Source organism: Papaver somniferum, chromosome 5 (assembly GCF_003573695.1).
Source record: "Papaver somniferum cultivar HN1 chromosome 5, ASM357369v1, whole genome shotgun sequence".
Lineage (NCBI taxonomy): Eukaryota > Viridiplantae > Streptophyta > Magnoliopsida > Ranunculales > Papaveraceae > Papaver > Papaver somniferum.
In genome coordinates this window covers 185,003,047-185,074,342 of record NC_039362.1, presented here as the reverse complement: position 1 = coordinate 185,074,342, position 71,296 = coordinate 185,003,047, and the positions used below count along the sequence as shown (strand labels likewise).

Here is a 71,296-nt window from a genome sequence, read left to right as displayed (position 1 = left end):
TAAGGAAAAGGGGAATAACCTAAGTTTCAACGCATCATCACTTAGGTATTTAATTTTCAGAGTACTACAAACTTCCTTAAATTCCCTAACATGAAAATAGGGGTTCTCATTCTCCTTCCCTAAAAATATTCGGAGCATCTGTAAAGTCCCAGTTTTCAGTTCATAATTTGCCTCGGTTTCAGCTAACTAGATACAAGACGGACGAGAGGTCCTAGTTGGGTTTAGCAAAGCTTTCAAAGTTGTCATTTCTGGAACTACCAAAGGACTAGGAGTACTAGGTGTACTTTCCTCACGAAGAGACAGATTCTCAAAACTGAAGTTTCCAAAAAAGGGGCTCTCAAAAGAAGATTCTTCGAGCTCCCCGCCTTCACAAGAAGAAATACTAGGTTTGTCACTAATCAAACGACCTAGAGTGTTTCTTTTCCAAGCCCGTTTAAAAACTTCGGGCATACACTAGAAAAACAAAATTAAAAAGAAAAGTCCTAAAAAGGAAGGGATGTTCTACGCAAACACAAACAAAGATGACTCAACCACAGCAAACCTACTGATTTCTAGCAAACAAAAAGCATGATGGCTCCACTAAGATTGTTTCTAGACCAGCTTCTAATCCTTCGAACGGGAATTCGTTACAATTTAAGAAAACCCCTCTGGAATCAATCCGAGTTAAAGTAAGTTGAATAGAGGCAAGGGAAGCTCGGTGGAGCTTTGATACCCAAGGCCTCACCGGTATTACAAGGCGGCGCAGTCACCATTGAACTTACAGAAACCGTCAAGAACTTCGAAGTATGCTTAAAAGAGTAACCAATATTTTTCGAATGACTTTCCTGTTAAGCTCGTTACCCTATCGGTCTCGTTCTAGTCAAAATTTTAGGCTTAAGTTCGCGTTTGGTGTCGTTTTCCTAAGGCGGGCAAGAAGAGAACGGTGATGAAATCCGAACCCTTATCTTGTATGGCCAGTCCTTGCTCTTTACTAGGAAATTAAAGCAGCCGTTTTCAAGTCCTCAACATATATGCATACGAAGGAAGACAGTAACTCGCTGACAGGGGATTCGCGAGTGTTTCGACAAACTTACCTCCCGTACCAGACGGGGGATGAACCTTTGTAGTCGACTCGGGCCACGACTCCTATGTCATGTACGAACCCGAGGGGCCGAGGTGATATCGTGATCACCGTCCTTCTCTGTAAACAATTTATATTTAAACTACCCTTCCGTAGGGTTTAAAAATAATGTCCCAAAATTTAAAGTCCAAAGTCCAAAAATATAAAGTGCAAAAGAGAAAGAAAGTCTAAAAAAAATAAAAATCTACAAAAATAAAAATGTCTCTCTTTTTTTTTATAAAAAAAAATCTTCTTCTTTCGCTCCTTTCGCTTTGCCTTTCACTCGAAGTCTTTAAGTATTCACCAAAAGCTTTGGCAAAAAAAAATTTCGCTCCAAATTCCGAATTCTGTAAGAAAAAGACAAAAACCCAAAAACGTAAAGAAGAACAGATAAAATAAAAACCTAAAAAAAAATCTAAAAACTCTAGCCTAAAGAAAAGTCCGCGTCGGCGGCGCTAAAAATTTGATGTGATTTTCAATGTTGTTGTAGTAATATGATTCGTTCAACACGTGCTTGGAAGAGTTGATCGATATTCTGGAGCGTGAAGAAGGTATAGAAGGAAAGAAATACAGCTGCAGACGCGTAGGAAAACGATTTTTGGAAACAATATATTTTCGAGAATAAAAGAAATAATGGGATTAAATAAAGAGATTTTGAGAGATTCAATGTTGCAATGATGTATAAATAGGTTCCTAGGATCACATAGAACGAGGACGGAGAGTTTGGGGTCGAGAGGAGAGCTTAGGAGGCGTGAATCAAGAGTTTTCAGAACTCTGTTTCTGCTGCTTCACCAAGAACACGAAGAACAAAAGACCACCAGAGGCAGTCGTTTATCAACAGTGACAACGACAGCCACAAGAAGGTCGCAGAGATACGACAACAGCAGTTCTTTTTTATCGTTCTTTGTAACAGTGTTTTGCAACAATTATAAACGTTGCAAACACCCGATTTTCATCATTTTCTCCATTTCATCATTTGTACACCTACTTTGAGCAATGAAATCTACTTTTGAGCGTGTTTCCAACATCATGATGAGCTAAACCCAATCCTTGGGGCTATGGAGGAAGCCGTTGTTTCGGTAAAAGTGATATATTTCAATTAATTAATTACAACAACTCTATTATGATTTTTCATTGAACTAAAATTTTTTTATATGATTTTGATTAGTTAGGTGTATTTTCTCTTGATAGAATATGCTTGCTTTAGGGTTTTGATATTCTATGCTTGGATTAACATCTATTCTTTTGGAAATCTACATGTCTAGGAAATACTATTAGAATCAATTTGAATGTTGAGTTGCATAATTATTGTTTTATTAAATCACTAATATCAACCAATGGTGGAATCCTAGCCCCATTCTCTCCATAATTTTCACAACATCTTTTTAATTTAGTTCGCTATTTTTATTTATTAAAAAAATTTAAAAATCCGCTTTCACAAGTCTTGAACGAATCATATTACTACAACAACATTGAAAATCACATCAAAAACCATATTTTAGCCAAACTTGAAAGAGGAACTTCCAACTTACAGAATCATATGCCTGAGAGATATCAAGCTTGAAGGCCACATTTCCTTCTCTTCGTTTCTTTTTCATTTCATTTACCATTTCTGAAGCAAGTAATATCTGTTCATGAATACTCCTACCCTTGATGTAAGCTGCTTGTTGAGGAGATATCAATTTCACCATCAGACAATTCATTCTTGTTGTAATTATTTTAGTAAAGATTTTGAATAACACATTGCTTAAACCAATAGGCCTAAACTGGTTTGCCTTTTTTTCTCCTTGTCATTTTGGAAGAAGAACTAGGAAATTAGAATTTAGCCCTTTTGGAATGTATCTTCTCTTCCAAAAAAATTGAATTGCTGCCACTAAATCAACACAAATAATTTCCCAACAAGTTCTGTAGAAAATACCAGAAAAAAAACTATCAGGTCCAGGAGAGCTTTCTGGATCCATTTGAAAAATGATGTTTTTCATCTCTTCATGGCTTGGTAATGCATCCAACATTGCTTGATCTGAATCACTTACTGAAGAAGGAATGACATCCAATAATTTTTCTGAAATATTGACTTTTTAAATTGAAATTTTTGTTGAAAGTGATGAACTAAAGAGTCATAAATAAGAGTTGGGTCAGAAATGATATTACCATTGCTATCTTCAAGTTCAATAATTAAATTTGTTGCTTGTCTTATCTTCATCTTGGTGTGAAAGAAATGTGTATTTGCAACTCCTTCTTGAATCCATTTTTCTCTTGATTTTTGCTTAAGAATTATATTAGCTTGCACTTCTCTACTGGCATGTTCATTCTGAGCTGTCACTAAATTATTTAAAGCATCCTCATCAAATGGATGGTTATCAAAATACTGCATTGCAGCATTAACTTTTTCTTATGCCTCTTTAATCTTCACTTTAACATTAGCAAATACATTCCAGTTCTAGTCATGTAAAACCTTTTTTAAGGATTTTAACTTCTGCATAAAGATATAAGCTGGATCACCAGAAACATGTTTAGACCAACACTCATTGACAACTGATAAGAATTGTGGATGATAAATCCACATTTTTTGAAATTTCCTTGGAATGTTGTGTGGTTTTGGAATATTAGCACAACCTCCCAATAAAGGTGAATGATATGAAACTATTCTTAAACCAACTTTATATACCCAATCTCCATATTTTTGTAACCATTGTTGATTATAAACTGCTCTATCTGGAGTACATAGTATTCTGTTCCTTCCTTGTTGGAAATTTGACCATGAGAATTGTAATCCAGTTGTAGGAGCTTGAAGAAGTTCACAAATATCTAAACAATTGGAGAAGTCTAACATTGAAGCTCTATTAGGAGTTTTACCACCAACTTTCTCATCTTGTGAAATGACTTCATTAAAGTCTCCCAAAGATATCCAAGGATTTTTTAATTCACTGATTAGCTCCATTTCTGACCATAAGAACCTTCTTTGAATTATTTTGACATGAGCATGAATTCCAAATACCAGAACATCACCTACACTGACTGTAATCATTTGACTAGAGACAGAAATAACTTGAGGAGTTGAAATGTTTTTATTCCAAAATAACCATATGTTAACTTTATTATTTGAAGTAGAGTTATTGATTACCATACTTTGCATTCCAGATAAGTTTAATTTCTCACAAAACGAAGCACTGCATTTTACTTTTGGTTCTGCAACCCAAACTAAAGAAGGACTAAACTGTTGAACTAAAGACCTTAATCTATCTTGAGCCCTAGGTCTTCTCAGGCCCCTGATATTATCCAATATATTATCTTCATTTAATATGAGGAGGGTTTTTGGCACCCCCTTCTCCTTGATTTTTCCTGAAATTATATTTGTTATTAGTAGGAGAATGTTTTGTTACCTTTGTTGGATCAGATGAACTTGGAATTGTAGCAGAAGATGAAGCAGTATTAGAGACCATTTCCTTTTCTACTATTTTGGACCAAGAGATAACTTTAAAAGCTTCATTAGATATTTGACCAGTTTTTCTATCCACATAATTGATATTAGTATTCTTAAGTTTATCAACATCCTTTGGAGTTGAAATTTTTGGTACTTCTTTAATAACATCTTCTTCTTCTATTTCACCTTCTTTAACTTCAAGAGAACTAAATTTTCCTTTGTGTAGAACATTACCAGTTGCAGTTTTGATACTTGGTGTTACATGAATAACATTAACAACTGAATCTTCACTTACACATTCTGGACCATTGCAAATATCAAATGAAATTTGTTGATGCTTTTTTGGTGTGAAGAATTGCTTCTGAGCACTACCTTCCCCTTTATTGTTTGATTTAGTTTTATTCTGCTCAACTCGACATTCTGTAGTTAAGTGACCAATAATCTTGCAATTCTGACAAAATTTTGGATAATCTGGAATTGAGACATTCTGTGCTCAACTCGACATTCTGTTGACGTAAAATAATAGCAGCATCTATGAATTTAATCTTCTGTAAATATAATCTACCAATAAGAGAGAATTTCCATGGATTTAAACTCTCCTCTAAGAGGTTATCCGGTAATTCGATCGAAGGAATTTTTAATTCCATATTTTTTCTTGTAAACCTAAATTTTGTGAATGAAAATCTTCTGAACAGGTGGTTTTTAGACTAGATTCCATATAAAACCACCTGAATTAATGAAGATAATCATGAGATATACTGAAAACCAAAATCAGAATGTTGAATTCACCTGAATTAATGAAGAAAGAGGTTGAAATCAGATTCAGAATTCGAAAAAAATTCACCGAGTTCGTTGCTCGATCCTCAGAGCACAACTCACCGATTGCCGTCTTTCCTAAGTATGGTAATCAACAACCCTAAATTAAAATCCTACTTCAAAATTAACTTCTAATTCAAACTTAAAAATGAAATTCTAATAATTTAAATTATCACTCATAAATCACTTTAATTTAGGGGATTGGTTCTAAGCCATTACGAACCAAAATCTCGTTCCTCCATTTCTTGTAAAGGGGTATCTCCCAATCCTCTAATTCATTCAAATTTTGGCGTAGGATCTTCAAGTCTGGTATCTTTGTTGGGTTTGTGCCAAGATTGTAGTGTTTTCCATATTTTTCTTAAGGAACTCTTCTTCTGTTTCATACTTTGCAACCCTTTGTGCTTGTGCATTTTCAAGAAATTGTATGAGCTTGTCTATTTTATCATCTGCTCTCTTAGATTCTTTACCCTCACAAACCCTTTTTTTTTGAAGCATCTCTCCCTGAACTTCTAACATCATCCATTTGTTCAAAATAACGTCTTCTACGCGATATGTCTGAGGTATCAGAACCTTGGGTAGATGGTGATCTACCAAACCTTTCCATATCCTCCAAATCTTCATCCATAGTTACTGGATAGGAAGTACTAGGTTGAGTTACTTGAGTTGCTTGAGTTGCTTGACTAGGTCCATCATCATTATTCACCTCTGGATTGTAATATGGTTGATAGGTCTTCAAGAGCTGGAAAACCGATTCATCTATCCAACATTTGTTATTTGCTGCTTCATAATTTTTTGTTCCAAGGAAGTTGCTGGTTGATAGGTCTTCAAGAGCTGGAAAAAAAAATGTATTAGTGTCTTATGAATGAAATATATTTGGAAGAAAAAAAAAACATCATTTTTTTTATGGTACTTATATAATATTGTTCATTCAATCCCGAAGGTTTATTGCGGAAGTACGGTCTTATGAATGAAATATATTTCCTCACTTCGCCTCTCAACGTGTTACACCTTGATTGTAATTCTTTTTTTTTCCCTATCCTTACCTTGCGGCTATCTTTTAACGTACTCTTGCATAATTCTTTTCCAATGCTATGAACCTTTTTGATATTTTCCTATAACCGAATCGTTACTTGCTATAATCCAAGAGATAATCAGTGCATCATCCTCTTTTGTTTGAAAGTGTGCCAAATTTTGTATGAAAAAATTGTAGAAGAAGAGAAGAAGAACAGGAAAATCAATTGATTTTGGTGTGAGGGATGAAGGATAAGTTGTTCTCTATTTATAGGGAAGCCTGAAAATATAGCTGTTGAGGTTTCAAACGTCCATTAAATATGAGTCGTTGAAAATACAACAGTCATCTTGATATGATGGCTGAGAAGAAAAGAGATGAATGGTTTAACGTCCAGCGCGGAACTGTCCAGCGTTTGGAGAGGAATGGTACATCTCTCATTTCCCAGTTGTTAAGAATAACAGATAGATTTTGATCTAACGGATGATAGGGCACATCGGTGGATGGTTCAACGCTGGACTCTGTTTGGTTCAGCGCTTGCGTAACGGATACATTTTCCAGCCCAAACTCATATCATTTCTTCTCTATATAAACTCAACACATGAAATCAAAATCCCCACCCCAAACTTGTGAAATTTCACTTTCTTCTTCTACTCCTAAATTCTTAATTCAAAGATCAAGCATGGTGGCATTCTCAATTGTTGAAGACAATGATTTGGTGAGAAGTTTTCGCAAAATTAACAACACAAATCCTTTCGACAAGTCTCAAACAAGCAACACATTTTGGGAACAAGTTGTTCAAGAATTTTTGAGAATCAGTGTAAATGATAATGGAAGATGCCAAAAACAACTACAATCTCGGTTAGCAAACATCAAGCATTATTGCAAGCTTTTTGTCATTTCATTAAGGGCATCCAATGGTAATCATGAAGATTCTTTGAATTTATACCAAACGTATCATGGAATGCCATTCATTCATATCACCTCTTTAGAGATATTTGGTGGAGCTCAAAGTTGATTTGAATAAAGTATATGCATGAAGAAGTATTATAAAGTTCTAGTTAAATATGTAATGTAATTGTAAACGTGCATGAAGAAGTATTATGAAGTTTTAGTTAAGTATTATGAAGTTCTAGTTAAGTATTATGAAATTTACTCTCCATTCTCATAAAATGCTCCATCTCCTTCATTGTCATATTGGTATTCATCAGTGTTCACGTCGGTTGTACCCTCATGAACTTCCGGTAAGGCATCATCCATCACTATGTTTGGAATATCTCCATCTCTCAAACCATCTCCATGTTGTAGCCAAATGTGTGTAGTGAGTTCTTCGCGAAGTTCCGCCCAACGCGTCGGGATGTACAATATTTGAGGAGTTAGAGGTTTCCTTCAATTGGCGGTTGAGGTTCTTATCCCGTGATACTCCCTCAATCCTCATTGCGATATTATATCTAAACACATATATTGTGCATTATCAAGCACCCACTCATAAATGCCTTCATGTCTTTTTATAATAACCACATGGTTTCAATATAATACCAAACTTATCCTTTAGACCACCAAATGCACGTTCAATGTCTTTCCTTTTTGCTTCTTGATATTGATTGAAAAGGCTTGCGCATTGTTTGCGGCGGGTTTACATAGGTGTTGATGGTGGTTTTTAGCTTAGGTTTAAAATCCTAAAACCGCACATCTGATATGACGTCACTATGACCATTAGCGCATTTATTAGACCAATCAGCATGCTTACGCAAGAATTACCAGGGTACCTTTTTTTTCTATGTGTCATGTTCCACGACAGAACCCTTAACATTGACCGATATCATCTATGCCAAACCCTAATGAAAGCCTCTAATGAAACCCCTCACCAAAACCCTAATGAAAGCCAAACAAAAGAGACACGAGGATGTGATACTTTGGCATTTGAATAAGGAAAGGATTTCTTATTCGAACTACGCGTGGAAAGAGGCAACCAGGCACACAATGGCAAGTTTCACGGTATCAACACGCCACGCAAACGCCCAAGCCACGCCATGCCGAAGCCCAAGTCACGCCGTGCCAAAATCCGCGCTAAGTCTGCGCTAACAGCTCCCTTCCAAACCACACCAACACCAACAACTCGCCAAGCCAGCGTCTCAGTGTTCCCTAACCCATCTAAGACGACGCATGACCAGACTAAGCCGACGATCTTCATCTCACCACCTCACGGTCTACACCACAAGTAGAATCTATGCAAGGCCGCCGAACACGAGAATCACCAAACTCTCCTTACCTCTCGAAAAAGGTTAGTCGGGCCTTCTTGACCATCTTTTCATGACTTGTCGCTTCTATTTTTGTCCTCGCATGTCACCATCTTATGCTCACCTCACAACAACGCTCCCGTTCCGAGCTAAGCAGGGACTTAATGTTGATGGTGGTTTTCAGCTTAGGGTTAAAATCATAAAACCGCACATCTAACATGACGTCACTATGACCATTAGCGCATTTATTAGACCAATCAGCATGCCTACGTAAGAATTACCAGGGTACCTTTTTTTATGTGTCATGTTCCACGGCAGAACCCTTAACATTAACTGACATCATCTATGCCAAACCCTAATTCTCATGCTACCGTGCCAATGCCAAACCACGCCAGCCACGTCTCCGCGCCAAGGCATGCCAACCATTCCAGCCTCATCAACGTGCCAATGGCAAACCTTGCCGGCCACGTCTCCGCGCCAAGGCATGCCAACCATGCCAGCCGCACCACCGTGCCAATGGCAAAACTTTATGGCCACGTCTCCGCGCCAAGACATGCCAGCCGCACCACCGTGCCAATGGAAAAACTTTTCAGCCACGTCTTCCCGCCAAGGAATGCCAACCATGCCAGCCGCACCACCGTGCCAATGGCAAACCTTTCCAGCCACGTCTCCGCGCCAAGGCATGCCAACCATGCTAGCCGCATCACCGTGCCAATGGAAAACCTTGACAGACACGTCTCCGCGCCAAGGCATGCAAACTATGCCAGCCGCACCACCGTGCCAATGGCAAACCTTGCTATCCACGTCTCCGCGCCAAGGCATGCCAACCATTCCAGCCGCACCACCGTGCCAATGGAAAACCTTGTCAGCCACGTCTCCGCGCCAAGGCATGCCAACCATGCAAACCGTACCACCGTGCCAATGGCAAGCCATGCCATCCACGTCTCTGCGCCAAGGAATGCCAACCATGCCAGCCGCACTACATGTGCCAATGGCATGCCACGCCAGCCACCTTGCCGCGCCTAAGCCATGCCATGCCGGCCATCCCTTCACGTCTGCCAAAACGAAGGCGTGCAACAATCAACGGCCACCCTTCCATATTAGATGCAAATCTCAGCCATCCAAGGTCACCAACCGACGCATGGTAACCTTTGGCCCAACGCCAAAACCCTAGTTTGGCCGTGCCTAAAACATGCTAAGGCATGCCGATCATGCCACATGTAACAATGGAAAACGCCCCAGCCACCTTGCCGCGCCTATGCCATGCCGGCCTTCCCTTCACAGCTGCCAAAACGAAGGCGTGCGACAATCAACGGCCACCCTTCCATCTTAGATGCAAAATCTCGACCGTCGAAGGTCACCACCGAGCCGGCAAGTCTCCCAAGCTCAACTTGCCAGACAACAACAACACGATACATGTTTTCCATGAAAACACTCGAGACATCAACACATGTCACAAACTGGGGGATGCTCATTGGGTATTGGTTTGGCGGTTTACAGCGTGCGGCGTACACTACACCCGATACAAGACAATGTCATAAGGATGAGGCGGTTAGTAAATACAAGGAGTAATGTTAAAACGCTTTCTTTTATGGAACATCAATTCCAGGCATTACCAGTTACCACCTCCTCCCATTTACTCATCCGTTTTCCATTTCTTACGAGACCAGAGTACGTTTCACTTCGACTTGTATAAATAGGTCTTACCTATTTCCAGCGAACAACAAGTTCTGATCAGGAGCATACAACACTTAGAAAAACATTTGCTAGTTTTCCCATATGTTATCTTCCTACTTTCTGATACAAGTCGTAGAACAACTACTCTTCCAGAATCAACTATTCTGGTCTCAAAACTCTCTTCGCTTCCCTCTCCAAAACCAACCCTTCTCCTTCACTTTGTGACCGAAGCAAGTCTGGAAAGGCCATTTCTTGGTTTAGGCTGGATTTGTACAGATTGATCTCTCGAATCTAAAGTACTCCCTTGCAGTACATGATGTAGTTTTTAAGTGGTAGTAAAGTTCGTTCAACTCGGATTGTGTGGACTCGATTTCAGACTCAAATTAAAATAGAAAACTTAAAAAGAAATTGTTATCAAGATTATAAAAAAAATACTGAGACTCAGGATTCCACCAATCTCCAATTTTTATGTGATTTAATCTAGTCAATAATTATGCAACTCTTTACGTTTGAAGTGATTCTAATATTCGCCTAGACAAGTAGATACTCAAAACAATAGTTGTAAATCGAAAGCATGGACCATCAAAAGACTTAACCTAAACATGACCCATCAATTGAGAACACAACCACTTAATCAGAATCTTATATTCGATTTCAGTTCAGTGCAAATAATCATAAAAGAATTACGAAAATTAAATTAAATAGAATTTACCACATAATAATTGGAAAAATGGCTTCCTCCATCGCCTCAGCAATGGGAGTTTAGCTCCTCATATTAATCACGTGCTCAAAATATGTGTCCATAGCTCAAAAGGGTGAAAAACAAGAGGAAACTAATATAGCAGACAGTTCGCAACGTTTTATAGGCGTTACAAACTGATTGTTACAGAGAACTTATGAAATATGTACTGTTACAGGAAACGATAGAAGATATGCGTTGTTGAATAACGACTGCTATGAAGGGTCCGTTCTTCGTCTTCTTCTTCCTCCTCGAGCAGCAACAGCAACAGCAGGAAACTTTTCCTGCAACTCCTGTTCTTCGCTCCCCCGGTCTCTCTCTGGTCCCTGCTCGACCCCAAACACTTCATATATTTTCCCTGGGTCTCGAAACAACTTATATATAGCCAACAGGACCCAAGAATCCGAGTCTGTATACAATTATTCTCTTTCTTTTTCTTTGGCCGGAAGTTACGGGAATAATCTCTGTGTGCGGATTCTGTTGATTCCGTGCTTTTCCAAAACTCTCTAAACGCGTCATACTCCAGATAGGACTCAAACTAGACCTGATATGTACAAATCCTGGCGTCAAATTCTCACACAATCTCTGAAACGCGATATACATGTCCATCTCCTCTGTTTTGCTCTCACGGCTTATCCAGCCCAATTCGATCGACTAAATCACTTGCATATGACCTATTATCCTCTAGCAAGTCCAGCCCAAGAATTTCCAGTGATTTAATCTCCATAAAACTCCTCAAAAATCCGAATCCTAAACTGATAGGCGTGAAGGCTAGTTTTCCCGCCAATTTTCTTCTTTTGAATTTGGGAAGGAAAGTGACCTCCCCCTATCCTGTGATGTTCTCCCTTTAGCAGCTTCCTGGAAATGAGTCACCCCTTAGTAATAGGTTACCCTTTATCCAAAATCAAGGGTCTGTATAGCAGGTGTCCTCCGGGTGCCTTTATCAAATTTTCGAGCCGAATTTCTCCGCATAAGTGTATTTCTCCATAAACACCTATAAAGACATAAAAAGCCATAATAAATACGAAATTGAGCACTAAGAATATATACGATTGGGATCATATTAGACACACAAATGAGTCTATAAAATACCCCCAAACTTATTATTTGCTAGTCCTCGAGCAAATCAAATAGAACATAAAATCCTAACTCACTGTCGCAGGCATCGTCGATTGCATTTAGCGTATGCAATAAGCCTTTAAACCCCTAGGTGTCCCTAGTGGCCGAGTTATAGTCTCAGGAGGGCTTATTAGAGATATATCCAAAAAACCTTTACTCCAGACCTTAGCTATCTACGCAGAACCTTGGAAGGCACTAAAGAATCTCCTTGGTTGGCATACTTATTGACTACAGGAGGAAGTACCCTGATGCGAAATTCCAATTGATGTACACGAGTTTGCACTCAAGCATACTAAAATTCATATAAAGTGACAGAGCTCTACTCAGATAGTTGCACTATGGACATCATATTCGGAGTCAAAACTAATCACATGGATAGATCAAGAAGATGGATATAGAAAAACATAGATGGTTTTGATGTTTACTAAGTGAACGGCGTTTCCCATATCTGTCTGAAGGCCTCCGCCAAAATGAACCTATCCTAATGGATTGAGATACTAGTCCGACTAATATCAACACACTGGCATATACAAGGGTACCAGTGGTCGATAACCTAACTCTAGTTCAACACAACTGGCATATACAAGGGTACCAGTGATCGACTTTATTGAATTTATTCTTTTTGGTCAAATGGTCTGGTCTCAATTTTTTTTTTTTTCACTTTTTGGTAACTACCATTTTTTTTTTCATCTTTTTTTTTTTGTTTTTTGTTTTTTCAACTTTTTTTTTTTCTTTCATGGTATCTCAATCACTCTAATTCACCCTAGCATTGGTAACAACTTGAATCGTGGGCCCCACCTATCACTTAGAGAAACATAGTTTAAAAACAAAATAAAATAAAAATAAAAGTGAAAAGGACTCAACGAGATATGGTGAAACTATCATGTTATTTCTAACACCTGAGCTCTGTGCTTTTATGAATAGACTCTTCTAGATGTTGCCATCTAATCAGATTGGTTCCTCAACTCCTACAATCAAAATGCTTCCATCCACTTAGATTAGTTAGTGCAATCCTCAATAGGCATAAATTTCTAAGCTCTAGAGTTTATTTATTCATACTGCAACTAAAAATTTTCTCCCATACCCCCAAACTTAAATCTAACATTGTCCTCAATGTTCTAAAGATAAAAAAACACGAACAAGGAGAAAAATGTTACCATTTGAAGCAAAAGAGATAAGGAAAGATATTACCGTGTCGCATGAATGTTGGGTTACCTCCCAAGAAATGCTAAGTTTAAAGTCTTCAGCCAGACTAAGAGAGGATTAGTCACCTCATAGAATCATAAAGTAATAGCCGAAATTTCTGTAGGTCATCAAAACCAAATAGAGCTATCACAAATAAAAGGAATCTGCAACCTGTCAAGAAAATAAAAAAATAAAGCACACCCTTGTCTAGTTTACTGTTTAAGACAACTACATCTAGCTGTGGTTCAGGTTCAGGTTCTATAACTGGGTCAAAATAAAATATTTTCATGGGTTGGAATTCCTCAAAATTGAGATCCGAATTATTAGGTCCTAGAGTCTGTAAATACTCAAATAAGAACTTAGAAGCACATAATAATAACCTAAATAATTGAGGATCCTCTAAGTCAATCAGGTTTGACTTACATAATTGACCACAGTGAGAATAGTGGTCATTCTTAAGAAAATGTGTCGATTCTAATATCCTAAAGTAATTAGGTTTAGTCTCAGAACTTAATAATTGACACATTTGAAATTTATACGTTCCCACAATTGGTTGAAAAATATTTGGTGGGAAAACAAAGTCGATCTTAGTATCATAGCCTGGTCTAACCTCATCAACCAGAGGATGGGTTTCTAACAACTGAACTTCCTTATGGACATCACTAGGTTCAGGAAAACGTGTGTGAAGATAGTCTTGTAAAATGGTTAAGGCACATGGAAAATGATAATCACCCCCAAACTTAGAGTTTTGGGTATCTCTAGATAGACTAGCTACAATTTCCTTAATTTCTAGATCGTTGGAATCCTGAAAATAGTCAATTGCTTCTTCTAGGTTATACTCAAGTGACGCATCCTCACCCATATTTAATAGCTGTACGAGTTCATTTTCTTCGTCTAAGACCATTGTTTCTAAATCGCTAGACTCTAAAACGATATTCTCAGAATAAACTCGTTCCTCTAAACTATTATCGACTTCGTAATCAAAAGGAAATACTACATCGTCTAAAACGGGGGTATCTCTAGTCAAATCCTCGTCCTTTTTTGAATAGGTGAATAATCATTAAAATTATCGGGATCTGAACCAGAAATAGCACTAGCATCATAAAGTTCATTTGGAGTAACAAATTCCTGATCACTATGCCTACATATTTCAAATTCTTCATCAACACTATCCTCGTCATAATCATCATAATAGCATGAAAATGGTTGAACCTCATCTAAAGTAGTGTTACCAATCCTATCCTTGTCATCTTGATTATGCAAATAACTATCCTCATTTTCAAGGGTACTATTGGAAACACTATATTGGAAATTAAGACTATCTTGAGCAGTTATGTTCTGGGATTCTAACAACATTTTATGAGTTGACTCACAAGGCTTCCTTATGGTATCGTGTATAGAAGGTTCACTCATGGGTGCATTTTGTTTATTCATTTCTAACACAAACATATTTGTATTCTCAGTTAATTGTTTGAGAGACTCTTCTAGAGGAAGAACAGGTTCAGAAGGATCATAATAGAGACTAGTTTTCAATAGTTTGATTGTATCCTCTAGAGACGAAGAACTAGTACTATAATCTTCTTGCTCGTAAGACTGATGCATGTGTGGATAGTAATTGGGCTCACCAGGGTATGACCCATATCCTTCCAAAGGATGGCGTTCCCAACCACTATTTCCAACATGGTCATAAAAAGGATGATGTCGATATTCAAATTCAGGTCGATAATAATTGTATTGGCTTCTATCATACCAGTTCGACATTCTTAATTGCAAGGGAATTCTACACAATCACAAACAAGGCTGACTCGACCAAATAAAACCTATAAAATCTAGCAAACAACAAGCATGATGGCTCCACTTAGATTGTTTCTAGACCAGCTTCTAATCCTTCGAAAGGGAATTCGTTACAATTTAAGCAAACCCCTCTGGAATCAATCCGAGTCAAAGTAAGTTAAATTGAGGCGAGGGAAGCTCAGTGGAGCTTTGATACCCAAGGCCTTACCGCTATCACAAGGCGGCGCAATGACGCATTCAACTCATAGAAACCATCATGAACTTCGAAGTATGCTAAAAGAGTAACCAATATTTTTCGAACGACTTTCCTACTAAGCTCGTTACCCTATAGGTCTCGTTCTAGTCAAAATTTTAAGCTTAGGTTCGCGTTTGGTTTCGTTTTCCTAAAGCGGGCAAGAAGGGAGCGGTGATGAAATCCGAACCCTTATCTTGTATTGGCCAGGCCTTTCCCTTTACTAGGAATTTAAAAACAGTCCAAATTCGTCCTCAATCAATGAATCACCTTAAAGAATACAGTAACTCGCTTACAGGAGATTCGCGAGTGTTTCGATGGACTTACCTCCCGTACCAGACGGGGGATGAACCGTTGAAGTCGACTCGGTCCACGACTCCTATGTCATGTACGAACCTGAGGGGCCAAGACGATATTGTAATCGTCGTCCTTCCCTGCAAACAGTTTATATTTAATCTGGACACTTCCTTATGGTTTAAAAATAATGTCCAAGAATGTCCAAAAAGTCCAAAAATAAAAATGTCCCAAAAAGGAAAAGAAAAATTACAAAAATAATACCCTATTTACAGTTTCTAAAATAAAACAAAATAACTATATACAAAATCTTCTTCTTCACTCCTTTCGAATTCCTCTTTTCTTTCCTTCTTTGACGATGCTTTCCTTTTATAGCACTTTTTCTTTCCTTGTAGCTTCGCTCGAAATCTGAAAAGAATCAAAAAAAATACCAAAGGCGTAAAAGAGAACAAAAATTCTAAAAGAAATAAAATAAATCTAAAACCTAACACAAATCCGCGTCGGCGGCGCCAAAAATTGATGTAGTTTTTAAGTGGTAGTAAAGTTCGTTCAACTCGGATTGTGTGGACTCGATTTTAGACTCAAATTAAAATAGAAAACTTAAAAAGAAATTGTTATCAAGATTATAAAAAAAAACACTGAGACTCAGGATTCCACCAATCTCCAATTTTTATGTGATTTAATCTAGTCAATAATTATGCAACTCTTTACGTTTGAAGTGATTCTAATATTCGCCTAGACAAGTAGATACTCAAAACAATAGTTGTAAATCGAAAGCATGGACCATCAAAAGACTTAACCTAAGCATGACCCATCAATTGACAACACAACCACTTAATCAGAATCTTATATTCCATTTCAGTTCAGTGCAAATAATCATAAAAGAATTACGAAAATTAAATTAAATAGAATTTACCACATAATAATTGGAAAAATGGCTTCCTCCGTCGCCTCAGCAATGGGGTTTAGCTCCTCATATTAATCACGTGCTCAAAATAGGTGTTCATAGCTCAAAAGGGTGAAAAACAAGAGGAAACTAATATAGCAGACAGTGCAACGTTTTATAGGCGTTACAAACTGACTGTTACAGAGAACTTATGCAATATGTGATGTTACAGGAAACGATAGAAGATATGCGCTGTTGAATAACGACTGCTATGAAGGGTCCGTTCTTCGTCTTCTTCTTCCTCCTCGAGCAGCAACAGCAACAGCAGGAAACTTTTCCTGCAACTCCTGTTCTTCGCTCCCCCGGTCTCTCTCTGGTCCCTGCTCGACCCCAAACACTTCATATATTCCCTGAGTCTCGAAACAACTTATATATAGCCAACAGGACCCAAGAATCTGAGTCTGTATACAATTATTCTCTTTCTTTTTCTTTGGCCGGAAGTTACGGGAATAATATCTGTGTGCGGATTCTGTTGATTCCGTGCTTTTCCAAAACTCCCTAAACGCGTCATACTCCAGCTAGGACTCAAACTAGACCTGATACGTACAAATCCTGGCGTCAAATTCTCACACAATCTCTGAAACGCGATATACATGTCCATCTCCTCTGTTTTGCTCTCACGGCTTATCCAGCCCAATTCGATCGACCAAATCACTTGCATATGACCTATTATCCTCTAGCAAGTCCAGCCCAAGAATTTCCAGTGATTTAATGTCCATAAAACTCCTCAAAAATCCGAATCCTAAACTGCCAGGCGTGAAAGCTAGTTTTCCCGCCAATTTTCTTCTTTTGAATTTGGGAAGGAAAGTGACCTCCCCCTATCCTGTGATGTTATCCCTTTAGCAGCTTCCTGGAAATGAGTCACCCCTTAGTAATTAGGTTACCCTTTATCCAAAATCAAAGGTCTGTATAGAAGGTGTCCTCCGGGTGCCTTTATCAACTTTTCGAGCCGAATTTCTCCGCACAAGTGTAATTCTCCATAAACACCTATAAAGACATAAAAATCCATAATAAATACGAAATTGAGCACTAAGAATATATACAATTGGGATCATATTAGACACATATATGCGTCTATCAGTACATTGTTTAGGGTTTAAATTTTTTTCTCACCCACACACCCGAAATTACCAAAATCAGCAGAAGCCATTTTCACCCTCAAACAATAGGATATGCTCCATCTCCTAGGTAGTACCCCGTATTGTAGTTTCTTCCATTGATTTGATTATGACAATGAGGTGCTACACCATTAAGTTCTCTATCGAAAAAACCCGAAGCACGCAATACATTACAACCATTATTATTCCCACCCAACCCAAAATAGAAATGCCATATCCATCAATCATATGAAGCTACGTACTGCCTGCAGAACAACCATGGGAATTGACTTATAACCCACGTGGGATCCTTCCTGATCCATAGGACATGCTCTCCATGCCCAATGAAAACAATCCACACTCCCAAGCATCCCAAGAAACCCACGAGCTTCATTCTATGCCAAAATCCTCTTAGTATCTTGAGCGGTAGGCTGACGCATGTATCGACCATTATAGATCCAAATAATTGCATCCATAAAATTCTTAGTATAAAAGTAGATAATGCATGCTTCCATTTGTGTGTAATCATCTAGAGAATCTGGTGCAATACCTTTGGAAAAATGTTTCATCACGACAACCATTTTCATATATGGAAAATGGCCAGGAATACCGCAAGCATCGGTTTTTTGACGAATATCATGGTCATAATCACAAACTTGCTCTAAAATTCTCAGAAAAAGGGGACGAGGCAAAGCAAACCGACCTTTGAACTTCTTTGGCCCATATGTACACCTGAAGTTGAAGTATTGATCCATCATCCTTGCATAGACATCTACACAGTTTCTATGCACCTTTTGACGATTCTTGACTTCATACGGGATGGGTTGATGTAGTCCTTTCCCCCTCTGTGACTCCAAAAGCGTACCTACTGCTAAAAAATTCTTCTCAGTATCATCTTCATCATCTGGAAGACCGAACAAGATTATTCTCAAATCTCCTTGCATAATGTACCTAATATAACAAAATTAAGACAATCCATTAAAAAAAGCTCTTCATATAACACTCCATAATAAAGAGAAACATAGTACTTAAAACACTTCTTAAAACACTCCATAATAAAGAGAAAAATAGTAGTTAAAACACTCCATAAAAAAAGAAATAACAATCCATATGTTTTCCTAAACACTCTATAAAAAAGAAATAACAATCCATATGTTTTCATAAACACTCCATAAAAAAGAAATAACAATCCATATGTTTTCATAAAACACTACAAGTACTTTCATTCACTCAAAGTAACGACGGGTTGACTGGGTGTATTGAATATCATAAACAATGTTAGGATAGGTATCTGACAACGCATCGGTAAATTCATTTCTTTGGTGAGGTTATTGTTGATTGTGTGATATAGTTTCTCCATCGTCACACCTAGGAAGGTAACATCCTTGAGTTGAAGGTCATTGATTAAATGAACCACCCAATGTGAGATCTTCTTGATTGATTGGTTGTGAGGAATAGGAAGATGGTATTGAAGAAGAAGATATGCCAAATGAGGAACATGAACTTGAGGCATAAATGCACCTTGACTCCCTCAGTACTACTTGATGATATCCATTGTAGAATTCATATTATTGATTCTAGTGTCATCCAAACAAGCATATGTTAGCTCACCCAATGCCGGCATAAGTACTTGATGTTTTGTAGGGTCACCAATGGGAATTCCCGTTAACATATACCAATCTACAGGAAGGATGCCAAGCTCAAATTCTTTAAAATGAAAACTCTTGGTTTTTTCCACCATCTCTCAGCTATGGCTTCAACTAAACCTCTATCCGCATTGGCAAACTTAAACTCAAAGACAGAAGAAAACCCACAATTATCATAGTATCATCGTCCTATCGGATTATCTTTCACTACAATTTGGTATAACGTTTCAACCTCATTAAAACTGCCTCTAAAGTTTATAGTCCGACTATCAGTCAAATTATTACATACATGCATATCTTTACCCTTCGCTGTAACTATATCCAAAGCATCTAAATGTTCTTCCATATTCATACTACAATCAATAACAAAAGAAGAAAAATAAATCAATCACATTTTATTATTTTCATTATAATCATGTAAATTTGATACAAATTCATATAAATATAACTACAAACGAATCATGTAAATTATCATTCATCTTCATCAAAATTTTATTATTTTTTTTTCATCACATATAATCAAATTAATCCCCAAAAACAAATTTCATCATAAAAATTCAAATTAAATCATACAATACTAAACATATCATCTAAATAACAAATACCAATCATCTAAACATATCATTTTCATCAAAAAATTATGGTAACCGAAAATTTAAAAAAAAAAAACCTAAAATTTCAAAATCTTACCCAAATCGATTTAGTGGACGGATTCGCTCCAAAACAATCTCAAACGATTCCAATCGTGTTGATGTTTAGACCCACGATGCGATTTGAGAAGAAAATCTCTGGAACTCTTTCTCTACCACATGCATTTTCGGAAGCTTTGGGTGAGGATGAAAGAAAATGTGGAAGAAGGAAGAAAATCGAACTTCTGTTAGTTTATATCGATTTATCTGACGATGAACGGTTTAGCGCCTGGCGATGAATGATTCAGCGCTTTGACCAAGTTGACTGGTCAAGCGCTGATTAGTGCAACGAAAAGTAAAAACGATGAATGGTTCAGAGCCTGGCGCTGCTTTGTTCAGCCACTAGCATGCTAGATTAATACTCCCATAAGATTTAGGTGGTTCTGCCAGCTGACGTGGATTGCTAAATCCCATAAGATGACGTGGATTGCTAAATCCCATAAGAAAATTAAAATCCTAAATCGAATGAGTTCTCCAGAAAAATCATTTTTTTTTTAGAAAGACAAGTGATCTCGAGTTTTGTGTACAAAAAGTTTAAATAAAATTCATTTTGTTAAGCCCTACCGAGGACAGAGGATGACAACGAATGAGTAAATCGGTGAGTGATTTTTCGACAAAATAAAACCCTCGCTGAAAAGTGAAAACTCCTCTAGTCTTTTACCACCATTAAAAATTCTGCTTGTCTCCGCATTTCTCTCATCTCATTTGGGCTTTTACTGAATATTGTGGTTTTTGATCCACTTCAGATTTTGCTTTATGTTCCTCTACTTGTCTTGCAAAAGCATTTCGGCCTTCAAGCTTATCGATCGACAAAGGTGTTTCACTGGATTTTGATCTAGAAGAACGATGAGATTCAATTGTTTCCTCCTAAAGTTTTCATCATTACTCATGACATTGACTGCAGTATTTTGAGTACCCATGGCTTTTCATTTGTAATGGGTATGATTTTCTGATTTTGCTTCTTAATTTTGGATTTTTTTAAGGGTTGATCTTAATTTGTAAACAGCATTCCTTCAATTGCTGGATGTTTCTGATTCCACCAGAAAGTGATTGTTTTCTTATTTTAATCAGCATCTCCTTGTAAGTACCCACAAACCCATCAAGCTCCTAAAGTGTCTCAACATCAAAAGCTTCAATCTCATCCTGGATGGTGGTGGTGGTTTATGCATAATTCTATCAGGTCTCACAGTCCTCATTCTATCTGGAGTTGATGATGCTAAAACCCTCTGTCGAACAAAACACGGTCATTCCCTTTCCGATTCATCATCAGAAATCCCAAAAGGAACAACAATGCTGCTACTTCTACTCCCACCATTCTCATATCACTCTCGAATTTCCGATAAGCAGGTTCGAAGTTGTCATTGAATTGATTAACAAGTATTTCAGCTAAACCATTAACTTCATGACCTTTAGGATTGTATTTTAATGCATTGTTGAATGTTAACCTAACATCTGAAGCAAATTCCAAGGGTGTTTTGTATACAGCTTTTCTTTCACAGTACCAAGATCCATTGGGTTATGAATAATCGAGTTATAATTATGAAGCATCAGCTTAATTGAATCAACTGGTTCGTTAAAGATATACCCATGTTTATGTTTCATAAGATTTTTTAAGAATGTACCATATCTCTACTTTGATAAGCAAGCTGTTTGGTTATTGTAATTGTCGAGTGTTGCTAAGTACCTAAGTTGTTTCTTATGCATCCCTTTTCATGTCTTTGTTTTTTGGTTCTCATGGATCTGTCTAGTACTCCGAGAACTATTTGCTGTTGAATTTCTAGCAGGTTACCGTATCGTGGCTATACCCAGTCCATGGTCCATGGATACAAGGATTCCTAGCACTATTGTTTTGCAGTCGTAATGTTGCTCTTGTTTTGCAGTCGTAATGTTGCTCTTGTTTTGCAGTCGTAATGTTGCTCTTTTGTTAACAACAGGTCATTCTTTTACTGGAATTTTTATTCTTATCTTGTCCTGTATCAGCTCATTGTTTAATTGAGTACTCAAAATGGTTATACACTTTAGTGTGTTTGTTTCCTTTGGTTACAATTTGTTCACATTACAATATCATTTCAGGAATATTATAACAATAACCTGGTTTATGAAGTTCAGAATGTATATGCTGTTTTTGTTTTGACATGTATATATGCGAATGTTGCCTGGTTCTCAGATATAGTGTATCACAAACTAAGATAAGCAATGCATGCTGACAAAAAACAGCACATGCACAAACATTCTGTACTGAAACATCATGCCAAAGAGTATGCACATTTGTGATTTTCTAGATTAGGATCTTATGACTACCGGTTAAATGCTTTTTTTTTGCACATCCTCAGTTTAATCATTCAATTTAAGTGGCCTAAAAAAGCATTGTTTTTTCACAGGTTAGCGAGCTGAGGGACAGAGAGTTGGACTTGAGGACCTTATTCATAAAGGGGAAAAGATTAAGCAATGCAGAAAGTGAGTTAGGTGATACAGGTCCAGTTGTAACCAAAGTTGTACATTGTTGCTTCTTGCCTTCAGCCTTCTTGGAAAAGCGACAGATTCGATAAGCTACTTGAGATACAACACACTCCACACAGGGGTCAAGGCGATGCTGTTAAAGCTACAAGTCATGCAATCCGTCGTGCGCTTGTTGCACTTACATCCAAATCGTCACCTGCCAGCTTCATATTCTCTGCACTGGCATTAACTGTAAAGTCAGAATTTGAAATAGCCACCAGGTTCTTACTATTTATATTTGGCTACGAGTTCTATATCTAATTCTTTAAAGCTATTAAAAGTTGTAGTATCTTATATCCTAGTAATTTTTCTTTCTAAGCTTTCCGATAAACAAAATTCCAATTGACAATGCGCTCTAAATGCTGTGAAAATGTAAGTTTTTGATAATATAACAACGATTTTAAAGAAGTATTGTAGCAATATTACCTTTTATAACTGTTGGTAGGATTTGAGGGCATCCAGCAATGTTTGCTAGAAAACTGAAAGTGGTAGATTGATGATGCCAAGCGCGTGTAGATGTATCAACCTGCACACCTTTGGATCCTCTTGATTCACCTCTAGTTGTATGAATTTACGTATGCTGCATATGTGTTCACTTAGCGGCTCATCATCCTTCATCTCATGGACATTAAACGCGATCAATCTCTGGTATCGAGCAGAAAATCTGGTTACTTGTTGTATTCGTTGCTTTAACCACAGTACAATCTCGTTAAGATCAACACTTAATGTCACATCTTGAATTAATCCACTTGGGTTTGCGATTTGTACATCAACTCCATTAATACCCTCTGCATTTAGAATGTGATTACTTCCGAGAATCTGCTGTAGACTAGTGACTAAATCCTTATTAGCATCATTAGCAATGTCTATCTGTTTTTCATCCTTACAAACTTCGGAATAATGCTTATTACGATAAGCATTCGAATACGCAAGATCAGCCTCAACATCATGTACTTCAAGAAAGTCTTTAACATCTTCAAAAAAACAGATTGCGATCGACAACATCATTTCTCTCAAGTTGAGCAGAAATCTTTTCAAGATAATAATGAACATCAGTTAGGATAATCGCAAAACAAAGTTCGTTACGATCTGTTTTCTGAAACCCCAGAGCAGTAACTTGTTTTTTTGGGGTACTATTTTGGTTTCGAATTTTCTAATGAACTCTATCCAGTTGCCGCCGCATAAGACATATCGTATGAGACTTGGCCACATGTTGAATTTCAATTCAGATGTCTCCCCTATTTGATCAACAACTGTAACACTGATTTCCTTAACCCACTCATCACGTTTTAGAAAGCCATTCAAGAGTTTAGAAAACGGCAAAGCTAACCTTGCTGGTCGTGATGATACGTCGTCTTTATGTGGTGTCATTTCAAGTAACCATACAGGTCCTCTGCCGCCAAGTTCAGAAATTTTGTTGAGAATAAGTTGAGGAAGGAATGGTGGTGGTGGTGCTGGAACTATACCTCCACGAACAGAAGCGTAACCTTCTTCAACATCTCCATTAGAGCGTACCAGAATAGGAGGCTTATAATCTACTTCTTTCTGGAAACGCATTCCCCCTGCAAATTCTTCATCGTGATGATGATGAACAGCAACATCTTCTTCTTCAAGATTATGATGATGAACAGCAACATCTTCTTCTTCTTCAAGATTAGCGTTAAACCCCTCAAGAACTGGATTAACATCATTATTTACTACTTCACCTTGCTGTTCTTGAACATGTTGATGATGAAATTGCAACACCCCTGCAATTTCTTCACTGTGATGATGATTCTGATAAGATTCCATGTCAAACATCTCTTGAAATTCATCATTGTATCGATGATGAACTTGATCGTGATTTTCTAACCCTCCTACTGGAATTGGATCAACAAGATGATGCTTTTTTGCAATTTTCGTTTTTATTCTTCTCAATATTCAAGAATCTTCCTACCTTTCTTTCTTTCTTTCTTTCTGATTTTAGTCTTTGCTCTCAAGATTTGTTCATACAACAGATTGTTGTTCTGATTTAACTCGGTTCTTTTAACTCTCTTCTATGGCGCCACATTGATGCTTACAAAAGACTACTACTACCGAATAAAAAAAAGCCCAAACCTATTGGATCAAAAACAAAGCCCACCAATACTTAATCTATTGTTTATGTGCACTTATCTAATATTTCTTTTTTCATTTTCATTGTGACACTTTCCGTCGGGTTTAAGGAAAACCCAAAACCTTATAAACTAAACAAAAAACAAACAAAAACAAAAAACAAATCACTAGTACTTCCTATAATAGCCCTTGCAGCTACTATCCTCCTCTAAAATCTTCCTCATATCACTATCAAAACTATTAGTACTAAGGATCACAAATCTTTCAGAGGGATGCTTTTTAGCAAGCCAATCAGCAGTCCTATTAGTCTCACGGTACACCTGAGTACATCTGATGAAATCAAAATCCCCTCTAAGGTGACAGATTCTTCTCCAAATATGTAGCACATTCCAAACAGCAGTACTGGCTCCAGACAAAAGATTATACACATTCAATGAATCAGTACAAATATGGATTCTTCTGCATTGAAACAATTTAACTAATTTCAAACCAACTTCAACTCCTTGTCCTTGTAATTAATGAGCAGTTATAGTAACAGGGACAACTCCACCACAAGCAGCTGCAATGGTTTTACCATGATGATCTCTAATAATAGCTCCACTCCTCCCTGAATTTTCACATCTAGACCCATCAACATTTACCATAACTTCATCTCCATCAGGGAAAAGCCAGGAGCAAGGTATTACTTTAATTTTTTTATAGACCACAATCAATTCCCCAACTCTCCATAAAACTTCTAGTTTGAGGTCTATCAAAATCAGAGATCTTTGAAGCAAGGCATTTAAGTCTGAAATCTAAAACAATCATGTAGCTAACCTCCTCGGGACTTTTCCTCTCAGAGGTAAAAACTCTTTTGTTGTGTTCCATCCAAATATGATAAATAAAGCTATTAAAACAGAGCTTCTTAATAGTGGAAACTGCTCCCTTACCTGAAAAATTCACCAGGCACCATTGCAATTCAGCTTCCCAGGACTCAGCAGGGTCTCTAATTACTCCCATTTTTAGCAGCAAGCCTCTCCAGATGCAGTTGGAGAAGGGACAATTGAGAAATAGATGTTCTTCATTTTGTATACCAGATTAACCGAAAACACAGTTAGCATGTTCAATAAGACCCCAGTTCTTTAGCTTAGCTCTAGTTTTTAGTATTTTGTGACAAGCAATACAACAGACAAAGGAATGTCTTAGAATATGATTTTTGAACTATACAATCTTGGTCCACTCAACATCCACCACAGTACCAAAAAGAGCAATATAAGTATCCTTCAAAGATAAATCTCTAGAAGTGCTAGCTTTCCAAATAATTGTATCAGAATCTCTGACATCATACTCCACCACATGTATCTAAGAAGAAGAATTGCAGCTAGTAGAATGGGAGCACTCAGGAACAAAAAATTGACCAGACATCATAAAATATGTAGCCCTTTTATCATTAGAAGGATAAATATTCCTTAAACACTCCTCATTCAACCAATCCTTAAGCCTGCCTTTTGGATGCCAAAACCCAGTGTTAAAATTCGTATTAGCACCATTTCCTAAACAAGTTCCCATAAACTGTTTAGCTTCATCTCTACACTCAAGAATCCTTCTCCAGCTCCATGAACAATCTTGAGGAGTATTTAAGTCCCAAAAATCCTTATTTTTGATGAGATTTTCTCTAATCCATAAGGTCCAAATGGTCTCTTTACCTGAAGACATATCCCAAACATGCCTTAAGTTGGCTGCAATATTAGTTTTCTCCAGATATTTAAGACCAAGCCCTCCTCCTCTTTGAACAGTGCAAGCTTGACTCCAACTAATTGGATTATGCTTTTTGCCAAGATCTGACCCAGACCATAAGAATCTTTTAAAATTGTATTTAACTCTTAATTACTCTATTTGGCAGCACAAAGCAAGAAAATCGGAAAAAAAAACCATGCCATTAAGAATTGTTTTGATCAAATGTAACCTCCCAGCAAAAGCCAAGTTTCTAACTTTCCAATATTTAATTATTTTCTTCACTCTACTAATGAGAGGTTGACAGTCCACATAAGAAATTCTAGTGGATATTAAAGGCATCCCTAGGTTTCTCATAGGTAACTTCCCTTTAGCACACTTTAAACACTTCACAATGTCTTCTAATTCTTTCTCATCAACAGCAGAACAAAATAAATAAGTTTTATTACAGTTCACTGTCAAACCTGAGAAATCACTGAAGTCCTTAAGCACCAAAGAAAGGACATGAACAGATTTCAAATTCCCTTTAAAGAAAACTAAAACATCATCTGCAAAGCAAAGATGTGTAAGATGAGTAGCTTTGCACTTAGGATAAAGACCATCCTGACCATTGTTGACTTGATTCTGCAGAAGTATACTCAGAACTTCCGTCACCATCACAAACAGATAAGGGGACATGGGACATCCCTTTCTTAACCCCCTCTTAGCCCCAAAATACCCATAAGGGGATCCATTAATAAGAATAGAAAACATAGGAGAAGAAATGCAACACATTATCCAATGAATAAAACCACTAGGAAATTCAACTTTTCTAAGCACTGCAGCAATGTCATCCCAACTAACTGAATCATAAGCTTTCTGCAATCAATTTTGAGAGCACATCTAGGGGTACCTTTAGTTATGTGATAATCTCTCACAATTTCATGATCCAAAAGGATGTTATCTTGAATAGATCTTCCACTGATGAAAGCATATTGATTAGAACTTATTAATCCCATTAGCACAATCTTCATTCTGAAAGAGAGGATCTTTTTCAAACATTTATATACCACATTACAGCAGGAGATAGGTCTGAAGTCCCACACTGTAGTAGGATTATCACATTTAGCCACCAAGGTGATGAAAGTACTATTAATCTCCTCCAGTAATCTACCAGATCTGAAAAATTTGATAACATCATTAACAAAATCACCCCCCACAAAACTGACTATTATACCCTTCAGGACCTGGAGCTTTTGAAGAGTGAATTGCAGCAAGAGCTTCAATAATTTCATCTCTAGTTATAGGTCTCATAAGAGACTGAGCATCAGCCTCAGAAACTAGATTATCAAACCTTAAGTCCTTAATAACAGCATTAGTCTCGTCAAGATCAACACTAGAATCAAATAAAGATATAAAAAAGTCCACACACTCTCCAGCAATATCTTTATCCTCCTCCAACTTTTCACCTGTTCTAGAAGTCAGAGCAAGAATATTGTTTCTAGATCTTCTCTCTTTAAGGGAGTTAAAGAAAAACTTAGAATTAGAGTCACCAACATCCATCCATCTCACCTTAGATTTCTTTTTAGCAATAGATTCATCATACTTAGCTAATCAGGCATAGTTCTGAACACCTTCTTTTTCTTTTATAGCAAGATCCCCCCTCAAAGGAAACAATTGAAGTTGATGTTGAACATTCTTCATAGTTTCTTGAGCCTATTCAACTTGATCAGATAGCCTTTTAAATATAGCATTCTTCCACTCTATGAGCACATACTTCAATCTCTTAAGTTTATTAACTAACACCATCATAGGATTACCTCTCATAGGTAACATCCAAGATTGCCTAACTACACACAGAAAATCAGGTTCCTCCACCCAAAAACTGCAGAATCTAAATGGGGGAGGGCCATGTTGTCTCCCATCAAAAATACTAACAATACCAGGACTATGATCAGATATACCTGGAAGAATAAACTCATCATTTGATTCATGAAAATTTTCCAACCACTCCATGTTCACAAGCACTATATCAATCTTTAAAGCAGTCCCACAATCACCATCCTGCTTATTGCTCCAAGTATAAAAACATCCAGAATATCTAATATCAAATATGTGAGCTTCCTGAGTGCACTCCCAAAACTCCTGAAAATGAGAGGGGGTAACCTCAGCTCCTCCCACTTTATCACCAACTTCAATAAGAGAATTAAAGTATCTTAATATAACCCAAGGTTTGTTATTATAACTAGCAAAAGCCGTTAATTCATTCCATAAACTTCTCCTCATAACATGGTCATTACTACTATAGACAAAGATGGCAATGAAAGATTTATTTTTATAGGTTAACACCTCCACAAAAATATCTTGGGAAGAAACATGAAGAACCTGCACTTGCATAACCTCAGGATTTCAACCAATCAAAATTCTTCCAGATCCATCCATAGAATAATTATCCACAGAATTCCAAGAAGACCAAATTTTATTTCTAATTCTATATTTATTACTTTCATGAACATGGGTTTCCACAATACCTACTAAAGAAAGATTATTATCTCTAATTAATCTACCAAGCTCAACTTGCTTTAAGGGGTCATTCAATCCCCTTATGTTCCAAAACCCCATTTTGATTTTGTCAACCATTATAAATGTTAGGTTTCTTTTTGGCAGACTTCTTATCTGATCCCTTTACTGTCAAACTAGGCTTACTTTGAACTGTGGACTTTGGAAGAAAATGGGCTCTCACTCCAATCTCATCTCCTTTGGTGCAAACATCCAAATTCTCCACTTGAGATAACACAAAACCTGCTCCATCATTCATACCAGGCTTAGGAACCTCACCAATAATAACCTCAAAGGGAGGGTTAGCAACTTCCATAATTTCTACATCAGAAAATTCCTTATCAGTGGGATGGTCCATAGTTTTATCTTGCACTAGGCCAGTCACTACACCTTTCATACTATCATCAATGCCATCACCAGAGAGTTGTTGAAATTTATTTTGTATTACTACAGGAATATCCTTGCCAATATTAGCACCACTACCTGAAGAAGAAGCCACATTACTGCCAGAACTAGGGCCAATATGCTTATCTTCCTGTTTATTTCTTCCTCTCTTCAAATACTTGACTACCCAAGCTTCAAAAACTCCATACTTTTTAGCCTTGTCTTTAGTATTCTCCTGCACCAGTTTCTCAGTTACAGCCTCATATGCACTTCTTGTAGCAGTAACACTAGCACATTTCTCCTGAGAGTGACCAAACACAGCACAATGGGCACACCTCATGGTTTCCAAGTATATTCTACAGGGAGCTGAAGATTAACATTCCCTACCATAACATCAATATGAATAGGGAAATCAGAATCTACAACAACCTCAACACAAATTCTTACATATAACATCCTAGATCTAGTTGTAGTCTACTTATCTAGCATAACAGGAACCCCCACAAATCTTGCTAACTTGCCTAATACCTTAGGATGCCATAAGTGAAGAGGAACATCACGAATATTAATCCAGTAAAGATTTCGGCTCATACAAATCTTGTTCAATCATAAGGGACCATGATCGCACTACAAACAATTGACCCGAAATGAAAAAACACCCATGTTCAAACATTGTCATTCTATTAGCTTCAGAATCAAATTCAAAAACAAAAATGTTATCTCCATGGAGAGTCATCTTCAACTTACCCTTCAAATTCCAAACCCTGTGAACAGTATTTTTGACCTGTAAGAATGATAATATCTTTCCAACAACTAAATCCTCACATCGACGAACATCCTCAGCAATTTCCTCATCAGAAAAGCCCATCATCTTGGAACCCTTAACCAACCCCGGGGAAACAAATGGTAATGGCTCCGGAGTAAAATCAGCTTTAGAAGACAACAAATCCGACCACTTCATCTTCTTCGACGAACCAAAACCAGAACAACTAACCTCTCGTACTCCAGAACCCATTTGAGACTCAAACCTTGATGAAAGAGAAAGAACCATAGTTAGAACACAGAGAAAAATAAAAAATCAGAATACTATCCAACACCAATCATCGAAATCAACCTCAAAAAGATGAAATCGAAGAATAAAAAACCTGGATCTGAAAGAAAAAAAATCTTGACCAAGGTCAACGTCGCACGAAAAATCGCCTCTCTGCCCTTGACTTTTTGTTGGGAGTTGTTCATGATAGCATATATTTTGTTGCACTGTTCTTACTCTAAATATGTATGGTCCTTATTGGTTACTTATTTCTTCAATATGCAGACTCTGATATATCCATATGAGACTGGATTCATAAATGACTAAACAATTGTAAAGAGGAAGTTGGAATACGGACAAGAAGAAGATAAATCCTAATTTGATGGCCTGTAAGAGGAAGTTGGAATACGGACATTATACCGAGGACATCAGGGTACTTTCCTCCAATAGCGTAGCTCCTTCTACCCTTGATACACTCTTCGAACTTCAGCAAAAACATCCCCCCGCACGCCTGCCTCACATACCAGATGAAGCAGTCGTTGTAACTGCACTTTCTGTCAGTACAAAGGATGTTCTGTTGGCTCTTAAGAGTTTTCCCAAAGGAACTTCATGCGGGAGGGACAATCTTAGAGATCAACACCTATTAGATGATATGAGTGGTATTGGATCTGCTATTGATGATGAATTACTTCTCTCCATAACGGGTGTTGTCAATCTGTGGATGGCAGGGAAGTGTCCTCCCATTCTAGGTGATTTTGTGGCCAATGCCCCCTTAACTCCGCTGCTTAAACCTAGTGGTGGGTTAAGACCAATCGTTGTGGGAACTATATGGAGGAGACTATGCTCAAAATTTTCCACTACGGAAGTGTGCAAGGAAATGAAATCATATCTAGGCAAGTACCAATTTGGGGTTGGCATTCCATGTGGTGGCAAAGGCATCTTGCACTCTGCAAATAGATTGCTCGAGTTGAAGGGTGATGCCACTTCCCGTGTTATGTTGCTTATAGACTTTTCGAACGCATTTAATCTTGTTGACAAGTCCACCATCATAAGGGAGGTAAGAGCTCGTTGTCCGAATATCGCTAATTGGGTTGAGTTTTGTTATGCAAAACCATCTAGGATCTATTACCAGGATTCAGTCCTTTCCTTTCCATCGTTGCCATTACGCTCGTGACCGGTCTTCAGTTTCAGCAATGGTTTCACCTTTAAGTCGATATCGCCTTACAATCCGAACTAAAGCAATAAAATCTTCAACTTGTTTTCTTATATCAAAAAATCGACAAAATAATGCGGCACGATCTCGGTTGTGAGGGTTCCCGGCGTCGGAGCAGAAGATTTCATGAATTTTCTCCCAATAACTTTGACTTATTATACCATTCATGCGACGTTCTTCACCCCTTTTTGGATAATAGGCTACGTAGTGTGTGCATAGTGATACATCTTCATCTAAAGTAAAGTTTGGAGCATGAACTGCCATTTTTCCAGAGATATAAATAAAAAATGGGCATCTAAAGTGGGTATATATAGAAGCTACGTGAGTAACGACTAGTTCTTTTTAAAAACTAGCCCTTTCTCAATTATTATGAACTTGAAAAGTAAGGTTCGGCCTAAAATTAAGAGAAATCGAATTAGACGAACTTCTCTATAGTGTGCGTTCGGCTCAAAAAGGAATACTACTTTGGGGCCGAACTTGACACTGTGATCTACAAAACTCCATTAAGGTAAATTCATTAGTTCGGGCAAAGGAAAAGAGAAGTCGAATGAGACGAACTTCTCCACAACAAGAGTTCGGCTCAAAAAGGAATGCCAATTTTGGGCCGAATTTGACACTGTAAACTCCATTACGGTATATCCATAAGTTCGGCCAAAGGAAAAGAGAAGTCGAATTAGACGAACTTCTCTATAATACAAGTCCATATAAAAAAGGATTACTACTTTTGGGCCGAACTTGACACTGTGATCTACAATACTCCATTAAGGTCAAGTCATAAGGATTCGAAATCTAATTTATAGTTTTAAAAGTTAAACCAGAAATACGATTCATAGTGATAGTTAACAATTAAACCGGAAATCCAAGTTAGAGCCTTAAAAGTTAAACTAAAATCCAAAATATCAAAGTGCAATAAAAAAACATATTCATGCACCACCACCTCGACTACCACCTCCACGACCTCCACGATCACTTCCACGGCCTCGATGTTCATCATTGGTATCGGATGCATTACCACCTCCACTTGGGCCTCCAGGTTCTTGCCGGGTTCTCTTCATCGAATTTTTCTTTGCACTGACGGATTAACCTACGTTACGTGAATGACCTCTTGCAATTCGTTGCAGAAACCTTGTTGCTCAGCCACTGATGTCGTCTGTTTGCAATTAACTGTCTTCTTCATTTTCCTCAACAACTTAGTTGTCGACGAGAACTAATAACATTTCAAACCAAAAATTAGAGAGGAATATACTTTCATATTTTATAATACTATTAAAAGAGTAAATAAAGAAATCACTTACCATTAGCGTCATTGCCTCGGATAAATTATGGATTTTGTTGTCAGTCACTTTATTTGCCGCAACTTCCTTTGCTTGTGCCTCCGCGATTTCAGCTTCAACAAGATCTTGACTTTCTCTATTAATAGTGAAGGGATGGGAAACTTGATTATACCAATCCATATACTCTTATACAACTTCACAAGGATTTTGACGCAAACTCTCTAATCCCTCCCAACTCAGCATGTTGTTATCCATTTCTTTCCAATGAATAAACGATGGCATCGGGATCATATTTTGGTTTCCAAAAACTGGTGGTGCTCTTTGTGACTTTACCTCCCTTCAGCAGCAACTTGAACTTTTGGTTATCATCATATGGTACTGTTTGGATAAACCCAAATTTGCGGAGTACTCGTCGAGGATCGAAAATTACATACCCGCCTGGATAGAACAGTGGTCCGTAGTACATCCCCAAAGGAATATCTTCTTCTTCAACGAATTCATCTTCTTCTACTGTCGTGTTATATGGTTCAAATTCAACATCGTGTCCATCCAAAGAGTCTAACTTTTCTCTTAAAGAGATTATCTTGTCGAACTTATCCCTCTTATTATAGTCTTTGAACTCATATTTTGCCGAAGTTGGAAATGTATCCTCCGCCACCTCAATTGGTGTGCTTAATTTCAACTTCGGGAAGTGATCATATACCCACACCTACATTAATCACATAGGAAAAATCTTAGTTGACAACATAAACTGCTGCAACACAGAGCAATATTCGGCTAAAAAATTAATTACCACTATGGGCCAAACCTGACGTTTTCAAAATAATTACTTACAAGTTGTCAGGTTCGGCTGAACAAGGAACTGGTAATTTAGGCCGAACTTGAAACTGTGATCGACTAATTATGGAGCAAAGTACATGATCAATTAACTTATAAATGGAATTAAATATATTGAGAAGTACCTGAAAGAGACTGAAGTTTCCTTCAATATTTCCAAGGTCTAGCCTAGATGCTGTAGAAATTGAATGGAGAAGGAATGCAACACAAGCGGATCCCCAAGCGTACTCATGAAACTTCGAAAGATCTTTTACGAATTGGAGATATTGAGCACTAACTTTTTTGCCAGTATGGTCAGGAAATATAATTCGGCCGAGAGTGTGCAACAAATAAGCATCAGCAGTCTGGTTTATTTTGGTCGCGTCCATCACCAACCCATCCTTAACTTTCTGCACAGTGTTCTCGAACTTATCTTTCAGATTCTTCAACTTGAACGACCTCAAAATCTTTGGTTTGTTTCCGCAGCCAACATGCACATCTTCCACCTCTTTAGCGGCGCTACAAAACTCCTTTAGGGTAGTATTATGATCCCAACCAAGAACTTCTTCAGCCAACTTATATAGCTGGTCCCAATCCAATTCAGAATATTCAGCATCAACACTTTTCCCACGTGCTCTAAGACCTAAAATCCTATCAGCGTCATCAGGTGTTATTGTCATCTCACCGAATGGAAGATGAAATGTATAAGTTTCGGGACTAAATCTCTCAGTAAAGGCAGATGCGGTCACTGAATCACAACCATTTTGTTCATGTTGAATTGCTTTCTATAAACCAGATCTCTGAACTATAGCTTGAACCTCATCGACTTCATTCTTCAAATCCCAAGCTGCATCCCTTTAGTGTCTCAAATTTCTGACCGCACCCCTTGGTGGGCCCGGAAGGGTGTATTAAATGAAGCAATGGAAACGCGGGCCTACAGTAATACCGCAAGTGCACGGTCGTCAGTTGTAGCTCGTGCAAGTACGGGTCGATCCACAGAGATTGGGTGTGTTTCGGAAGTGTTTTAGCTAATTGGGTTCCTAGATTTGCTTTGGGTTTAGAAGCCTTTTGGCTTAAATGGGGTTTTGAGTGCTAATGGGTTTGAATGCCCTTTGAATGAATTGGGCTTAGTGGGTTTGTTAAAGATAAAATGAACTGAGCTTGGGCTCAGTTATCTTTGAAGTGCAAATGGGCTTTGGTTCTAGAAACTGGTCTGAGCTTTGGGCTCAATAGTTCAACTATGACTTGGGCTTAACAGTTCACTAGGCTCTGGCCTTACAGTGAACTGAACTGAGTCTTGTGCTCAGTTGTTCACTTATGAATTGGGCTGGGCCTTAACAGTGAATTTGACTTGGGCCTTAATGAACTGGGCTTTGGTTTTGGTCTTACAGTTGGGCTCAAATTGTGCTCTGGGCTTTTGGAAGTGAGCTTTGGGCTTGAGTGCACAGCAGAGCAGATGCAAGCAGTAGCAGCTGGGCTAACAACAGTGCTGCAACAAGGGAAAACAACAGCTGCAACAAAGAATGGCAGCAGGAGAGGAAGCAGCAGTGCAGCACAAGCAGTGCACAGGGCCAAGAAAAGAAGGCAGTACTGCAACAGCAGCACAAGGCAAGGAGTGGCAGCAGCAGTGCAAGAAAGGCAGCAGCAGCAGAGGAAGCTACAGCAGCAACAGAAGAAGTGGCAGCAGCAAGGGAAAGCACAGCAGCACAAGTGCTGCAGCAGCAATTGCAACAGTAGAAGAAATGCAACAGAAGTGGCAGGAGGGGAAGCAAGTAGTAAAGAAAATGCAAGTAGTAATGCAGCAGTGCAGGTAAAGCAAATGAGAAGTGAAAGTAAAACAAATGAAAGAAAACAAGAAAGCAAAGTTAAACAGTAGAAGATGGAATTGTGGATGAGAATGAAGGTTGATGGCAAACTAGGGCATTGATTCCACCTCTTAACCTAGACTAAGTCGGATATTCCAATTGCAACCAAATTATCCTCCCAAGGTACTAGCTATCTGATTAGAGCATAACTAGTCTGAGGTTTGGACCATAATCAATTAACATGGGCTGCTGCACTTTCAATCACAGGGGTATCCTAACTACAATGTATGCCTGACATACAATGTGAGAGCAAAGTGATGAGAGGCCAAAATTGTAGTCTCCTACACAGTGGCATTAAGGTTTCATCTTCACCCTAGTGGTGAATTAGAACATGCTAACACCTAGAACTAAACAGGAACAATTACAAATGAACAGGAGCATTAAACTAACAACACATCAACAATTACACAACATCAAACACAACACAGTGAACAAGAAGAAAAATATGCAAATGATGAAAATTGACAATGAAATTAAAATCAAACCTAACCCAATTAGGGGGAAACTTGGCTAGTCCAAGAACAGTTTTCTCTCTACACATCAGTTCCTATTTATAGTTTACAACAAAAAAATACAAACCCTAATTCGAAACCCTAAAATTTTGGGGAAAATCAAATTCTCTCACCAATTTTCTGAATTAAGCTCGACCCATGCCCTGTTGATGTTCCCTCTGCTCCTCCTCTGCTCCACAGCTCCCAATTGCGTCTACTGATGCCCTAGCTTTTCTCTTTCTTATCTGTAGCACCTAGGGTTGATGCTAAGAACAAGAAAGGGAAATACTAGGGAGCTGGATGATGGTGAAGCTCGAGGTGGTGATGGAAGAGATGGTGGTGGCGTACATGGTGTTGCAGTTGCAGCTCTGCAACTGTCGGGTGGAGGAGAAGAAGAAAGAAAGAAAATGATTTGGGAAGAAGAGGGTGTTTGGCTTGAGGTCGATGGGTTCGATGGCTAAGGTGTTGAGCGGGTTCATCAAACTTTGATGTCTAGCGAGGAGACGCGTTGGATGTGAAGATGGTTGGTAGATCTAACGGTGGTATGAGAGATGAATCACTTCAACCGTTGGATTGTGAAATACAACAAAGTTAACGGCGAAGATCGAGGTTAGGTGCTGTAGTGTTAAGCGGAAGTATCGAGATTTGATGGGAAGGCAAAGAAGCGACCGTAGGATCTAAATGTGATCTAATCTGAAGGCTTAGAATTTAGGTGCTATGGTATGTGATAGGAGCTTCAGATTTTGATGCGCGATGAAGGAGCGACCATCGGATGCTTCTGAGAACTGATCTGATGGCTGAGAACGGAGGCGCTTTTGTGTGTAGAAAATGAGGTTGTGCGCACCACTCTTCGCGGTTTCCTTGCGTAATTTCTCCCGGCTTTTCACTACTTTTCTGCTCTTTTCGCTCCATGACTCATCCGAACTTTATTTATTACCTAAAAATGCAAAATTAATTAATAAAAATATTTATTCTTGAAAACAATGAAAATACAGAATATGGGATAAAATGTAGAATTAATGCACAAAAGATGAGTTAAAATGCCAACAAAAAGGGATAAATATATACAATATTTGGCACTCATCAAATACCCCCAAACCTGAATTTTACTTGTCCTCAAGTAAAACAAAACTAGGGAAATCCTAACTATACCACTGTCGCTGGTCTCTCGAATGCATTTAGCGTATGCACTAAGCCTTTTAAACCACTAAGTGTCCCTAGTGGACGAGTTGAAGTCTCGTGAAGGTTTGCTTAGAACGTACCTACAAAGTTCTAGGTCAAAATATAAGCTCAGATTCCATCAAATGTGACATGTGCAAGTCAGTTTAAGCTCACAGCAAAATGGAGATGTCAATCTAGCTATCGAAGGCACAATCCTAGCACTGATAACAAATAAGGACATGTGATAAGAGTGTAAAGTGTATCTACACATGTGTAAAGAAAGATCTGAAGTTATGACTACTAATCACCAAGAGATAGTTTCTCAGGCTAAGAACTGAGGTCGAAATCTAGCTAGCTGTCCGGACTTTACGAGAATTGTGAATGAGTTGGAGGTATTTCACAATTTCTCGCGTTGTACATCAATGGCATACACCCTCCTTGCTTATTACAAAAGAAACAACAAAAGATGACTATTTACATGACTCTTATTTACATTGACAAATCTCTTTTATTTTTGGAACAAGAGATGATGGAATTGATAAATACTTGATTTTTTTTGTATTTTTCTGATTGATTTTTTTTTTTTTTTTTTTTTTTTTTTTTTTTTTTTTTTTTTTTTTTTTTTTTTTTTTTTTTTTTTTTTTTTTTTTTTTTTTTTTTTTTTTTTTTTTTTTTTTTTTTTTTTTTTTTTTTTTTTTTTTTCACAAGGAAACACTTTTGATACATAACAAAAAGAAGCAAAAGATTACATGACACTTTGCAAGAGGTAGCCCTTTTTGATGCACCCAGTTAAATTCGATGGTTGTTTTTCTTAATGTAACCTCCACCTTCTATCCCAACCAACCAAAGAACAAGCTAGTCCAGTTTCGTTCAGTATTCTAAAGTGATTGGCAATCGTAACTTCCTATCCAACACCTTGAAGATCGAGGCCATACATGTATTGGTAGATCGTGCGCGTGCAAATTTCTTATCACTATGTGAATTGTGCTAGAATCAGGGTGCCTAAATATCTAGACTAAGACTCCTAATAATAATACATATTTGCACAAGAGTCAACATTTCAAGGTAAATGAGCTCCATTTTTTATGATTTTTTTTTTCATTTTTTTTTAATTTTTTTGAATTTTGATTTTTCAATTTTTTTTTTGGAATTTTTTACTTTTTTCAAAAAGAAGAAGGAGTTCGTTTTTAATTATAGCATATTATCGTGGCATCTACTCTATACCCCCAAACCTAAACTAAACATTGTCCTCAATGTTTCAAAATATGGAAAGAATTAAAATGCATCTTATGGAAAGGGACATGCTGAGTAGAGTAAAAGGAGAGAGAATACCCGATTTCGGCGAAAGCAGAATTAAAACTCCGTTATTCAAGGCAAAAATCCAACATATTTCAGCCGAGATCATTGGATTAGCAAAATATATACAAAAGGAACAAAAGGGTTTTTAAGAAATTTTATCTACTGGATTATATACAAAAAATTCACCATACACCAATCTAAAGAGTTGAGGATCAACCCAAAAGAAAAGTGTAGAGACAAAGAAAGTTTCAAAACACTAAAATTGGACTTAAATGGGAGTGAGAGTGAAAAACCGAATGAATCACCCCTAAACCAAATTTTCAACAGGTTTACTTTTAAGCACAAAATCTTTAATTTTAGGGTTCAGGATTCAAAAGGTCTAACTCATAATGGACTGTTTTCGGGATGGGCAAACATGCAATTTCCAACTGTGGCTCTTTAAAAGTGTTATATTTTGAAGCAAAATAGTCCAAGAGGACTTGGGAAGCACACAGTTCCAATCCTAGATTAGGAATTTTCAGAAAAATTGGTTTGACAATATGGGTACAAACCAAATCTAGGTTGGGTGGAAGGCCATCAGATTGTGACTTAGGTAGGAATAGGCATATCATTATCAATCAAATCAAAATCTCTAACTCATCTACACATGTCACATCATGCTCACAATCATCAATCAAATTGGCAAGATCACAATCAGAATTATCAACATCAACAGATTTATTTCATGTATCGGCACATCAGGGGAAACATCACATGGAATACTAGAAGAAATATCATGCATTAAGGTCGGGGCAGAGAAGCCTAATGTATTTGAACCCAAAGGTTCCATAACATTTTCAGTATAGACATGTTCTTCTAACATAACATCATAATCATCATCATCATGATAGGATTTTGCAATCTAGGATAATTTTCAATCCTAAGGTCGGAGCTATTACAAGAATAAAACTCTAATTCATGGGGTGACTCATATCATGTGGTGTTGTTCCTGTTTCCCTAACGGATTCCCATTGATGGGTTTTCTCTGCAATCTCGGCTAAAAAATTCCATGCATCATCCACAGATTTATCAATAAACTCACCATTACACATAGACTCAACCATGGTTCGAGATTTAAAGTCTAGTCCCTCATAGAGGATGACGACAAGTCTCCACTTCTCAATTCCATGGTGCGGACATTCACTCAACAAATCATTAAAACGTTCAAAATAGTGAAAAACAGTTTCCTCATCCAATTGGACAAAACAATTGATACTTTGACGAATAGCGATGGTCCTATGATGTGGAAAAATTTTTTGGAAAAATTGATTAGTGAGTTGTTCCCAAGTGGTGATTGATTGTGGTCTCAAACCGTAAAACCATGTTTTGGCCCTTTCCTTTAAAGAAAATGTAAACAAACGCAATTTCAGAGAGTCTTCGGACAAATGATCAGGTTGCATAGTCCGACAAATTTGTTCAAACTCTCTTACATGAGTATAGGGGTTCTCAGAATCGAACCCTCGAAATATAGGAAGTATTTGTATCATGCTTGCATTTATTTTAAAAGGGTTATTGGTTTGAGGTAAGACAATACATGATAATGGAATTTGTATTGATGGATACATGTATTCATGGAGAGCACGAGGTTGGCCCATTTTGAAATGACACAAAGCCCACTATTTGGTTTTAATGGGTTTTAAAAAAATTTGGTTTTTGATGGGTTTGGATTTTTGGGAAAAATTTGGTTTTGGTGGGATATAAAAGAAATTTGGTTTAAAATTGGGACAAAGAAAATTTTGGTTTTGAATGGGAAAAAAGATTTTTTTTTTTTTTTTTTTTTTTTTTTTTGTTAAGAAAATAAAATTTGGTTTTTGAATGGGAGCAAGCCCACTGTGCAAGCCTCTAATGAAATGGAAGGAAGGCTGCGGCCCACAATCGGTTATCAGCTGGGTTTAAACCCAGAGTCCAAAATACAAGTCCAATGGAAAAATTTAAACAAGCCCACACAAAATAAATACAAGCCCACAAATTAAACAACAAGCCCAAATAAATTATTACAAACCCAAAATAGAAAAATAAAAAGCCCAAAAAATTGGGTTAATTATTACAAGCCCACAAAAAAAATTGGAAGCCCACAGGTTGGGTTCTCTCAATGAATGGGTTTAGGCTTACCTTTTTAGCACAGCCCAGCTGCTCTGATATTGTTGCAAAAACCCAGTTGGGTTTTGGTTCTTTTCCTTGGTGGCGTCCCAGCAGAGGAAAAACAGGTTCAGAACAGCAGGTCCAACAGCAAATGAATGAAGCAGATGCAGATGCAAATGCTATGAAATGAAATACAAAATAGCTAAGAAAAACACAGATAAAACACAGCACCAATCCCCGGCAGCGGCGCCAAAAACTTGGGGCCGGAAGGTGTATATAAAATGAGCAATGAAACGGGCCTACAGTAATACCGCAAGTGCACGGTCGTCAGTTGTAGCTCGTGCAAGTACGGGTCGATCCACAGAGATTGGGTGTGTTTCGGAAGTGTTTTAGCTAATTGGGTTCCTAGATTTGCTTTGGGCTTAGAAGCCTTTTGGCTTAAATGGGGTTTGAGTGCTAATGGGTTTGAATGCCCTTTGAATGAATTGGGCTTAGTGGGTTTGTTAAAGATAAAATGAACTGAGCTTGGGCTCAGTTATCTTTGAAGTGCAAATGGGCTTTGGTTCTAGAAACTGGTCTGAGCTTTGGGCTCAACAGTTCAACTATGACTTGGGCTTAACAGTTCACTAGGCTCTGGCCTTACAGTGAATGAACTGAGTCTTGTGCTCAGTTGTTCACTTATGAATTGGGCTGGGCCTTAACAATGAATTTGACTTGGGCCTTAATGAACTGGGCTTTGGTTTTGGTCTTACAGTTGGGCTCAAATTGTGCTCTGGGCTTTTGGAAGTGAGCTTTGGGCTTGAGTGCACAGCAGAGCAGATGCAAGCAGTAGCAGCTGGGCTAACAACAGTGCTGCAACAAGGGAAAACAACAGCTGCAACAAAGAATGGCAGCAGGAGAGGAAGCAGCAGTGCAGCACAAGCAGTGCACAGGGCCAAGAAAAGAAGGCAGTACTGCAACAGCAGCACAAGGCAAGGAGTGGCAGCAGCAGTGCAAGAAAGGCAGCAGCAGCAGAGGAAGCTACTACAGCAGCAACAGAAGAAGTGGCAGCAGCAAGGGAAAGCACAGCAGCACAAGTGCTGCAGCAGCAATTGCAACAGTAGAAGAAATGCAACAGAAGTGGCAGGAGGGGAAGCAAGTAGTAAAGAAAATGCAAGTAGTAATGCAGCAAGTGCAGGTAAAGCAAATGAGAAGAAATGAAAGTAAAACAAATGAAAGAAAACAAGAAAGCAAAGTTAAACAGTAGAAGATGGAATTGTGGATGAGAATGAAGGTTGATGGCAAACTAGGGCATTGATTCCACCTCTTAACCTAGACTAAGTCGGATATTCCAATTGCAACCAAATTATCCTCCCAAGGTACTAGCTATCTGATTAGAGCATAACTAGTCTGAGGTTTGGACCATAATCAATTAACATGGGCTGCTGCACTTTCAATCACAGGGGTATCCTAACTACAATGTATGCCTGACATACAATGTGAGAGCAAAGTGATGAGAGGCCAAAATTGTAGTCTCCTACACAGTGGCATTAAGGTTTCATCTTCACCCTAGTGGTGAATTAGAACATGCTAACACCTAGAACTAAACAGGAACAATTACAAATGAACAGGAGCATTAAACTAACAACACATCAACAATTACACAACATCAAACACAACACAGTGAACAAGAAGAAAAATATGCAAATGATGAAAATTGACAATGAAATTAAAATCAAACCTAACCCAATTAGGGGGAAACTTGGCTAGTCCAAGAACAGTTTTCTCTCTACACATCAGTTCCTATTTATAGTTTACAACAAAAATACAAACCCTAATTCGAAACCCTAAATTTTGGGGAAAATCAAATTCTCTCACCAATTTTCTGAATATAAGCTCGACCATGCCTGTTGATGTTCCCTCTGCTCCTCCTCTGCTCCACAGCTCCCAATTGCGTCTACTGATGCCCTAGCTTTCTCTTCTTATCTGTAGCACCTAGGGTTGATGCTAAGAACAAAGGGAAATACTAGGGAGCTGGATGATGGTGAAGCTCGAGGTGGTGATGGAAGAGATGGTGGTGGCGTACATGGTGTTGCAGTTGCAGCTCTGCAACTGTCGGGTGGAGGAGAAGAAGAAAGAAAGAAAATGATTTGGGAAGAGAGGGTGTTTGGCTTGAGGTCGATGGGTTCGATGGCTAAGGTGTTGAGCGGGTTCATCAAACTTTGATGTCTAGCGAGGCGACGCGTTGGATGTGAAGATGGTGGAGATCTAACGGTGGTATGAGAGATGAATCACTTCAACCGTTGGATTGTGAAATACAACAAGTTAACGCGAAGATCGAGGTTAGGTGCTGTAGTGTTAAGCGGAATATCGAGATTTGATGGGAAGGCAAAGAAGCGACCGTGGATCTAAATGTGATCTAATCTGAAGGCTTAGAATTTAGGTGCTATGGTATGTGATAGGAGCTTCAGATTTTGATGCGCGATTGAAGGAGCGACCATCGGATGCTTGCTGAGAACTGATCTGATGGCTGAGAACGGAGGCGCTTTTGTGTGTAGAAATGAGGTTGTGCGCACCACTCTTCGCGGTTTCTTGGTAATTTCTCCCGGCTTTTCATACTTTTCTGCTCTTTTCGCTCCATGACTCTCCGAACTTTATTTATTACCTAAAAATGCAAAATTAATTAATAAAAATATTTATTCTTGAAAACAATGAAAATACAGAATATGGGATAAAATGTAGAATTAATGCACAAAAGATGAGTTAAAATGCCAACAAAAAGGGATAAATATATACAATATTTGACACTCATCACCCCTATGATCCGGAGTCTCATATATTCGCTTTTCCCACGACTCCTCGTAACCAATCAAAACCTTTCCTCCATATGGAGGAAGACCAAGTGTTTGGGCGTTCCTCTGGATAGGTATTACGTAATCATCATCGGGAATATGAAGCTTTTTCTTCCGTGTTTTAGCAACTTTCTGTTGGTTTACTTTTTTTCTTGGTTGTGGTTGTGGTGGTTCTTCTTCTTCATCATCTTCATCTTCATTTTCTTCATCTTCAACGACTTGTTTTCCAGCCCTTTGTGGTCTTCGTTGCTCATCTTCATCTTCATCTCTATTTATGTTACCTTGTAATCCACCTCCGCTTCCGGTCTTTTTAATTACAATAGTATTTTCCTTGTTAGCTCGACTTCCCTGAACTTCTCCTTCTGGTGGTATCTCTGTCTCTCCATCCTCTGTATCAGAGGTTGTAGTTCCTCTTTTATGTGCACCCAAATTTTTGTTTCCTACACGAGGTTGCGGAGTTCTAACATTACAAGAGGTTACTTCCATAGACCTCTTCTTCTTGTCCTTTTGAATTACAACTCTCCCACCACTTTTGGCTTGTTTCCTAACACAAAGAAGAAAGTTCACTTTTCAAGTTAAATAATAATGCATATTGAGCCATCCAATTTACGGATTGACTCTCATAATCAAACATAGTCAACAATTTCTTGTTGATTTGAAATGGATAAGATCTAGCTAATAATTTAAAAGCAGGCCCTCTACTAACAGTAAAAACAATCTCATATTCATTCTTGTTGATCAAACATAGTCAACAATTTCTTGTTGATTTGAAATGGATAAGATCTAGCTAATAATTTAAAAGCAGGCCCTCTACTAACAGTAAAAACAATCTCATATTCATTCTTAGGTATATTCAAATAATCCATTATTCTAGATTTTATATCATGTTCACAACTACCTTTCTCAGCACCACCATATAAAGCATGGTTGCTTAAATTTGCAGTAATCTCTGACAAGCTAAATGCACAAGACTGCCAATACTGAAGTGTCTGAAGATAAGCAAAGAGTCCAAATCCACAGTAAAGAGAAATACACAAGGTTGTTTAAAATTCCAAGCACTACAAACGTCTATTAAGGTTGTTTTAAGTTCCGAGCATTACAAACATCCCATAAAAATAAACGCAAAATTAAATCACAAAGAACCTAAGCAATCTGAGTTATAAAATGAGCCTCACTCAGTTAAGATGATGTTTAGGCTGTAAGAGAAACTAGAAACACAATCAGCTCCTTACAATCACAATACATCTGGGCATGACTCCCACTTCCACTCAATTCATAGAATTTTGTAAATTTAACTTGGACAATAAAAGCAATGTGACAGTTTTTTTTTTTTTTTTTGGGGGGGGGGGGGGAGTACACTAAGTTTGATGCTGTTGTGGTGAAATCAGAGACTGATCACCTTTACGAATAGGATCTAAACTAAATCAATCGTCTCCGATCCTATAAAGCTTCCACAAATCACAATTCAAAGACATTTTTTTAAAATGAGAATTTTATCGAAGTCAAATCAATTTCAGGAACTTGTTCTATATGCTTTATAATTATTTCTTATTTCTATAAATCACTACATTGTGTATGACAAAGCCCTAGTTGCATCTACCAGCAGTTAAAAAATCACAAGCCAATTCAATTAACATTATGGATACTAAGTTCGGCCTAAAAAAAAGTACTCAAATTAGACGAACTTCAAATAGTCTAGCTTCGTATCAAAATGGAAACCAAATTTTGGGACGAACTGTTCTTCAAAAGACCTAGGTTCGTCCTTTTTTATCGCAAATATTTGGGCCGAACTCACATCTGAAAATCCTAATTTCAACTAAGAAATCCTATTCTATCGATCAAACGGAGTAAAAACAATTAAAATCAAGATGGGTTTATATAAATACCTTCTAATATACATTAGGGGTTTATTCGAATATGGATTTTGTGAATCAACACCCTTCGAATTGATTTGTTCTTCACTTGCCCTAGAACTTGATTGATTGTATTGCAGTCCAACATGAATGTCTGGAAGTAGATCTCTAGCGCAACGTTTCGTTCTACCCATCATTGTAGTTTGGTTTTAATCGACGATCAAAGATTTTTCATCGAACGATTAATCGGTTTATGGAGAGGGTTCGGCTGCAAAAATGAAGAAGAGGAAAGAACGAAGAAGAGGAAAGAATAAAGAAGAAGAAGAAATGTTGAATGTTGACTGATTTAGTTTTTTTTTAGGTTTTTATTTGGTCAAAGGTATTTAAGTAATCTAGCTAATTTTAGTTTAAGTTTTTAATTAAATTGAAGGTTATTTGTGTAATTTAATCTAATGAAAGGGTAACCTAGTAATTTTGGTATGGATAAACACCCCTTATAAGGATACCCTAGATGGAATCATCATTTAATATGCCTCAAAAAAACTCAGTATGCCTCAAAACAGGTTTGTTTTGGATGGGACAAACAATTTATAGGACTTCAAATAGTCAAATTCTTTAAGACGTTATTAGAGAGCAAGCACGGGCACAACATTTCCAATGTACCCTTGAATCCTTGACATAAGATGTTAAAGGCACCCAGTTTGTGGATAGACTACATGTGAAGCATGTGGCTGCTCATTCGTTGCAAGAAATGTACTAGCCAAGCGAATTTCCTATTCATTGTATAATCTTTTAAGAAATGTACTAGCGAACCGAACTTCCCATTCATTGTATGTTGGGATATATGTTTTAAAATAATTCTTTTGTATATTCTATCAATAATGCGAGTTTGGCCCAGTAATTAAGTATTTTGGGTCTTGAGGGTGAGGTCTCAGGATCAAATCCCTCCCCCTACTGATTGGATATATATAAAAATAATATTTATATATTTAATTATTCCCGGAGCGGTGGTCTCTTGAATTTGGAAAGTTCTTTTTACTGTTTTTTGAAACGTCTTTTACTGCCTTAATTACGTGTTTAAATAACATTGATTCGGGTATAATTATACTACCGTTTTGACTGTTTCATTTGTGGAAATTAAAACAAAATTTATTCTCATTAATTTCGTTTTAATGGCTTAGTTATAAAAACCAGTTTTGAGAACAGAGAAAATGCACAAGTTTTTATACTATTGTTTTTCGAAGAATCAAGAGACCAAGTTTTTCTGAGCAAGATTAAAAGAGTGAAAGTGATCGATTTCTCACTGTGTGCGTGAGAGATTGACGAGAGTTTTTTCTCGGTTGTTTTATCCTGGGGACGTTGTTGTGACAAAGAGAGGCTGCTTGCACAAAACTTAAGGCAGAGCCACGAAACGTCTTAAAGAGAGCGACCTGGTCGTGACTCAGCCGCAATCCAGTTTTTGTGTTTAACCCTTGTTTTGCAGGTGTGAAATCAGCAATTGTTCCACATTGTATAATTGTCAGTAGTAGGGATTTTGGAACAAGCTTATCATAGGGGCGACATGGTTTATTAGAGGGGCGACATTGTGATAGTAATGTCCCTTTAGTTGGTTAGGGGATGTCCTAAAGGGGATGTAAATTAACTAGATTACCCTTTTCACCTTAAATCAACCAAAATCAAAATCAAATATTTTTAAACCTAATGAATCAGTAAAAATCAAATCAGTTTTTTTTCTCCCATCTTCTTCTTCATCTTTTCTTCTCCTCCATCAACCGTAAACTCCATTAAAACTGGAAATTTCATTGTCTTGGATTAATCAGCGATTCGAAAATTAATCAAGTGTAATGACTTATATGAGGTACATTATGAAAAACTCAGTTAGGGTTTAGTTTATTTTGTTTGATTTAAGTTTCATTTCTATCAGAAATTAGGGTTTTAGGTGAAAATTGAAATTGAAATTTCTGGGTTTATGTGAGCTACGGTTGATTTTAACTCTATTACGAACCATAAATGGAGAATTTGATGTTATTACAGTTGATAATAGTTCAATTACCTACCGTATGTTCTTATATCTGAAAATTTTCTTCAATTACGGTTGGTAACCATTTTTATTTACCAACCGTAACTCAGTTACGGTTGGTATCGAGCATTTGGTTACCAACTGTAACTGAGTTACAGTTCGTATCGAGCATTTAGTTATCAACCGTAACTGGTTTTACAATTGAGGTTTTCCCCAAATTTAACCAGTTACGGTTGGTAGTTCATCTTTTATGAACTGTAACTATGAATTACGGTAATTACGGTTGGTTACGAGCGAAATGCCAACCGTAATTAGCTCTGAAAAATAAGAAATTGAATTTTTTTACGTATTTGAGCAACAAAAACTTAGTTGGGACTAATTTAGAAGTATACCTGGTCATTTTCAGGCATTGAGTTTTCACTTTGTTGGTTAATTTCTTCAATTGATTGAGATTGACCTTCACTTTGGGTTAAAACTTCTCTACCATCTCCAAACTTTTTTTTTTAAACTCTAAAATATGATTTTGTTTTTATTTTGAGTTAATATAAGTGAATTTAATCATTAACATTAAACTTGATTATCATCACTAAACTAGGTTATCAATTATGAGGGTTAATTTGTCATTTCCAGTTTTTTATAAGGGACACCTTAAATGATCATGTAATAATCATTTTTATCCTATTAGAATGTCGTCCCTCTGATAAACGATATCGCCACTATAATAAGCTTGTTTTGGAATGGGAGATAATTTTCTTGCCAGGATATAGAAGCACATTTTGGAAAGGGAGATCAATACTAATCCCTGGTTGTAGTTACTCGATCGACCCACAGCCATCAATTAGCTATATAATGCACGTATTCCATTAATATCGTCTGCAGTCGGTGTCCACTTTCGCTGGCCACCTCCGATGCCAGAAAACATAACTGCATTTGTATCGGAGCTATGGCCAAGCCCTAAAACATGCCCAAGTTCATGAAGACACAGCGTTTCTAATCAATCATGCTTTGGTCAAGATCAGTACTGCAGTTTTCGTCTGCATCCAGATGAGCTTGTCCATCTTGTGGTGCAAAACCATGGCCGAGAATTCCTAATGGGTCATCAAAAGGATGGAAATCACGGTGACTAAGTCTGTGGAATCCGATAATAATGTTATTAATTTCTCGACTATTTGCCGGTGCTCTAAACCTAAAGTTACTTACAGCTGCCCATGAAGAGAGAGCTCGTACACAGGCAGATTGCAGGGTTGCCGGTTTAACATTAGCTGCAGCACTATCACGGAATCGATAGACGAGTTCCATTTTTTCAGGTGGCCATTTTGGATTCCCAGGGAGAAAGCTAAGTTTGATGCTATTGTTGGTGAAATCAGAGACTGATCACACCTTTACGAATAGGCTCTAAACTGAATCAATCGTCTCCGATCCTATAAAGCTTCCACAAATCACAATTCAAAGAGATTCTTTTAAAATGAGAATCTTATCGAAGTCATGTTCTATATGCTTTATAATTGTTTCTTATTTCTATAAATCACTACATTGTGTATGACAAAGCCCTAGTTGCATCTACCAGCAGTTAAAAAATCACAAGCCAATTCAATTAACATTATGGATACTAAGTTCGGCCTAAAAAAAGTACTCGAATTAGACGAACTTCAAATAGTCTAGATTCGTATCAAAATGGAAACCAAATTTTTCGCAAATATTTGGGCCGAACCCACATCTGAAAACTCTAATTTCAACTAAGAAATCCTATTCTATCGATCAAATGGAGTAAAAACAATTAAAATCAAGATGGGTTTATATAAATACCTTCTAATATACATTAGGGGTTTATTCGAATCTGGATTTTGTGAATCAACACCCCTCGAATTGATTTGTTCTTCGCTTGTCCTAGAACTTGATTGATTGTATTGCAGTCCAACATGAAAGTCTGGAAGTAGATCTCTAGCTCAACGTTTCGTTCTACCCATCATTGTAGTTTGGTTTTAATCGACGATCAAAGATTTTTCATCGAACGATTAATCGGTTTATGGAGAGGGTTCGGCGGCAAAAATGAAGAAGAGGAAAGAACGAAGAAGAGGAAAGAATGAAGAAGAAATGTTGAATGTTGATTGATTTAGTTTTTGTTTAGGTTTTTATTTGGTCAAAGGGTATTTAAGTAATCTAACTAATTTTAGTTTAAGTTTTTAATTAAATTGAAGGTTATTTGTGTAATTTAATCTAATGAAAGGGTAACCTAGTAATTTTGGTATGGATAAACACCCCTTATAGGGATACTCTAGATGGCATCATCATTTAGTATGTCTCAAAAAAAAACTCAGTATGTCTCAAAACAGGTTTCTTTTGGATGGGACAAACAATTTATAGGACTTCAAATAGTCAAATTCTTTAAGACGTTATTAGAGAGCAAGCACGGGCACATCATTTCCAATATACCCCTGAATCCACGAGTATCAACTTCTGGCACATCCCCGATGCAGCTCTGATCCGAAACTTGTTTTTCACGATTCAGCCCACTATTCTAGATTCCCGGCACATTCCAATTGTAACGGATAAATCTTTGGGTATCACATACCCTCGTATAACAACTTTCCAAATTTTAATAATATTCATGCTTCAAAAATAAAAAAAAAAAAAAAACTTCTGGCACATCCCACATCCCACATATATAATTAGCTACCCGACAACCTTGATTGGTCATGATCATCATTAGCTACTCGACAACCTTGATTGGTCATGATCATCATTAGCTACTCGACAACCTTGATTGGTCATGATCATCATTAGCTACTCGACAACCTTGATTGGTCATGATCATCATTAGCTACTCGACAACCTGATTGGTCATGATCATAACCATACATATTCAGGGTACACGTTGTAAGTCTCACCACATAAGGGCCGGTAACTATGTAGTTGGAAGTGAAGGTGGTCATGGTCACGGATCAAGACATTTTCTTTTTAATGAGATGTGCGAAACCAAATTAGCGTTTTGTCGGCATTTCATCGTCTCAAAATTCCAGTGAGGTTTCAGATGCAAGTTATAAAAACGAAAGGCCCTTGATGGAAATCCGGTCATCGCCGATCATCACCTTTTTTTTACTTTAGCCGAAGCATATAACACAGCCAGTTTGGTAGGACGACTGATCGAACTTCGCCCAATCATCAACTCATCCAATCAAGTTGGTAAGCCAAAAAATAACAAAGTCCAATTTATTTATTTTTTGCTTTTTATTTAATGCACATTTAAGTTTCTGCTGCCCAAATAATTCCTTTGCATTGCTATTTAAAGTCCTATAAATACTGCAAGTTCGAGCACATAATCTTACACATACACAAAACTAGTATCGAGTTTGAAGTTAGTAGCTCTCGAGACCAAGTACAATAGAAACTGGGGAAACCAATTGTACGTGTTTCTGAGGGGGAAAGAATCAAGTTGAATGAGGTAAGATAGAATTATATACAGCTAGGGAGATCTTTAGAACTGTAAACATTCCATATTGTTAGAACTGGAATGTTTACGGTTCTAATGACCTCCCTTACCTTATTGTTATGCTACTTTCCCAAGTGTTCTAGCAGATCGATTAAACAGGAGGAGATGGAGGTGCCGGCAGCCGGTACCATCATTCACGTTGTTTTTTTCTCGTGGTATGTTCTGATCAAATTCTAACTTTTCATGTATACTGTAGTTAAACATTTACAGACACTCGGAATTAATTACTATTCATTTACTGTTTTCTATTTAGAGATCATGTGTCTTCATTCTTTCACCTATACTGAATCACAGTTGTTGCATAATTAATGGCAGGAGCAGTAATGATTTGCACTCTCACTAGGAATTTTTAAATAAAGAAAAACAGCTGACATTAAACTGCTGGTTAAAATTCTTTTAATCACATGACAAAAGACAGTCAAACACTGATTAGATACACGAGATTATCTGGAGATTATATAGAGATAGCACATGCATATATCCAAGTGAGATTATATGATAAGCTGCTTAATACTCCTGGTAGAGTTGTTATATAATCCGGCGTTCCACTCTTTCCACAAACTCCACCGGATAGTAAACTGGAGCAAATTCCATATTCTTTTTATTTTATTAGAGCTTTTCTTTTAAACCCCCTGTCTAGCATTTCTAGCTATATTTTCGATAAGACCCTAACTTTGGTGCGCATGCATGATTGAATATGGACAGGTGGGCATTGAGAAGGTGCTCGATCTCGATAGAGTAGTTCATTACGGAACATCCGTTGTTTTCTTACTCACGGTGGGTAAGATTGTGTTTTCAATCTAAATCACTGATTAACTTATAGTCATCTTAATTATCTCAAAAATATATATATTCTTGATTCTTCATTCTCAGCACAAGCCTTTCATAAGAAAATGGTATCCTACGTAGTTTTAAGATGAAATTATATTCAACGACCTTGTCACCTGTGGCAATCAACAATTTTATTTTATTTTTGATACTCCTCTACAAATAGTTAATGTCAGGCTAGATTGAGCTACTAGATTAGCAGAAATATATTGCAATTCAAAGAAAAAGTGTTGCGTATTTGTTAACACTAGTTCTCTCTCCTACCCATTTGCTAGCATGTGAACTAGCAGCTAGATAGTTACGCTGAATCATTCAGCGCTGGAAAAATCACCTTTTTGCCGAATGGTTCAGCGCTAAGAGATTTATTTTTGATCTGACGGCTGAGATTAAGCGTTGAACGGGACCGTGGACACAGATGACGTGGACTGCTAATCTAGCTGCTAAGACTTAGATGATTGTCCTGGATAACATGGATTGTCAATCTAACTATTAGATTAGCACCCCATAAGACTTAGCCTAAGTATACTCGTTTTGTTTCCCATACCGATAGCACAATAGCACCCGCAAATATCCGAGTACTATGACGAATTATATCAATTTCTTAAGCATTCAATGAAATATTCATTCCTGCATCCCGGTATATTTTCCTGGAAACGACACGAATGTGATGAAACGAATTTTTTGTCCTTCCATTCGACGGATTTATAGTCAAGTTTGATGACTAACTGCATGGCTAGTTCTTATTCGCGAAAATCATAACGTTGTTTGTATGTCTTTGTCTGCAGAAGAGACCAACCGAATCTCAACCGCATGGTAATTTGTTAATTTGATTCGCACAACACCGCATCCATATGACGACCATATCTATACCGAGTTACGCAGAGACTTTAAGTTCAAAAAAGAAAAAAAAACCACTTGCATGGCGATTCCTATAGCAGTTTTGACTCTATTGAGTGTCAAAGGCTGTCCATCATACCAGTCCTTGTATTGAAACTGCTTTCCCCTAGCTAGCATTTCCAGCTATATTTTCAGAGTGACACCACGAGTTTGGTGCGAACGGTTGAAAATGGACAGGTGGGCATTGAGAAGGTGCTCGAACCAGATAGGCTAGCTAGATCATTATGGAATCATCCATAATTGTTTTCTTTCTCACGGTGGATGACGTGACAAGTCATTTCATCAGTATAGATCACCGATTAAATTAGGCTTCTCTTAAACGTAGCCCACATTTTTATTAATCGTAGCCCAAAAAATTTAAGTGAAAATGAAAATCCAAAAGTTAAAATGAAAAACCAAACAAGTCCTAATTTTTGTTAACAATTAAATTTAGATTCTTCTTACTCAAAATCAAAATAAACCCTAATTTTTTTCTTAATCATACTCAAAATTAATTATAATTGATATTTTAGTATTCTCACAAATTAAACAATTATATATAAACCCTAATTCTTCATTCTTCCCCAAAATAAATTAAACTCTAATTCTTATGTTCTCTAAAATAAATTTTTCCTAATCATGATTGCATTAAAATTGATTTGGGTGTATATTCTAATTGTTCCCTTAGAAAACATTCCACAACAACGTCAATCAAAATGGAATTAACTAGGGTTTTAATTCCTTTCCTAGGACCATTCTCCTAAAACTTCATAAACATAATCTATAAAAAGAAAACATCCATATGATAATGTTTTTTTCCTTCTAAAATTGATTGAGGGTGTTGATTATTCTTAAAAAGATATTAAATATGTCAAATATGTTGCATAAATTTGATTAGATAATTATTAATTTTTTTTATCTTTTCTGTTTTTGTTTTTGTTGATGTTGATTCAGGGATTTATTATGGGCTATATATAATAATTAGACATAATTTCGTGGGCTATATCGAATGATTATAAAGATCTGTTTGATTAGATTAAGCACTAATTTTATATGGGCTATAGTTAATAAATGTTTGAGCTATGTTTAAGAGAAGCCTTAAATTATAGTTACAATCATCTCAAAAATATACTTATTATTGAACCTTCTTCAATCTCAGCAACGTGCTTCACGCAATAGGCATAGAAAATCAGAAGTTGTTCCTTAACAAAAATAATGTTATTTTTACCTTATTTTTCAATTATGGGTCGAGAATTTTGCTCAAAGACAAAGGTTCCGATAGAGTTCTACTAGATGGTTAATATACATTTTGTTTCGTGCACATACTTAAATGCGCTTATATAATATTGAGTTTTCTCTTTTTACTTCTAACTCTATAATTGACTTATCCAAACACCATATAAAGCCAAAAGAGTTTTGCTTCTGATTTCCGAAAACTACTTCAGTTTGTGTTCGCCAAACAGGAACCCATTTATCCTAATTAGCTGATGGTAAGTGGGTAAGTCTCAAAATCCATTAGCAATGTCATGCAACATGCAATAGTTGCATAAACAAGCAACTCTTTGGTAAAACGAAAACGGTGAAAAACATTTTGTGCTAATACATTCACCCGAGACTATAGCCGTTACAGTTGATTTTTTTTTTCTCCATCAATCTGACATCTTGTTTGTCTGCAGCTGACTCATCTGATGAGTCATCTGGATCTGAATCGTCTGGATCTAACTGAAATCACCTGACTCATCTGGATCTGACTCACTGAGATCTGACTCAGAAAATTTGTTTGTTTCGTGAGTCAGACCTGACTCAACTGACTATACTTTTATGGACATAAAATACCCTTGTATATAATAGGTTATCTGGAATCATTTTTTTACTCACTTCATTTATAATTTATAACCTTGAACAAAAAAGGGAACATATACATTCATTTGCTTTCATTCACCAATAATTTTATGTTCAGTAGAAAATGAACTGTAACTTGCACATATATAGATGGAAACTCTTTGCGGGAAAAAAAAAGAAGATCAAACTGTTCCGAGAGGTGAACTATGCGTAACCAATAAGGACCTCTTAGGACATCAGAGATATCAATGGGCAATAGGGAGCAAGCAACATAACATCACCATGCAGTCCTTGACTCCCAAACATCATTCAAGGGAGGATTCCATGGGACATGAGTTTGGGTTACGTATGAACTACTTGGCAATGGTCCTTGAGATGTTCCATTAGGTGCCACAGAAGCAAGACCAGCTCTGGTGGAGTTTCGTCGAGCAAGTAAGGCTCTGTCAGTCAGCTTAATACAATCCAAAGGAGGTTGCTAGACAGGTATTTGCATACTCCGAAAGATATCCAATAAAAACTCGACGGCAAGCATGCAAACTACACAATTCACCATTAATGCTACTACGAAAATAAAAAGGATTAACTAGCATGTTATAGCATGGATAACACCCAATTTACTACTCCTAGTAATCAAATATCAAGCATGAATCATTTGGAGAGAAAACATCATTAACTATAGCACATACCTCGTTGTGAGGCCAAAGTTGGCCGAGACACACATGCATCATATATCCATCCTGATTTCCACTCGATAACAAAACGAGCCAATACTCCACTGCCCAAGTACGGATTAGTGGAGAATAAGTGGGAAAATCCCATTTCTCTATACTACTGGATCTGCTGCACTCCACCAAGTGCATGATAAGGAGAATAAGTCATTGCTAAGGATATATTCTATCTACGAAATTTGCAAATAAGATGTACACAAAAATGAGACAGAGAAAATAGGCTCAAGTGTCTCTAATAATAATTCACAAAAATACTCAGTCAGTAAACCTAACTTCAAAATTTTCAATATGACAAAAGCAATATTCTTTGGCTACGCATTCCCATCAAACATGGATGCAAGCATCACCTACATCTCTATTGTACATACTACATATGTTCCATATTCACACATAATCCAACTTTAGCATATACATAAGATTACCTAGGATCAGATATATGGAGTGCTGGCAGTGTCAGTAAGTTATTTGTTCATGCACTACATAAACCGCCCAGGTATAGAAGAAGCACAATTATAAGTTAATAAGCATTGTCGAACCCGAAGTACATAATCATAAATATCCGGTAGAAATAGTAAAACAATGCAATATTTTTATTTTAATGTGTTGAAAGAGAAGTAGCTGGTAGCTGAAGATGCAAATTGTCATTCAAAAGCTTGATTTACTTCTCTCTTAGGCATTTTTACAAACAACTAGATGCCAACAAATTAACTGACCCATAGAAACTAACCATAGTTTAATCTACAAATACCCAATTTCTTAAGCAAACAATATATGCGATAAAGTTGTACCTTCACACAACTTTTATGCTCTTCTTTCTCCCTGAAAGTCATTTAAGAACTCGATTAGATGAAAACCCATGTTCCCAAATCTCATCCACTAAAGTAACAATCACAACAAATGAAGAAAACCCATATTCCCAAATAAAAAAACTGATGTTTCCAAAGAAAAAAAACTCATTTTCCCAAATCTCATCCACCGAAGTTGATGATTCTTCAAAAAAAAAAAAACTCAGATGGGTTAGAGAGATGGAGAAGATGAGTTGAATTGTTGAAAGAGATGCAAAATATGAATTGAGAAAGATCAAGAAGATCAACGTAGAGAGATTAAGGTGATCTTTTTTCGTTCTCCCAATTTGTTATTCCGTCGAAGAATGAAGAAAAATGAGAATGAAAATGACATACATTTTCGTTTTAAAATGTCGAGGAAATTTTAGTCATTTTGGTCGACTGAGATGTTCACTCCCATGAGTAAGGGGTATTATGATACCTGACTCCAACGAGGTCGAGTCGGGGTTATATCCGGCTCAGACGCCCAGTCAGGAATTACCAAAATTAGAAACCAAACAATCTAATTATTGACTCGATGCGAGTCAGGAATTGACTCAGACCCAGACGCAGCCGAGTCAGCGACAAACAAACAAGATGTAACATTCTAAACGTGTTTTACCGGCCGCGTGAGACTTGACTTGTTTCCGCAGTTTCCCCGTAAGCCGCATACATTCCCCATTTTTGCAAAATCCCTCTAAATTTCCGCAATACAACCCGGTTACGCAAACACCCAAAAATAGAAAAAAATAAATAAACAGGCCCGGGTTTCACCAACAAAATTGAATTCAAACCCGTTTCTCACTTCTCCTCTACAACTAAAAGTCTTATTTTATAAAATCCAAAATATAAATAAAAAATACAGATTCTTTTCCCTGTCAAAAATTTTCTCTACTCAGCTCTACTCCAAGAAGAAGAAGAAAAGAAAGATCTGATTTCTTCTTCTTCTTTTCTTGTTCTCAAAATTCTTTCTTAATCAATTAATGGCGTTTGAAAAGCCATGTCCAGGGAATTCATTTAGTTACAATTCAACATTATGTGCTTGTTTCCCCGGTTACTTATTAAATTCAACAGAGAAATCATGTGGATTGTTTAATTCATCAATTAATGAATGGTCAATGAGTACAGGAGTTAAATATTCAGCAACATTTCCTGAAACATTGCTTGGATTTGATTCTATTAAGAAGTTTACACAATCTCAAGCTGTGTTCTTAGAAGCAACCCTAGTTTTAGTACTTTCTTGGTTGTTGTTTTGTTTGTTTCTGAGGTTTAAGAAGCTTGGAGATGGGAGTAGTATTTGGTTTAAGGTTAGATGGTGGATTAGTCGACTGGATTTCTGTTTCTCTACTCGTCATTGGCTGGTAAGATTTCTTTATTTTTTTTGAAATTTTTAGTTGAATTTATTGTGGAATTCAGTTGTTTTTTCATGAATAAGCTGGATTTGTCTTAATTGTTTGCTGATTCTTCAAATTGAAGTTAGATGGTTGAGTAATGAGGAGGGTTTTAGGTGGATACAGAATTTAGTAACATGAAAAATTGAGTTTGGAACTTCAAATTTGACTCCAAATTGCGTCTGGTTTATGCCTTTCCTGTAGCGAATCTGTATTTATGATGTTTAGGTTTATCAGTTACAACATGGGTACTATGCGAATTGATTACTTCTTAACAAGTATCTGTTCTGACTCTTAATGGTTAGGAGATCCAATTTCTTTAACCTATGGAAAATTGGGACCAAAATTGTGGGAAGTACTGCTTTGACAAAAGTGAGATAACCGCGAAACACTTCAAGTGATGGTAACTGACCTCTTGAGAACTGTTCCACTTAATATTCATTAGTGCCTCCCTTGTGGTAGGCTTGTTTGGTGAGGCTACGGTCATCTCTGGATGATGCAAATCCAAGAAGATAACAGGGATTTAGCTACGGTCACTCCTGCATGTTGTTACTTGTTTACTTACCACAATTACCATCAGTCTGTGTGTTTCGTGTTGAGGAACGTTATTTGTATAAGAGTTTAATAATACTGTAGATTTGTATCATTATGGCATTACCCCTTATGTTGGACTGCAGCTGATTCAGCATTTTCTGAATATTTTACATCTGCAGCTTATAAAATGTTGAATATACAATGATATTTCAACCATTACTTCACTTCATATTTGATTGTCATTTCTGACACGCTGTGTGTAGGATGATAACAATGTCGTAAAGAAGCGGAAGACAGAGCTTGGTGGAACTTTTTCTGTTGCTAGTTGGATAGTTTTTGTTGGTTTCTTTGCAGCGTATGTGTTTGTTCTTCTTCAATATAATGATGAAATTCTCAGTTTAAACCTTCAACATTGTGTTCTTCGGTGCTTATATTAGGAGTTGATATTAACATATTTGTTGGTTCTTTGACAGGTTGCTTTACCAAATTATATCAAAAAGATCTGTCGAAGTGCATAATTTGAGGGCAGCAAATGCACCTGAGCTACTCTCCTTCATCAATGATATGGAGTTTAATATAACCACTGTTTCCAGTATGAGCTGTTCTCATTTACGTGGTCTTGGTACTTTAGTGACTGGGGTTCCAGGTTTCGTTGACCATAGAGTGTTTCCACTGAAGACATTTGCTAATTATTCTTGCCACAACACGAGCTTGGGCCCAACCGTTTCTCTCAAGTGCAGTAATTGCCGTATTGCTGCAGATGACTTGTATGTTTCCTGGCAGTTTGTTGATCTTCCAAATGATCCTGCTACTGCTGTAGGGTTCCAATTCAATTTTACATCAAAGAACGGTAATGATAAACACATTAGCTTTGTCAACGGCATACTGAACAATGGGAGCAGTTTGGATAACAGGCCAACTACTTTTCGAGGGCCTGATGTGAATGTCTTAAAATTTCACTTATTTCCACGACTATACCATAATCATCGTGATTTAAAGCTAATCCAGCCTCTTTTCCATGAATTTGTCCCGGGTTCCTCTATTCTTGAAGCTAGTCAGCTTCAAGCATCTCTTCAAAGTTTAGGAGGTGGATTAATCAATACCACATTGTTTATCAACTTTCTTTCTGCCTACATTGTTGAAGTTGACGATGAAAATTTTATTGGGCCTGGTAAGTGGACTTCTTTGTTCCTCCGTAGCTCATTTAAATGAATCTTTTTTTTCTTCCAATTTTAACTTCTTTGATTAGTATATCTTAGCCAAAATTATCAGCTGTCTTTTGTGGTTCTTCTTGAAAATATATAATGGTATCGGTCTATGATGCGACAAATTATTAGATAAGTTGTTAGCAAATTCAAAATCTTCAAACTATGTTTAGCATCAAAATATTGGGTCGGTCATAGGCTCTTGGTGTAAGCCTCTTGCAAGATTTTTTTGTCTTATATTCAGTATTGTGATAGGGAATGCTTTCTCTGTATGACCGGCTTAGATACTTTACAACATTACACAACAGTATCCTTTTTATTGTCTATAAGTCTTATTCATGTTCTAACTTTGTGGCATCTACTGAATATCTGAATTTGAATAATATAGTTGGCTTCTTTGCGGATCTTGGTGGTCTCTATGCCATTAGTTTTGCCATATTCTTTTACCTCTTGGTCCAAGTAAGTTAAAACCTATTGCAACTTTGTAGTTTTCGATTCATATTTATTTATTTAAACCGGTTATTGCCTGTTGTCTTGGCAGCAAAAATTTACTTGACTGGTGGTCTACAAATGTGAAACACCAATATATTATCTTAATTGCCTTACCTCAACTATGAAACCTTTCTTCAACATAATGCCTTCTTCCATTTAATATTCGAGATCCTATTATAGGCATTGACATAGCCAAATAAGTCACTAAATTGCTTTAGATCAAGTTTGCAACTAAAACAACAATGTTTATGCAACCAAAGACTTAAAGACGGGTCATGACAGGAAACTTATCGTTCCGAGTAAAAACTAAAAAAGACATGTAATTTGTATCAGTTTAAGGTCACTACCACGTTATTAAACTAGGAAGTAGGAAATAGTTTTATCTTTTGTTCTGACCAAGAGCTTTGTCCGATACAAAAGTATGATAAAGCTAAGGCCTACATGTTGAGCACTGCCCCCCATTATCAGAATAAGGTATATTCTTGTAGGTGTTAAGTTGATTGAAAATTATCAAAATCCTTGAAGTTCATCAGATATCTCTAAGTGGTCCGAGCCAATTTCTCCATAGAATTTCAGTAACTAAAAGTAGAATTTTATTTGATGCAGGATGTATTTGAGTAAGAACAAGTAGATATTGTTTTTATTTATTTTTTGTTATTTGAATATGAAAATATTTTGGTGTTTAGGTAGATAGAACACCATTTGTGAAGTTGTAGGGCATCAGAGGCCACCTCATCCAACACCTTCTGGTGGCAGAACCAGTGCAGTTAATATTGACCTGACTACAGTTAGGAGCTAATTGGGATATTTTATTCTCTTGCTTTTTTCCATTAGTCCTTGTACCCATATTTACTATATCCTATAATGGAGCATGGATTTTAATTTGCACTTATTTTCTTGGAATAGTGCGAGTACAGGGTCAAGAGGCTCCGAAATGAAGATAGTGTACTGATAAATATAAGAAATCGAACGAAAGCTCAACAGCATTGGGATAAGGTATTATCTTGTCGTCTATTGTTTGAAGTTTGTTTTATAATATTTTATACTGAAATAGAGTATTGAGTGATTGACATTTTTATCTCTATCTTTCCACAAGTTGCGTAAATACGTAATGTACACATGGAATTGTAAGATTCTGGAAGATCACAATAGTAATGGAGATGATGCACTTTGTGGTTGTGTGCCTGGAGAACCCTCGCGTGGAAATGGATCTGTGCACAAAAGAAAAAAATCTAGCAGCAGAATGGACACCATCAGTCTTAATAAAAAAGGCAAATTACCTATCGAGATGGTATTGTAGCTCTACTGAAAATTATTTTTCTGTTGGAAGTGTCGTTTTTCAGGATATAACAGAACTTGCACCATTTCCTCCAAACTGAATCTCCAAATTTGTTTTTTCCAGAATGCTATCCGTAAGACTGCAGATGCAGAGAGAGTACGGAAATCATACTCAGCAGGGACCCAAGTGAAACATGGTTCTAGCGAGGGAGATCATCCCTCACGGCCTCAAGTATCAAATCACAGAACCCTACCCCTACCTCCTGATCTAGGTAAGAACTGATCTAGAACTTCAACCTTGTGCGCCTTGCATGCGTTACGAAGTCATACAAGATAACTGTTATTTGCACATTTATAATCCTTTCCTCTCTCTTATCATGCCATTGCAGAATTTAGTGCCGATTCTGGAACTGATATTTCTGACATTCGTAAGAATCTACAAAATCTTTATGAATACAATGTTATGTTAAGGGAAAACTTAATAAGTGCTCATTCTATGATCGAGGCTTTAACCAAGAAAGATCCAGTTCCAAATACTGCAAGCCAAACATAGCATGGAACATTGCGGGAGTATATAACCAAGAAAAACCACTGAGTTTTTAAAAAAACTTAATATTTTTTGGTCGAAGCACACAAGTATCAGATTATGTTCTCAGAAGTGAACGGGAGATATATTTTGAATTCTTGTTCGCAATGGGATTGATGCTCTGCTAACATCACATTTGTTAAGGTACTGCTCGGTGATTTCTAATTCCACAACGAGAACATAGTCAGGTCTACACTACTGATCCTGCTAATTTCTGCAACTACTTTCTATGTTGTGGACGAAGTATGATTGTGATTGGTTCAGACAAGTTCAATTTCGTATTCTATTTGTTTCCTTGACAACTCAACTGAAAGCGACCACCAATGTCCATGTTAACAGATTAACTAAAATAAAATTGGACTTGTTCATCTGGAATTTCCTAAAACCTGGAGGGCAGCAGTCAGTGTGGAGTTCAGCTCGAGTAGGAGACAGCAGCTTATTACTGATCCATGTCATTGCAGATATTGTAGCTTGTTAGTTTACTTTTACATGTTCATTATTGTACAAATGTAATACGAGTATATTTTGTGATGATACTACAAAAGAAAAATCTTGCAGTCAGTAATTAGAGTGCAGTTTCCCTCGGTGAGATTTTGTAAAATTCATGGATACTGTCTAAAAACGAAGAGGGTCTCAGAATTATCATCTTAAAACTTCAAAAGCTTAAAATCTCATTCATACGAGTAAAATTGGTACATCAGATGAATATTTGAAATGAATGAAGGAATTAAAATACGAAAAAGGATCAGTTGGGGTAAGCATGTGTCACTCTGAAGTGTCTACGCGTGCTTTTGTAAAGAAAATCCACCAATTCCTATCCAAAGACTGAAGACTAGATTTCAAGAGTCAAGTCCCCAGTAGAGCAAACCCTAAATCCTTATCTAGTTGAGTACTTAAACTGAAGTCTGAGTGAGCTCTTGCATCTTTAGAGTGTTAGACCTCTTTTTGAAGAACTCTACACATCAACAGTCAAAGCAACTTCAGTTTGATTTACTCTCAAGGAGATTGATTGGTAAGTGGTGAAGATAGCATAGAGAACAAGGGTATACAACTTCAATTTTATTTTGATTTAAAAATTGAACTAGTGTTGTAAGTAGATCTAGCGGAAGAAATTATTGTTTTGTATGATTTGACTAGGTTTAAGATTGTAATCATGTTGTTAATTAGTGGAATGATTATGAAGAAGAAGAAGAAGAAGAAAAAAGAGAGTTTTTGGTAATTTGTTGCCGGTACGTGCGGCTTCGGAAAATTATCACATCTGCAAAATATTTCCTGGAAATTTACAAAGATTTCCAAGGGAGGGGCGATAAGAGTTAACGATCAACATTTGCAATGGAAAGAACAGGAAAGAAAGTGTAAAAAGAAGACTGCTCATTGTATCTAAAAGATTAATCCGAAATGAGAAGAAATCACAAATTGATCCGTTGTGGATTCCAAGTTTACGGACGAAATCACGTATTCTTCCCTATTCCAAAAGAGATGAGGATGATGGGTAAAGATTTATTAGTCTTTGAAGGGAGGGATCATGTAGCACATAGTCTTTACAGTGCGAATCCTTGGATGTGAAATCCAAGCAAGAAATGGAAGACTTAGATGTCATGCAAAAGTAGGAAATTCTAAAGAGCACAGGTGTTCTGGGACATGAGCACACATGTTAGTGTTGCGAAGTTAGCAGGTTAACATTCTAATACCAAATCACAGTATTCATTCATCGATGAAATTCAACATTATAAGAACGTGTTTCAGTGTTTTAATGTCAGGATCAGGAAACTTATTAATGTTGCAGTATACTGAAGTCATTCGTCGTCACACTACAATTTGATATGCATAAGCTCAATAGTTCTTCTCTCAAAAGCAAATTTCTTAGACAAGTATAATTGCGATTTGCCTCGAAATTTTTTAGGTGCCTTAATGTCTGACCACCTGAAATAAAACAATCATATTGCATCCTGCACCTTCATTGTTGCACAAAGGAGGGTTGAAATGTGTTCACCACACTATGATGTTACTGAGCTGAATTGAGCATGTCACACTTCAAAATAGTACTCCCCACATATCTGTGTTTTGATCTGGTCCAGTTCTTATGAATTGTAGGTAGAGCAAACGATGTTATGAAATGCATGATTTGAAGCAATTGAATTTGCAAAGAGATATATAATCATGCCGCATCACTTATGTTTCAGATGTATGCTGGAAGATCACACAAGTAATGGAGATGATGCACTTTCTGGTTGTGTGCCTGGTGATGCCCTTGCATGGAAATAATCTTTGCACAAAAAGAAGAACATCTTCCAGCAGAATGGGCACCATCATTCTTAACAAAAGAGGCAACTTACCTATCGAGAAGATTGTAGCTGTGCTAAATTATTACTATTTTTTGTTGGAAGTCTCGCTTCCTTGGGAAATAAAACAATGGAGCTTGCACCATTTTCTTCAAACTGAATCTCCAAATTTGCTTCCTTCAGGATGCTATTCGTAAGACTGCAAATGCAGAGAGAGTAAGGAAATCATTTTCATCCCTCGCGGCCTCAAGTATCAAATGACAGCACCCTACAGCTACCTCCTGACTTGGGTAAGAACTAGTCTAGAACTTATTGATTTTTCTGCATCTTGTATATGTTCTGATGACCGGAGAAATAATGCAGACTGATGCATAACATCCGGTGATTCCATACTTTACTAAAGTATATTGTTCTGCACTTCAATTCCCATGTTCCTTTTCTACAGGATAAAACAATTACCTTGTGAGACTTCTCATCTGAATTTCTTATCTTGTTGGGAATTTCATGCTTTATATTTATAATTTTTTGAACAAATGAAAAAGAGCAAAGAGTTGTTTTCATCACCCACTTACGTGATTCAGGAATTCCTTTATTCAATTCTATAAATTTGATATCAGAAAGAGTCTTCCATTGAGGAAGTATGTTACATTTTCTTGTGTAAGATAACTGCTACCTGCACCTTATATAATTGCATCCTATATCATGTCATTGCAGAATTTAAAGTCGATTGTGGAACTGATATTTCGACATTCGTAAGAATCTCCAAAATCTGTATGAATACAATGTTATGCCGAGGGAAAACTTAATAAGTGCTCAATCTATGATCGAGGCTTTAACCAAGAAAGATTCAGTTCCAAATACTGCAAGCCAAACATAGCATGGAACAGGTGCGGCAGCATATTTACCTCCAGCCGTGGCAACTCAATATTTTTTGGCAGGAGCACAGGAAATTGATACAACAGATGAATACGAAATGAATACAGGAATTGAAATACGAAAAGGATCAGTAATGAAAGACATAAATGTTGTATTCAACAGTAGAATCACCAGTTTTAGAATCCAATTTCTTAGTCCGAGCTTCAACATAACCACGAGCAAATCGGAATAATCCGCTACCACCAACAATGGGCATTTCTCTAACTTCAGATAACACTTTATCTCTTCCCATAACACTGATGGTGCTGCCATTGTATTTTCCAACCACGAAAGCAAAATTCATATTTATCAGAGCAACTAATTCATTAATTCCGGCAGATGCATAAAATCCTTGAGCTCGTCCGACAAGTTTTGAACTCAGTTCAAGTCCTTCTGTCAAGGGATCATCAATCATTGAAACAGCTCCGAACCCAGTCGCCGATTTGTCTGTTGAAGCTGCCTTTGCAACCTGAATTGATGTAGGATGACGGCCACCAACAATATCATGCCAATACACACGAAAATGACTGAGTTTTTCTTTCTTGAGACCCAACTTTGTTGGGTTTAGAACTTTACCAACTGTTTGTGATTTCCCATCTACTGCAACAATGGCTGAATTCATGTACAAGATTGCAAAGACGGAGCAGAGAGTGATAAGTGAGAGACAACTACTGGAATTCATCTCAGCCATGATATTCCCGGTCAAGGAACCAAATGAGAGTTTTTAAGCTGTAATATAAGGTGAAATAAAATGCACCTTTGGACCAAATTTTTTATAAAAAGAATGAAATCATTCCCTCCACTATGAAAAGAAATATAGAAATCATTTCTTCTCTATCTTCTTTTTCAACGATGCTACAGATGTTACCAAATTTCACCGTTATGTTTTTTTTTTTTTCTCCGCCAACAATAATGGTCCAACCATTGAATAATGTTCAAAAAAAAATAAAAATAAAAAATGCCTTAGCAGCTGGGGTACATTATGATTAAAAAGGATATGTCAGTTTTGAGGTGTGTAAGCGTGCTTTTATAAAGAAAATCCATCAATTCCTATCCAAAGACCGAAGAAGACTAGATCTCAAAGTCTCAAAGGAAAGCAAACCCTAAGTCCTTATCCAGTTGAGTACTTAAACTAAAGTTTGAGTGAGCTCTTTCTTCTTAGTCCCTTTCTGCTGCTATTGCAAGAACAGCTGAAGATTGGAAGTGGTGAAGATCCAGAACCAGAATAGCATAAGAACAAGGTATATACAGCAACTTCATTTCTTGATCTAAACCGATTTTATTTTGATTTAAACATTGCTGCTATAAAGTGTTAATAAAATAGATTGAATTACTGAACTATTGTTGTTTATGATTTGAATAGGTTTAGGACTGTAATGATGTTGTTAACTAGTGGAGTGATTATGAGGAAGAAGAAGAAAAAGAGGAAGAAGAGTGTTTTTGGGTAATTTGTTGTTTGGTTTGTGCGGTCTCGGAAATTAATCACACACCATTAGCTGAACCTGTTGTTGTTCCATATTTCCCAAAGATATGTTGTCAGGGATAAAGATCAGTCTTAGTCTTGGAAATACAGAGGAGATTGTAAAACTCCAACTGCTATATATTTCCCAAAGATGGATTAAGGTGCATCTGGGATGTGTTCCCTATTTCCAAAAGAGATGCGAAGGGGGTAAAGATTTATAGGGTATTCTTTGCCCTGCAAATCCTTCTTCTAAGATGTGATATCCAAGTGATGAAATGGAAGACATAGATGTCATGCAAAAGTTGGACATCTTTATGAGCTTAAAGTGAAACACAATTGGATCATGCTATGGTTGTGAACTGTGAAATTACATAATCATATAGTTCAGTATTTGTAGTATCACAAAAAATTCATCCATTGATGTAATTTTTATACTTTTTAAAAATGTAGTCCTTTGTAATGTCATAAAACTTATTCATTGTCGCCACCTTGAATAAAAAATTCACTGCAATTTGATATGAATAAGCTCGATAATTCTTCTCTTTAACTTGATCTGCAAATTTCTTATATTGTGTTCAGTTGTATATTATGCCGGTAGAGATGCCGGAGCTAGTCTCTAAACATTTCAGGTTCCTTGATGTTTTACCACCTGAAATAAAAGAAAGACATTGCATTCCTGCATCTGCATTGTTGCAGAAAGAAGTGGTTGAAATGTATTCACCACAATATGATGTTACCAAGCTTAATTGTGTATGGCAATTGTTAGCAGAACAGAAATATATTATGAAATGCATGATCTGAAGCAATTGAATTTGCCAAGACATATACTACCAGCCCCTTCACTTATGTAAAAAAACCGAGAATTGTTGGCAAAAATTCTTTATAAACAACGAAAAAAATTGCCCATTCTCTGTCCCGAGAGACGGGGTCCACATATTAAAGAAAAAAATCTGTTTCAGTCGGTTTTTACCCGGTTTATAATATCGGTCCGTTGAGAATCGTTGTAAATTTGGCTTAAAATTCAAGCTAGGAAGTGGAATCCAGATTCTTTGTCTGTGTAGGTGGTGGTCTCCCCTCAAGTAATAAACAACAATTACTCTTTTGTGGTTGATGAGTCATTTTCCACCACCACGCGTAAACTGTCTCGTTACATATTTTGAGGTCTGCAGCAGCTCTGATAAATTATTGACAATATGTGAAAATTTTGAAGTTCAAAAACCAATAGCATTAAAATATCTCTGTCTACATCCCCACTTGGTAGAAATTTTGAAATCTGAGGCTCTGTTTGAATAGTTGTTGAGGAAGAGATCACGTGTGTGCGTTCAGGGTTCAAAATTATTCCCATCTATAAAAACAAACACAAGGTATACACTAACTTCTTCATACCAAACCGGCCACAAAGATAAATCTCAGTTTTTGAATTTTCTCAGCAAACATGGTGCTGTTACTAGGTCAAGCAATAGTTAAGATGAAGAGGAAGAAGAAGAAGAAGAGAGGGTTCAAGTGTTATTGAAAGTTTGGTATATGCGGACTCGGAAAAAAACGCCGTAACACGGAATTTGTGGTTATCATATAAGACACTGCGGAAGGAAGCTCTGATTATTTATCAACATTGAGCTAACTTTGGTAAGGATTAGAAGTTGAGAAGGGACATTTAATTCGATTGTGGATGGCGACTAATTCAGTTGATAATGGCGCAAGAATTCACTGTCATGGTCTAAGAACATGCAAATCGGAACTTTACCAAGGTACTCCAGGAGGAGACATTTAAGGTACCTTGATTTGTCATGGTTAAAATGTCCACGTCGCAAGTGGTGCAGGTCGATTACGCCGTGGATGTTTCATCGAGACATAAAGTTGGAGAACATGTTTTCTCTTTCTAAGAATAAGCAGATCGGAAGTTTAGGAAGTAGTGTTTAACAAAGACATTTAAGGTACCTTGATTTCAGATGATCTGAATGGTTGGTTGGTCAATATATTGTTTAACATGCCTCAGGCTTCGGTTCCCGTCAGGCCCGTCTTTGAAGCCTGGCAACCTGGCCTCTAGCCCAGGGTTGAGGGAAAGAAAGAAAAAAAACAATTTTGTAGATCAATTTTTGTTTTTTGTTTCAAATTGAATTAACCGTGAAATTACTGTTGGTGTTTAGAGACCATTGAGCACTATCTTCCATATTATTTGTTGGAATGCTTATTTTCAGTATATGATTGATTGCGTTTTGGTTAAAACAACTTCCTAGTTTATTGATATTCAATTTTTTATCATCAGTCATAAGATGACTCACCAATGTTATGTTTTCCGCTCCCCTGTCTGGTTTTTGTATAGGAGGAATGATATCTGTAATCCAGTAATCATTCCAAACATTTACCAAATCTACTCTTCCTATTTTCCATATACAATGTTTCTGAATTTGTTCAACATCGGCTAGAATGCCCTTCCAAACCCAAATGTCTCTATTGTTTGGCTTAGATTTCATGTGTTTGGAAAATATTTTAGCACTTAGAGAATCAGGATTTTATTTTAACCTCCATCCAATTTTTGTCAACATAGCAAGATTGATATTTTATATATTTTGGAAACCTAACCCCCTTCAGATAGGGGTTTACAAAAGGATTGCCAGGCTTTCCAATAAACCCCCTTTTTTCCTTGTTCATTTTTCCGATTAACATCTTTTCCCCACCAGTATTTTTTTTGAAGTTTTGTTATACTTTTACAAATTTTCTTTGGTATTTTAAAACAGTTCATTTGATAAACATTCAAAGAGGACGCAACATTAATTTATTTATCATTATCGTTTTTCCGGCTGTTTTTAGGTCTTTTCTGTTCCAACCAACAATCCTATGTAGCATTTCTTCTACAAGAGGTTCAAAGCTCTTGATCTTATATTTATTAGTAAAAACGCTCCTAGCTTTGACACCTAATCTTTGTTTAACATCATTTTTGATATCTGGATTAGTTCTTGGACTAAAGAAGACCTAGATTCATTAAGATTGATTAATTGCCCTAAAGTTTCTCCAAACTCAATAAAAAGTTTGATTAAATTAGTACTAGAAGTACTGTTTGCTTCACAAAAAACTAGACAGTCATCGGCAAACAAGAAATGACTCACTGATGGAGCGTTTTTACAAATTTTTATACCTTTTATTAGCCCTTGGTTTTCAGAATTGATAATGATCCGCGATAAGGTTTCAATACAGAACAAAGAAAAGATAGGGAAAGGTTGGGTCTCCCTGCCTAATCCCCGAGTTGGTTTAAAGAAAGGCATAGGAGAATCATTTAGTAAAATTGACCCGGATGTCTTGGAAATACATTGAAAAACTAAATTGCATAAAAATTCAGAAAAATCCAGTTTAGTCATCATGGAAATAAGAAATTTTCATTGGACTCCATGAATTTTCACCATCTTTTGTTCCCATTGTATGAATTAGTTCAGGAGCGATTATGCCAAAAAGGAATTCTCCAAATGCCGTTAATATGGGAGTCGAAGATTTTATTGGGTCCTAAGTGGCACCTCCTTTGGATGCCTTACCCCAAAGCAAAGGAGGTTTTTAGGCTTTTGCAACGAACTTGCTATAACCATGTACAACAATTTTGTTTGACTTGAGATTCTATGACCATATGGAAACGTGTTTGGAAGAAGTTTAAATTTTTATAATCGTTTTTTCTTGTTATTCTGATCAGTTTAGTTGTTGGTGAAGTGTGGAAGATGTGTGAAATCATAATTTACCTGGCTAGTTTGGGATTTATTGTGATTATTTGGGACATGCATATAGGTAGAAGACAAAAAATATTATTTTGAAGTAAAATAGATAACCCTTTATCCAACTATTTTATTAAATGGCAAAACTATCCCTGGTTAGTTAATGCTAATTTGGGTGATTAAATGATGTTTCAAGTTAACCCTGCAATTCATTACCATTAATTGATCATCAAAACTTGAAATTATTTTAATTTAAAAAAAAAACTCGATCCAGAATCATTTGATGTTACTGAAGTTGTAAACCGTTTCTGGGTTAAATTTTTTCAAATGACGAAGTAAACCCAGAATCGGGTTTTTTCAGTACACACATAATCCAATTGTTGAAAATCGGTGTTTACAGATGTCCACATAATCCGATTGTACCTTATTTTCAGAATATTTATTACATAATTTTAGGAAATTAGCGCATTACACATATATAGGATTTAGTATGGGAATTCTAGGATTTAACACATCAAATATTCGTCAATGAACCTCCGAGCACGTCGGTACAACGTCGTATATTCTTTCTGGTGAATGAACTTAGTTTCCCCATGACGAATTTTCCATATCCCATTGAAACGTTCTAGATGAAATTCAATGAATTATTAAATGTTAGTATGCGAACTTTTAACGGCGACATAGGTATAAGAATGATCGGATTACTCTTTTTTTTAAGAGGAGCTCGTGGATGATGTTGGTACTCCATATTTCTGACTTTAACATACTCTCGCATAATGCTTTTTATGTATTGGAATCGAAAATCCAAATCTCTCCATTTACAATTATTGGGATTCGCGGTATGCCCGTAAAAGAACTCTTTAAATCTATTCCAAAACATTGAATAGATTTCATTTGGACGTTCGCGGAACGTATTAGCAAATGATTTAACGAGACACAATCTTCATACGGTTCTCATTCCATTTTCTAGGTTGAGTGTGTGATGTGGGAGTGGCTCAAAGAGGTTGTCCTCATATATATATAAAGACTCAACGTCTATTTTATTCAAATTCAATTCACACAGTCGGATTTTAGGGGTGTCCACATAGACCTTTTTTGTCCTTGCAAAATCAGCTAAAATATGCCTATCAACAGTCGGATTTTAATATTGCACATGTAATTCGATTCTTGGAGAAAAAAAGTTACAGAAAATGCGCTTATTTTCCTTAGTAGAATCGAATTACATGGAATGCCCACATAGACCGATTCTGGAGGTTTTCAAAAAATGCCTCTCAACAATAGGATTCTTGGCAAAAAAAGTTACAGAAAAATTCTCAATTTTCCTCACAGGATTCGGACTACATGATTTGACCACATAGACCGATTCTAAAAGTGTTCCCTAGAGAAATGTCAAAATCGGGTTTTATAAAGGTAAATATATACCGATTCTGACTGAAAAAATGCCAGAATCCTGCATTTTTTGCACGCACACACATTCTTTTGTCGCGTCTTAGACAAACATAAACATTTTTCAAAAGAAACCAGATTCAGTCATTCATTAACTAGGAATATAACCAAACATAATTCGACAAAAAGTTTGAGACATAAGTTTTGACTCCATAATTATTCATAGTTAAAGAATTAAGTTTGAAATCGTTCATTCATGAACATCCCCACC

General features: G+C 36.9%; 6 protein-coding genes and 2 long non-coding RNA genes across 14 annotated transcripts; 4 read left to right on the top strand and 4 right to left on the bottom strand.

Moving 5' to 3' along the window:
• The first annotated feature begins 20,697 nt into the window (after positions 1-20,697).
• Positions 20,698-22,901, top strand: LOC113278320 (chaperone protein ClpC, chloroplastic-like). 3 transcript variants are annotated; one of them, XM_026527191.1, is made up of 4 exons: positions 20,698-20,945; positions 21,078-21,086; positions 21,187-21,353; positions 22,388-22,901. In XM_026527191.1, exons 1-4 carry the CDS (start codon positions 20,942-20,944, stop codon positions 22,553-22,555), a joined length of 348 nt encoding a protein of 115 aa, XP_026382976.1. In that variant the 5' UTR covers positions 20,698-20,941; the 3' UTR covers positions 22,556-22,901. The 3 variants fall into 3 exon arrangements, 1 of the variants encoding a protein (XP_026382976.1); XR_003325431.1 differs by having other exon boundaries at positions 21,078-21,574; XR_003325430.1 differs by having other exon boundaries at positions 21,078-21,940.
• Positions 22,902-25,940: 3,039 nt separating this feature from the next.
• Positions 25,941-27,854, bottom strand: LOC113280291. Its single transcript, XM_026528936.1, has 4 exons — positions 27,529-27,854; positions 27,362-27,470; positions 26,777-27,170; positions 25,941-26,419 (listed from the first exon to the last, which is right to left on the bottom strand). The coding sequence occupies exons 1-4, from the start codon at positions 27,852-27,854 to the stop codon at positions 25,941-25,943; spliced, it is 1,308 nt and encodes a 435-aa protein (XP_026384721.1).
• A 5,144-nt stretch (positions 27,855-32,998) lies between these two features.
• On the bottom strand, positions 32,999-34,247 carry LOC113280290 (protein MAIN-LIKE 1-like). The gene is made up of 2 exons (XM_026528935.1): positions 33,714-34,247; positions 32,999-33,460 (listed from the first exon to the last, which is right to left on the bottom strand). Exons 1-2 carry the CDS (start codon positions 34,245-34,247, stop codon positions 32,999-33,001), a joined length of 996 nt encoding a protein of 331 aa, XP_026384720.1.
• An 8,972-nt stretch (positions 34,248-43,219) lies between these two features.
• On the bottom strand, positions 43,220-49,264 carry LOC113278319 (nucleolin-like). 3 transcript variants are annotated; one of them, XM_026527188.1, is made up of 2 exons: positions 49,015-49,264; positions 43,220-43,879 (listed from the first exon to the last, which is right to left on the bottom strand). In XM_026527188.1, exons 1-2 carry the CDS (start codon positions 49,026-49,028, stop codon positions 43,228-43,230), a joined length of 666 nt encoding a protein of 221 aa, XP_026382973.1. In that variant the 5' UTR covers positions 49,029-49,264; the 3' UTR covers positions 43,220-43,227. The 3 variants fall into 3 exon arrangements, with proteins under 3 accessions (XP_026382973.1, XP_026382975.1, XP_026382974.1); XM_026527190.1 differs by lacking the exon at positions 49,015-49,264 and adding an exon at positions 48,589-48,763; XM_026527189.1 differs by lacking the exon at positions 49,015-49,264 and adding an exon at positions 45,222-45,283.
• A 952-nt stretch (positions 49,265-50,216) lies between these two features.
• LOC113283926 lies at positions 50,217-51,673 on the top strand. The gene is made up of 2 exons (XR_003327839.1): positions 50,217-50,853; positions 51,404-51,673. It is a non-coding gene; the product is annotated as an uncharacterized LOC113283926 (long non-coding RNA).
• A 1,551-nt stretch (positions 51,674-53,224) lies between these two features.
• Positions 53,225-61,871, top strand: LOC113283925. Of its 2 annotated transcripts, XR_003327838.1 has the most exons (9): positions 53,225-57,157; positions 57,985-58,076; positions 58,195-58,892; positions 59,315-59,385; positions 60,325-60,414; positions 60,515-60,709; positions 60,821-60,968; positions 61,086-61,426; positions 61,622-61,871. XR_003327838.1 is itself a non-coding variant. In XM_026533306.1 (8 exons), exons 1-8 carry the CDS (start codon positions 56,780-56,782, stop codon positions 61,247-61,249), a joined length of 1,836 nt encoding a protein of 611 aa, XP_026389091.1. In that variant the 5' UTR covers positions 53,226-56,779; the 3' UTR covers positions 61,250-61,871. The 2 variants fall into 2 exon arrangements, 1 of the variants encoding a protein (XP_026389091.1); XM_026533306.1 differs by having other exon boundaries at positions 53,226-57,157; positions 61,086-61,871.
• Positions 61,872-63,358: 1,487 nt separating this feature from the next.
• Positions 63,359-65,142, bottom strand: LOC113283923 (dirigent protein 22-like). Of its 2 annotated transcripts, XR_003327835.1 has the most exons (2): positions 64,137-65,142; positions 63,359-64,003 (listed from the first exon to the last, which is right to left on the bottom strand). XR_003327835.1 is itself a non-coding variant. In XM_026533305.1 (1 exon), the coding sequence occupies exon 1, from the start codon at positions 65,099-65,101 to the stop codon at positions 64,568-64,570; it is 534 nt and encodes a 177-aa protein (XP_026389090.1). In that variant the 5' UTR covers positions 65,102-65,142; the 3' UTR covers positions 64,116-64,567. The 2 variants fall into 2 exon arrangements, 1 of the variants encoding a protein (XP_026389090.1); XM_026533305.1 differs by lacking the exon at positions 63,359-64,003 and having other exon boundaries at positions 64,116-65,142.
• A 409-nt stretch (positions 65,143-65,551) lies between these two features.
• Positions 65,552-66,463, top strand: LOC113283924. The gene is made up of 2 exons (XR_003327837.1): positions 65,552-65,720; positions 65,843-66,463. It is a non-coding gene; the product is annotated as an uncharacterized LOC113283924 (long non-coding RNA).
• Positions 66,464-71,296: the final 4,833 nt, after the last annotated feature.

Coding starts and splice junctions, on each gene's coding strand:
- LOC113280290 (XM_026528935.1), bottom strand. CDS start 34,247: ATGACAATAACACCTGATGACGCTGATAGGATTTTAGGTCTTAGAGCA. Junction 33,461..33,713: donor GAAACTTCAGTCTCTTTCAG/GTACTTCTCAAT, acceptor TGATTAATGTAG/GTGTGGGTATATGATCACTT.
- LOC113278320 (XM_026527191.1), top strand. Junction 21,354..22,387: donor CTCGAATTTCCGATAAGCAG/GTTCGAAGTTGT, acceptor GTTTTTTCACAG/GTTAGCGAGCTGAGGGACAG.
- LOC113280291 (XM_026528936.1), bottom strand. CDS start 27,854: ATGGATGTTGGTGACTCTAATTCTAAGTTTTTCTTTAACTCCCTTAAA. Junction 27,471..27,528: donor AAAGCTCCAGGTCCTGAAGG/GTATAATAGTCA, acceptor CAAATTTTTCAG/ATCTGGTAGATTACTGGAGG. Junction 26,420..26,776: donor GGACTTCAGTGATTTCTCAG/GTTTGACAGTGA, acceptor GGTCTGGGTCAG/ATCTTGGCAAAAAGCATAAT.
- LOC113283923 (XM_026533305.1), bottom strand. CDS start 65,101: ATGAATTCAGCCATTGTTGCAGTAGATGGGAAATCACAAACAGTTGGT.
- LOC113283925 (XM_026533306.1), top strand. CDS start 56,780: ATGGCGTTTGAAAAGCCATGTCCAGGGAATTCATTTAGTTACAATTCA. Junction 60,415..60,514: donor CTCAACAGCATTGGGATAAG/GTATTATCTTGT, acceptor TCTTTCCACAAG/TTGCGTAAATACGTAATGTA. Junction 60,710..60,820: donor GCAAATTACCTATCGAGATG/GTATTGTAGCTC, acceptor TGTTTTTTCCAG/AATGCTATCCGTAAGACTGC.